This window comes from Pseudochaenichthys georgianus, chromosome 16 (assembly GCF_902827115.2).
Source record: "Pseudochaenichthys georgianus chromosome 16, fPseGeo1.2, whole genome shotgun sequence".
NCBI lineage: Eukaryota > Metazoa > Chordata > Actinopteri > Perciformes > Channichthyidae > Pseudochaenichthys > Pseudochaenichthys georgianus.
This window is the reverse complement of record NC_047518.2, coordinates 30,445,528-30,509,959: the sequence shown is the minus strand read 5'-3', so window position 1 is coordinate 30,509,959 and position 64,432 is coordinate 30,445,528. Positions and strand designations below refer to the sequence as shown.

At 41.1% G+C, this 64,432-nt stretch overlaps 7 protein-coding genes across 13 annotated transcripts in view; 4 read left to right on the top strand and 3 right to left on the bottom strand.

Moving 5' to 3' along the window:
• ankmy2a (ankyrin repeat and MYND domain containing 2a) overlaps positions 1-8,057 on the bottom strand; it is a 15,655-nt gene extending 7,598 nt beyond the window's left edge. For both annotated transcript variants that reach the window (XM_034102406.2, XM_034102407.2), the window contains exons 1-7: positions 7,841-8,057; positions 7,324-7,388; positions 6,237-6,375; positions 6,038-6,136; positions 5,387-5,547; positions 4,769-4,983; positions 3,630-3,765 (exon numbers count right to left, since the gene is read on the bottom strand). In XM_034102406.2, coding sequence (XP_033958297.1) covers positions 3,630-3,765; positions 4,769-4,983; positions 5,387-5,547; positions 6,038-6,136; positions 6,237-6,375; positions 7,324-7,388; positions 7,841-7,907 — 882 coding nt within the window. In that variant the 5' untranslated portion in view covers positions 7,908-8,057. The remainder of the gene's footprint in view (positions 1-3,629; positions 3,766-4,768; positions 4,984-5,386; positions 5,548-6,037; positions 6,137-6,236; positions 6,376-7,323; positions 7,389-7,840) is intronic.
• Positions 8,058-14,425: 6,368 nt separating this feature from the next.
• Positions 14,426-19,001, top strand: rap1gapl (RAP1 GTPase activating protein-like). The gene is made up of 19 exons (XM_034103216.1): positions 14,426-14,745; positions 14,907-14,960; positions 15,072-15,153; positions 15,345-15,380; positions 15,476-15,523; positions 15,693-15,890; positions 15,977-16,074; positions 16,297-16,375; positions 16,468-16,521; positions 16,612-16,695; positions 16,797-16,897; positions 17,063-17,192; positions 17,286-17,447; positions 17,821-17,892; positions 18,032-18,118; positions 18,214-18,369; positions 18,454-18,537; positions 18,623-18,642; positions 18,729-19,001. Exons 1-19 carry the CDS (start codon positions 14,675-14,677, stop codon positions 18,811-18,813), a joined length of 1,701 nt encoding a protein of 566 aa, XP_033959107.1. The 5' UTR covers positions 14,426-14,674; the 3' UTR covers positions 18,814-19,001.
• Positions 19,002-20,661: 1,660 nt separating this feature from the next.
• Positions 20,662-22,864, top strand: LOC117460910 (glutathione S-transferase kappa 1-like). 2 transcript variants are annotated; one of them, XM_034102532.2, is made up of 8 exons: positions 20,662-20,802; positions 20,947-21,057; positions 21,158-21,239; positions 21,611-21,739; positions 21,866-22,011; positions 22,131-22,247; positions 22,338-22,431; positions 22,640-22,864. In XM_034102532.2, exons 2-8 carry the CDS (start codon positions 20,989-20,991, stop codon positions 22,687-22,689), a joined length of 687 nt encoding a protein of 228 aa, XP_033958423.1. In that variant the 5' UTR covers positions 20,662-20,802; positions 20,947-20,988; the 3' UTR covers positions 22,690-22,864. The 2 variants fall into 2 exon arrangements, with proteins under 2 accessions (XP_033958423.1, XP_033958424.1); XM_034102533.2 differs by lacking the exon at positions 20,662-20,802 and having other exon boundaries at positions 20,809-21,057.
• Positions 22,865-23,533: 669 nt separating this feature from the next.
• On the top strand, positions 23,534-26,104 carry LOC117461037 (glutathione S-transferase kappa 1-like). Its single transcript, XM_034102715.2, has 7 exons — positions 23,534-23,893; positions 23,990-24,071; positions 24,480-24,608; positions 24,739-24,884; positions 25,136-25,252; positions 25,350-25,443; positions 25,678-26,104. The coding sequence occupies exons 1-7, from the start codon at positions 23,825-23,827 to the stop codon at positions 25,725-25,727; spliced, it is 687 nt and encodes a 228-aa protein (XP_033958606.1). The 5' UTR covers positions 23,534-23,824; the 3' UTR covers positions 25,728-26,104.
• A 6,440-nt stretch (positions 26,105-32,544) lies between these two features.
• Positions 32,545-37,800, top strand: styk1b (serine/threonine/tyrosine kinase 1b). 2 transcript variants are annotated; one of them, XM_034102872.2, is made up of 10 exons: positions 32,545-33,240; positions 34,113-34,168; positions 34,286-34,456; positions 35,119-35,457; positions 35,659-35,840; positions 35,936-36,010; positions 36,258-36,466; positions 36,626-36,666; positions 36,898-36,994; positions 37,087-37,800. In XM_034102872.2, the coding sequence occupies exons 2-10, from the start codon at positions 34,114-34,116 to the stop codon at positions 37,277-37,279; spliced, it is 1,362 nt and encodes a 453-aa protein (XP_033958763.1). In that variant the 5' UTR covers positions 32,545-33,240; position 34,113; the 3' UTR covers positions 37,280-37,800. The 2 variants fall into 2 exon arrangements, with proteins under 2 accessions (XP_033958763.1, XP_033958764.1); XM_034102873.2 differs by lacking the exon at positions 32,545-33,240 and having other exon boundaries at positions 33,886-34,168.
• A 103-nt stretch (positions 37,801-37,903) lies between these two features.
• Positions 37,904-44,424, bottom strand: phc1 (polyhomeotic homolog 1). 4 transcript variants are annotated; one of them, XM_034102868.2, is made up of 14 exons: positions 44,135-44,424; positions 42,999-43,123; positions 42,749-42,859; positions 42,587-42,664; positions 42,343-42,492; positions 42,047-42,241; positions 41,215-41,898; positions 40,751-40,886; positions 40,451-40,626; positions 40,260-40,323; positions 40,069-40,156; positions 39,686-39,857; positions 38,956-39,193; positions 37,904-38,861 (listed from the first exon to the last, which is right to left on the bottom strand). In XM_034102868.2, the coding sequence occupies exons 2-14, from the start codon at positions 43,113-43,115 to the stop codon at positions 38,710-38,712; spliced, it is 2,361 nt and encodes a 786-aa protein (XP_033958759.1). In that variant the 5' UTR covers positions 43,116-43,123; positions 44,135-44,424; the 3' UTR covers positions 37,904-38,709. The 4 variants fall into 4 exon arrangements, with proteins under 4 accessions (XP_033958759.1, XP_033958758.1, XP_033958761.1 ...); XM_034102867.2 differs by having other exon boundaries at positions 42,999-43,120; positions 44,135-44,423; XM_034102870.2 differs by having other exon boundaries at positions 42,599-42,664; positions 42,999-43,120; positions 44,135-44,423.
• Positions 44,425-45,250: 826 nt separating this feature from the next.
• m6pr (mannose-6-phosphate receptor (cation dependent)) lies at positions 45,251-54,814 on the bottom strand. Its single transcript, XM_034102445.2, has 7 exons — positions 54,480-54,814; positions 53,631-53,803; positions 53,273-53,436; positions 52,977-53,086; positions 52,495-52,625; positions 52,274-52,400; positions 45,251-46,859 (listed from the first exon to the last, which is right to left on the bottom strand). The coding sequence occupies exons 1-7, from the start codon at positions 54,483-54,485 to the stop codon at positions 46,737-46,739; spliced, it is 834 nt and encodes a 277-aa protein (XP_033958336.1). The 5' UTR covers positions 54,486-54,814; the 3' UTR covers positions 45,251-46,736.
• Between the last annotated feature and the right edge of the window lie 9,618 nt (positions 54,815-64,432).

Here is a 64,432-nt window from a genome sequence, read left to right as displayed (position 1 = left end):
TCGTAAGATAAAATGTACAACCACTTTTTAAATCAGAAAATGAGGCTCATTGAGACAGACCGGATTCCAGTTTGGGTTTTAACATCCCTTCTCCATCGAGTGAATTTCTGTGGATTTATTCGTTACTCTGCGGCGGATAAGTACTCCGCCACAGGTCTGCAGAACACACGACTCCCTGAATGCATCCTCACACAACATGCAGGAGCAATCACAGGATTAAACTATTTACATGAAAGGAAATGGAAGTGGGAGACACACACCTTCACAAAAGTCCTTTTTTTTTTTTTAAATACCGACATCTTACACAGCCACGGTAACAATTAGTTCCCTGCCTTCCTGACTACTGCAACACTACAAGGCCTACATATATGTGTGTGTGTGTGTGTGTGTGTGTGTGTGTGTGTGTGTGTGTGTGTGTGTGTGTGTGTGTGTGTGTGTGTGTGTGTGTGTGTGTGTGTGTGTGTATGTGTCTGTGTGTGTCTTTGTTTATTTTAAGTTGTGTACATTTCTAATATGTTAAAAAGTTATATGTATCTTACCAAGTGGTGGCCCTGAGTCCCCTGCAGTTTTGCTTGCAGAAAGGACTGCTCCACCAACAAACAAAATGCCTCACCCATATAATTCCCTAATTTTATTGGACACCAGCATGTCAGGTGACATTGTGTATATTTATAAAAATATATCTATGTAGAGGGCCAGTGTGAGATCGAAAAATGTGGTGTGTTGCCTGAGGGCAACACTATGCCATAGAGGGTTAAATACAATTTTAAAATACTTGTACTTTCATTTTATGCAACTGTGTACTACACTTTTACTCCACTAAAGTTCGCCACTCTGCTGTTCCTTAGCGCTGCTCCCCCTCCCTCCGGCTGAAATTATGAATATATGGCGTATAGTAATCAGATAACACGGCAGGGTCCGTTACAGTTTGTTTTCATCTGATTTCAAATAAACAAAGTCTTAGCTTTCCGAATATTAAACTTGTTTCGGCAAATTCAGATGATAAATACAGCTTTGAAGCTTCGGCATAATTACAAGCGGAGAACGGAGTAACTTAACGTCACAGCAGGCAGAACAACAGCCGGTGTTTCTCGTGAGTGTTTGCCCCGGGAAATAAACACAATACACACAAACGCAAAAATACACAAACACGCATACACACACTCGCGAGCTTCCCCCAGACCAGTACAAACGAAAATATGTTTCCTCCGTTAGAAAGCTAGGAATATCCTCTTTCCAACAGTGTATATAACTCAAAATGTGTCTTCGGGTCAATGCGACTGATTTCGATGGAGCAAGTTTAGGCACGAACTACCAGTAGAAATACATTGCTTTTAAAATCATTCTGTGTGACATGAAACACCACAGGATGGCGACTGACATAGGTACGCTCCTCTGAAATTATTGTCACCTGCCTACATACGCAATTATCCCACATTGAGTTCGCTAACGTTAGCTTAAACAAACGTAACATGCAACGTTAGCCTAAGCCAAAATGCTCTACTACGGCTTACCTTTCATGTGGCTCGTCAGCGCAAACTCTCCCATCGAGAACAACTGCATTTCTTTTTGGCAACCTTTGCATGGTTTTAGGGTTTTAGCCATGGCTTGTATTTTTCTTCGGATAGTCAACGCTCGTTAAAACAGCAACCTCCTGGCATACTGTCATCTCTATATCTCTCATTAGAATGCCCAGTTCAGGAAAAAAAACACTTGCAGGTCGCGCGCATAGCGCGGGAAGGCCGCAGCGGAGCTGTTTTATGTAGAAGCGAAGCAATTCTTTTCTTTTAATCTAAAAAGCGAACTATTCAGTCAGACAGCAATGTATTGTAAAAGTAAAGCATTTACATTTTCAAGCACTTTATCTCAATTTCAAGCACCATTCCCAAAATTCAAGCACTTTCCCAACCTTGAAAACACCACGTCAAATTTCAAGCATTTTCAAGGATTTCAAGCACCCGTACGAACCCTGCGCCAAGGGGGTTTGCGTTCTCTCCAGTTACACATGCTGGCACGCAAACTGATCTTATGGAGCAGCGGGCGTCTCCTCTCTCTGAGAGCGACGCACGTACCGGGTGTGTTGAACCTCGGGGCTGACCTACTGTCCAAGGATTGTGAGCCAGCTGTGGGTGCGTTATGGTAGAGCCACGGTGGACCTGTTCGCATCAAAAGAAAATGCTCAATGTCAGCTGTTCTTTTCGATGCGCGACTTAAATGCACCGTTAGGCGTGGACGCACTCGCACACGTTTGGCCTTCGGGCCTTCTGTACGCGTTCCCACCCCTGGCTCTGATTCCCCAAACTCTGGCCAGAGTGAGGGAACAACGCCACACACTTATCCTGATAGCTCCGCACTGGCCCGCTATGTACTGGCTGGCGGAGATTTATCAGCTGCTGTGCGGGCAGCCATGGTAGCTCCCACTACACAGGGACATACTGTCCCAGGCTCCCTCATAGGGTGATAAACACTATTCAGAGTGCGAGAGATTCCTACACCAGGTCTCTCTAACATAGTGCTGTTACTGGCCCTGACTTCCACCAGGCGAGCCAGTAATGTTTTCATGCACTATCTGTACATGTACCCAATGGACATTGAGGCATTTCCTCCGCCGCTGGGTCCCTCCGGGGAACAGCAGCGGGATTTGCTGTGTCCAGTTCGTGCTTACGCACCTGTATGGACAGATCAGGGGTACTTGTCATAATGACCAACTCCTGGTGTCCTGGGCTAACCCTTATAAGGGCAAGCCTGTTACTAAGCAACGGCTTTCCCACTGTCTTGTGGAAGCTATTGCTTTGGGGCCCATACGAGTCAGAGTTCGCAGGCACCCTCGGGTCCGCGAGCTCTTTCGACTCAGGGTCTGGCTGCATCCTGGGCTCTGTCCAGGATGTCTCCCATCCCATCGGTGCAGCGGCGAGCTGGTCCTCGCCACTCACTTTTGTCCGCCTCTTAGCAGGCTGGGCGTTCTGCTCCCGGTGTGACTCAAGCAGTGCTGGGCACCTGGTTGAGTCAGAACTCTACCTGTTGAGTTCTGGTTGGTTTGGTGATTTTCGAGATAAGCTCGTCTGGCAATACGGGAGCTACAATTTCCCATAGTGAGACATCGAACGGAGTGTTATGAATGAGAACTATAGGTTACTTACGTAACCCCAGTTCTCAGAGTAACATGAAGTGAGATGTCTCACCAGACGGCCCTCCTTGCTATGGTGAAGCGAGAAGAGGTGCTTATTTTGAATGACGCATGCGTCGTGGCGCAGGCTACTTATAGGGGGTGATTTCCCCTGACGCTGACGTCAAGATCACCAGCCAATCAGGATTGGCGTAATAAGATTGATGCTTCTGTTTGCTCCGCGATGAGGCGCATCCCATAGTGAGACATCTCACTTCATGTTACTCAGAGCACTGGGGTTACGTAAGTAACCTATAGTTTTATATTTGGAATTGTCTCCCAAGTAAAGTGTGTCTGAAATAAAGGAGTTTTCTGTTAACAACTAGAGAGAGCTCCATTTAAATACATCAAACCTTCACAAAATCTTAACTGAAAGCCTTACATTTCCATTGTGATTTGAAGAAATACTGGCTTTGAACACGTTGCTGAATAAAATAATCTTTTATCATTCATCCAGACTCACAATCTCCACAGGGGCGATACTCCGCACCAGCTGCTGCAGGAGAGTGGCGTCACAGAAGGGAAACTTGCGGATGCACTCTCTGAGAAACTTCTCCTGGAATAGGGGGAAGCCATCGCTGTCACGACCCTTCAGCAAACTGCAGGACGGGGGGTCAAGGAGAAAAGACAGTACTTAAACACATTTTGTAAGATTCATTTTCAGCCTGGGGTTTAATGTTAACCATACAGAAGTCATACTGGAATAGACAGATCTCCAGTCATTATACTGACTACGGTAAACCTCAATATGGTCCTTTAGTACAGTGGTTCCCAACCTGGGGGGGCGCAGGGGGGGGGCGCCAGGCCTCATATGATTTGAGGCCAAATATCATATTTAGACTTTTTTTTTATTTTACATATAATTGTAACGCAATACATGATTGTCACTAAAAGCCTTGTCTCTACATTACAATAAAGTATAAAAAATAATTTATTCATTAAATTTGAATAAAAATTCAAGTTAGTAGCTAATAAAGGCATAAAAAGACAGAAATGTATAATTCTTTCTTTAATAGAAATGTTTCTTCCGCCTGTAAAGTGTCCAAACCAGGCTTTTCTGGATAAGCGCATTTTTAAAACGTAGTCATTGTTCAGTTGGATTATTTGTCACAGTTGCTCCGATCAGATCGGTCTCCTCCATTTTGTAGATTATTTACGACTTTTGAATCCACATAAACACATCGGCAAAATTCGGCTTACTTTGAGCATGCGTTTTAAACAGTTTAATCCCTTTGTGAATTGTTTCCACTTGCGCACCGTCCTTTAATTTCTTCATACAGCGGGAATCCAAATTAATTAATCCTGAGTCCAATAACCATCAAAGTCACTCCAATAGTGCTCCTTAATTACGCTTTCATCCTCCTTTAACAAAATACTTCACATTCATCCAGTTTGTGTGTCAGTAGTTGTAGCATTTTTGAGACTTTTAAACTGTAATTACCGCTGTTGCGCCCCCCCGCCCAACATGCAACTTCCAATAGGAGTCATTTGGGGGGGCTCTTGGGAAAAAAGGTTGGGAACCCCTGCTTTAGTACAACAATGAAAAGTGCAATCTGGCTAAAAAGGGCCACAGTCCTTAGTAAACTTCCCCCCTGGCCTCACCTCTTGATGAGGCCATCCAGCTTGTCCTCGCGGTCCTTGAGGAAGGAGGCACACTTCCCCAGCACGCAGCTGATGTAGTGCATCTTCATGGCCAGCACCTCGTTCATGTCCTGCTGCTTAATGCACTTCTCACAGATGAGCTCCATCACCCGGCGACATTTCTCCAGAGCCTCCGCCTCCGCCACCAGGGGGTTCTCTTTCACCAGCATCACCATCTGCAAACCATCAGGGATACTTATCAAGTTCCACTAATAACCAAATCTACCTCTCAGAAAATAGAATATCCCATGTGATGTGTGTTTGCGGTGTCATCTTGGTGTTTTTTTTCTTCCAGACCTTTGAGGAAGGTACTGTATCTCTAGGCCATTTTGGATGGTGTTGAAAATGAATAATCAGGACTGTTTCATTACAATTTTTTATTTAAAGAATTTTGGATCACTGATGATGATACCCTAAGTATTCAAATTAGCTCTCTACCAATTCCACTCTAAAACATTGTTAGACTCTGGAGCTAAGGCAAGCTGTTAGATGGGGAGTCTGCATTGGAGATAATTTCTTCAGTCTGCATTTGAACATATTTTCAATACAATTCTACACAACAGTCCTGCAGTGTCCTACCTTGACGGGGTTCAGGTTGGTGCTCATGATGACCTTGTGGAGGGGTCCGGCCAGCTTGGAGGGCAGCTTGGGTTCCTTCTCCAAACCCTGGAGCTTGGAGTAGTAATCCAGCTTGGCACGGGAGAAGAAGTTGTTGATCACTGTGACACAGTCGTGTTGCCCTGAGGACGGAAAAGAAGAGACCGATCATTTTTCAATCTTTGAAAGCAATGTTCACATGATTACATTTAGTACACCTGTCATGTAACAGACTATGATATCTGTCCCCCATGGGATGCATAACTGTGTGACACTGGCATTTTTATTTTTATGCAAGTTAGGCTATTTAACAGTAAACACTAGAGACACGTTTGTGTAAATGCAAAAGACATATACACCAATTCTTCAACCATTTGGGAGTGTTATGAGATGAACACTATTTACAAGACGAAAAAACTCTCAATATGATTATATTGATACATGAATGCAGCACAAAATATCTATTTCCTTTTCAACAAACAAATATTCACAAAACAAAAACGAATGGATGTTAGTAGTGTAAATTGTGAACCAAGAAATATTTTATCAAAAAACTAAATTATTGGGGAAATGTTGCTGGCTGAAAAATAAGTGTCTTAACAACACTGGGAAGAATGAGTGAAAGAGACGTACCGACAAAAGCGGCCATTTGTGCGGCGGTCCTTCCAACAGAGTTGACCACGTCCGTTTCCGCGCCAGCGTCCAGCATCATCCATGTGATATCAGTCTTTCCTACAGCAACAGAGGAAGAGGAATCATAGCAAATGCAACATTCCAAAACAACAACAGAGATGACATTTTGAATCATATGGCTGTGAGAATTAACTCTAACCTGACAGGCCAGCAAACATCAGCGCTGTGTAACCATGCTCATGTTGATTGCAGTTCACATCCGCTCCGTGTTGCAGCAGCAACTTGCACATGTCTGCTTTCCCTTTGTAAGCAGCGTGCATCAGAGGCGTCATTCCATACTGTGGAAAGGACAAGCTGTCAGGCACTGTGTCATTTACATGAATTTATCTTTTACACGAGGAACATGAAAAAGGTTGCAAAAATATTTAAAACTTAGAAATGTATAGTAATTGTGGTTATTACAAACAAAACCATTGCCAAACATTTTGGCATTTTTCACCCAAATGTTTCAATTTTTATTATTTCAAATCCTTTTTTCACAAGTAAACAGGAGAACAACAACATGTAGAAAACTCACACAGCTTTCATTATTTAAGAGAACATCCGTTGAAACACCTGATTTTGACAGGTGGACACAAAAGAATCACAGAAAGAAGGACATGAAGGACGTCCTCCAAGTCCTTTTGTCCCTCACATATGTCATCAAACAAAGGAAGAGCTATTCTGAGGGACTAGTATGTTTTACCTTCTACATTTTACACTTTGGCAAAAATTATAACATTCAAGTAAGAAATGCAAGTTAACGGTGTCAAAAGTATTAATTCCACGTACACTTTATAAAACCTGCCAGGTAGAATGAGGTTTAAAATTATTTGTCATAGAAAATATAACTACTTGTTGCTTCTGGTAAGTCGATTGAGGAAATAATTGTGCTAAAACCAAAACAATTAGCTAAATAAAAGCAGCGTTGGTTGTTATTGAGTTTGAGAATAAACGAACATTTCACTGTTGATACTGGCAGTATAGAGGAGTCAGAGGACTGTTTAAATGTGTTCAAAAACTGCTGCAGGTAGATTCCTGTCCAATGTAAGTCTAGATTTGTGTGCCTCAAATAACCCATCAAGTCTCAAACATCAAAAATACAATGAGATATGATTAATTAAAGATAAATGCGATTAATCTTTTACATATGACCTCTCCATTATAGTTCTTGGATTTTTTGTATGCATTATATTTTTCAGAGTTTTGATACACGTTTGAATCTAAGATACACTTAGATGTGTTACCTCATCCAAGCAGTTGACTCGAACATCCTTGCACCCCAGCAGCCTCGAGGCCTCTTGAGTATTTCCTTTAGTGCAAAAGATTCAGTTTTATTGAAGTATAAATACGAACACCAAGTTTGTACAGCGGTATGTACAGCTGCTGAAGATATATTTAAAAGATCTAGGTCATGAATGCATCTGTTATAATGCACTGGTTACATTTAACATACATAGTACAACGAATTTCACAGAAACAAAGTAGAAATGCATGTTTTCTATAAGTTCCTTTCACTCAGGTGGACATGTGCTACAAGCTACACATTACAAGCTAGCTGCTATCTAACCTTAGCTACTACAAAGCATAATGCAAACTCATATCCAAGTTAATTGCCATGGTTAAAAAGCCAGTCCCCGATCACAAACATTGTCAGTCTGACATTATTTCGTAAAATCTGGATAATAATGTATCATACAAGCTAATAAGAGCTAACCCAGTGTGTGTTTCAACAGGGATTAGCGTTAGCCGAAAGGGGCTTACCTGCAGTAATAACCTGAAACAACTCCTTTTCGCTTGAAGACAAGTCTCCCTTCTTCGGAGCAGACATGTTGGTAATTATTAGATTGAAAATAGGCTATAATGGCACAAATAAAACGAGAAGCTCTTGATTAAATGTACGCTTTCTGTGGTTCTAGCAGTCGGCTGGGTCGGACATGTAGGCTAGCTCAGGTTGAGCTGTCATCTGGAGTATACCACTGAGTGAGGGTTAACAGTGGTGAAGCAGTTCAAACCAAAACAATACAGACATTTCTGTCCAGTAACTTGCAATTATAAATACAAATAAGTAATTTAAAAAGCGAAAAGATATACATGCAGGATATGCAACAGTTACTAACAACGAGGATTACAAACTATAAACACAACCAAAACGTGTATTACCCCTATACTTTCACTCAAATAAACACTTCCATTAAATCTAGACAATCCATTCAGAAATGTAAGTGCTTAAACGTGGACCAGCTGAGACGTGACATCCGACCGTTCATATAACATATAATCAAGTTGCTTAATTAAAATACAAAAAAATGATAGTCATTTATTATAGTTACTGAGAGAAAACTGTGCAATTAAATTACAGTAACTAATCAAAATGTTAGTGAGTGGTGAAAGGAGTTTCATTATTATTACTGCCACCAGTAGTACACATATCTTCTCACAAACTCTACATCAAACGACATATACGCACTTCTTCAATATGTTATTTTGCACTGCAGTTTATACATCCTGCTTGGCCTGCGTTGCAATATCTAAACAGGGAGTACATCTGGTCCGACCAGTCCCAGGGGTCTCTGAGGAAACTAATCCACATTAGAAGGTCCACGGCTACTTCCTGGATTATCTGGTCTTCCACCCTATCCCCACAATAGCCAGGTCAGTGTGAAGAGCTCTGCAGTAGTACCAAACAGTCCAAGACATCAATTTGTTTGTAAAACAAGGTATTCATAGCGTTCTGTTGAGTAATTTCAGTTTGCAAATGAGGGACTGACATGAATGACTCAACGTTAGCCCTACATTTGTAAATTGTTTTATTGCCCCATTATTTTTTATTGTGGTAGCAGTAATTCACTGCAATTGCAAATGAAATACATAAAATACGTTACTGATAATTACTTTTTTTGCACTATACCCATCATTCTATGCATACTTGTAGTAGTAACTAAAGATATGTTGTACAGCCTGCCTGGCACGTAACACCCCCACACATATAAATCCAAACAGTATGTTTGGACCTGACAATAAACATCACCTTCTTGGTTATCAGGAAGATGAGACAAGTAATTGGGCAAATCAGCCAATACCTCAGTATTGCTTAGTCTTGCCCCCTGTGGTGTTGCACTGCACATCACCAACTCATCTTCATTTGAGCTCACCGTTGAAACTGAAGCCATAGGAGAGACGGTTGTCTCCACCTGGTGAGCTTTAGAAGACTCACTTTGGTCTTCCCTGGTGCAGTACTTCTTCAGCATGTTGATATGACACTCTGGTAGGACGTCTGCGGTCAGGTGTTTGAATGACGTAGTTTGTTTCAACGAGCTTCTTATCTACAACATAAGGGCCATAACATTTAGTAGACAGAGCAGAAACAGGTACAGGCAATAGAACCAACACCTTGTCACCTGGCTGAAACAAGCGCTACCGCCTTCTGGTCGTAGCGTTTCTTCATGTTCCCCTGGGTAGAGGTCAAAGCTTCCCTAGCCAAGGAGCAAGCACGATTTAGACGATCCTTAAGTTTGGCGACATACTCCGGGATACTGCAAACTGTTTTCGTGGCATGATCAAATGCTCTTTAAGAACCTTAAAGGACCTCTGACCTCATGTCCAAACACTAGCTCAGCAGGACTAAAACCTAGAGACTCCTGAACAGCTTCACGGGCAGCAAATAACACTAAAGGAACACCGTCATCCCAATCTTTATGAGACTCATGGCAATGTTTTCTTAACATGCATTTCATAGTCTGGTGAAACCTCTCTAATGCCCCCTGACTTTCAGGATGATATGGGCTGGATGTCACATGCTTGATACCTAAGGTGTCAAGTACCCGGGCAAACACTTTAGACATGAAGTTGGTACCTTGGTCTGTTTGAACTACCTTCGGTAGACCAAACATGGAGAAAAACTTCAGAAGTGCCTTGGTGATGACCGGGGCAGTAATTTTCCGTAGTGGGATGGCTTCTGGGAACCTAGTGGAAGCACACATGACAGTTAAGAGAAACTGGTTTCCAGTTTTAGGCAAGGGTCCCACACAATCACCCTTTCAAATGGCTCTCCCATTACTGGAATAGGAATGAGAGGAGCAGGGTGAATCACCTGATTCGGTTTACCAACAACTTGGCACACATGACATGTTCGACAATAAAGAACTACATCAGACTTAAGTCCTGGCCAAAAGAAGTGTTTTAAAACTCTTTGATATGTTTTTGTTACCCCCATGTGACCTGACCATGGATGATCATGAGCCAAGGACATCACCTGAGAACGATAGGTTGTTGGCACGACAACTTGATAAATTGCTAAGGAGTCTGACTCCTCACAGGCATCACTAATCCAGCGACGCATTAATAGGTGATCTTCCATAATGTAGGCCATCTTCTTTGACTTGGCCTCTTCGTGACTGATAACAGAAGAGAGACATTTAGAAAGTGTTTCATCACTTAACTGGGCTGCCATGAATTCTTCCCGAGTGGCAGGCAGTTGTACAAGCTCTGAGCTGTTACTGGGTGATCCAGCACCAGCAGACCGGGCCTCCTCTGGCAGTCGGTCCGACACTGTCATGTCTTCAAGAAACTGCCCTGTAGCAAGAAAAGAATCAGACAAGTCCTCTCCGTATTTCTTTGACTGTGCCCTTGTAACAACACAAGCAGGAAAGATTTCGGGAGGTACTTCAGCTGATTTCTCTGCGTCTAAACTTAGATCAGGAGAATCAATGACCTCAGGTACTGGCTTAACTTTGCCCCCAGCCAAGTCATTACTGAGGATGAAATCAACACCTTTGATGGGCAAGGCAGGGAGGACAGCTACTTTAAAGAATCCTTTGACAAGAGATGAGTGAATATAAACATTGTGCAAAGGAGCCGCAACTAGTGTCATGCCTACCCCTTGAACAACAGCACTTGATCCACATGATGATCTGGAGGTTAAAGGTAAGATGCCTTCCCTAATAATGGACTGAGAACCTCCTGTGTCCCTAAGTACCTGTACTGGCAGCTGGTCTTTAGGATCCCCTGTTAAAGAAACAAAGCCCTTGGAAATAAAGGGTTTGAAACAGGGATCAGGTACATCATCTTCCTGGGACATTTCTATGTCTGATAGGGAAACTCCTTTAATGAGTCCCATGCCTTTTGGCGTTTGAAAGCGTTGCGAAAATTGTTGTTTACGCTTTAAGAAATGACACCCTGAAATAAGGTGTCCTGTTTTATGGCAGTAGTTACACTCACGGGGCCCCCGTGGAGGTGATGGTGGTCCTCTAGACCTTTCAAAAGTTGTTGGGCCAAGATCAGGTCTTCCGGTTTGTGATATCTGAAGCTTTATCTGGGCGCAAGGGTGAATAAAACAGTCTTGTTAGTGAGCATAAATTCATCCGCTAAAACAGCTGCCTTAGCCAGTGAAGTAACCTTCTGTTCATTTAAGAATATCACCATCCTTTCAGGCAAAGAATTCTTAAAATCTTCCAAGAGAAGTAACTGACGAAGACTCTCAAAATGATCCTTCACTTCATTAGCCGCACACCATTTATCAAAGAGAATGCCCTTCTCTCGCGCAAACTCAACAAATGTCTGCGTAGCAGACTTTTTATGTTGTCTGAACTTTTGTCTGTAGGCCTCTGGCACAAGCACGCAAGATCGACTCTTTAAGCACTTCGTACTGCAAGCTTTCTTCCAAAGAAAGTGAAGATACCACTTCCTGAGCCTTACCTACTAATTTGCACTGAAGTAGGATTGGCCACATGTCTTTAGGCCAGACCAGTGCGGTAGCAATTCTCTCAAAAGCACAAAATATGAGTCAACCTCTGACTCTCTAAAAGTTGGCACTAAAGCAATATTTTTACTAACATCAAAACTTTTGTATGAGAGACTGTATGCGAAGGTATTGACCTCTCAAATGTCTGCTCTGAAGAGATTCTCAGGGCATCAACTTCAAGCCGCTTTAACGTGATTTCTTTCTCAGCTTCTATCTCTAACTTGCGAATCTGCAGTTTGTAATCAGAGTCCACTCTACGCACCATTTCCTTCTCCTGGACCTCCAGCTGAAGACGGGCAAGACGAACCTTCAGTTTGGCATCACTACTTGCACCAAAGCTACCCGGAGAGAAAGCCTCAAACGTAGGAAGCCTTGCAGGAGTAGCCATCCAGATTAACCTTGTCAATTCTAGGTGTAGCTAATACAGCCCGACTCTTCTGTTCTATAAAGGAAGCACCAACCACACGTTCCCCATCATCATCAATAGACACATCAGCCCTAGGCTGAGTTGACATGCCTGTAATTACAATAATCTTTAACCCCTCTAGTTTTTGCAGGATTTCATCTCTTAGCTCGTTTTTTACTTTATACTTGTCTACTGAAATGTTATAGTGAGCTGCTATGCATAACATGTCATCTTTGCGACAGGAATACAACTTATCAACAATTGGACTTTCAATAAAATCCTGTACGTCAAAACCCATTTTTTCCAGCCAATGTACAACACCTACAATGACTTCTCAATTATTGGTTGTTTTTAGCTCAGGAAAATAGATATCCCGGACGAGACCCCATTTGTGTTACGTCCCCATTAAGGTCTAGGGGACCTGGAGACAGTAACAAAGCCCTAACTGAACATAAATTGAACAGAAATACTTTTCGTGGGAGGAGGATACGGAGCCCCCTAGGGGAAAATGGAGAAGAAAAAAAAAATTATTTGAAAAAAAATAAAAATAATATCGCGAGATCTCGCAAAACCCCGTTGCAGTTTGTAGACGGTCCCTAAGCACTCCTCCCATCAGCTGCAGATTGTGACCAATTCTTGATGTTTAGCTCGGATGACGGCGTGTATCGAACTGTTCTGATAAAAACGACTCTGTAGCTCGTTGTCTACCTTGCTATGATTGTAAAGTCATGTTGTTTGTATTTTTACAATGTTATGTTCATGAGTTATTGATCCGCGAAATTCGAATCTGTCAATAACTCAGCTCAGAGGAACGTGCATGTCCCCTCGCTCTGAGTGTTTTCTTGAGGTGTCTTCACTTATGTGAAACCCTTTTATATATACAGTCTATGTGTGAAACCCGTGCCTATTGCCAAGCACTGATGTTATATCTTTATATTTAAGGCCAAGCTCAAAGTAAAATCGATGAACCACTCCATTGTTGTGGTTTCTGTGTTGCCGTAGCAGCCGAACTGACCAGGAAGTACTACATTTTATTTTTTCAAATTATAATTTCTTTCTTCTCCATGTCCCCTAGGGGGCTCCGTAGGAGGAGGAGTCAAAGGAGATTGTGCCAAACAAAAGAAACAAGCATAACAAAACCAGGCCTATCTCTACATCTATCCTTTGAAACCAAAACTCAAACAAAAACCCTCACCAACTAAACTACTCAGAACTGGACAAAACAGAATACAGGGGTGGCAACAATCCGCTAACCTAGTGTGTATTAAGATTAGTTACCTACATGATGAGAAATATACAGGGTACCCCAGACTTGCCTAACTCCCCCACCTCTCAACACACACACATTAACAAAGGTCAGAACAAAGTAGAATGAGCTTCTAAACAAGGCAGTCAATTGCAGGCTCCTCATCAGCAACAGGCCCAGGGTGAGAGAGAGAAAAGACTTCCTGGGTGCCTCCTTTATGGTCGGCCCTGGCTGCTGATAGGCCAGCTGAGGGTGAGAGGAATCAGAGGATCCAATCAGCCATCAGACTCAGGTGCACAGGCAGATACTGATCAGCTGCTGATTAGCTGTGCAGAAGACAGGGAGAAGAGAGAATCACAGGAGGGAAGGAAAACCACACAAGTACAGCCTGCCTGGCACGTAACAATTGGTATTTAATTATAAGAAAGACAGCGGAGTATAGAAGTATATAGATCTGGGATGTTGACGAGTATTTTACTTAAATAAACTATCTAAGTACTGCTTCCAACTCTGGTCAAAATACATGATCATGAAACAGCTTTTTCCTAAAGTTTGAAAGAAGGGCTCAAATGAAAACATTTCTTTCTATATCATTCCCTTTTTTCTAAAAATGTTACTTTTATCGGTTTTGTAGATCTAACTCCCTCTTTCATCATGCATGCAAACACTGTTATCATAAGACACAGAAATGTAATTTGTATCATTTGTGATACCATTCAAATGTGCACACCTCCTCACTCTCACTCTCACTCTCTTTCTCCCTATCCTCAGGTTTACCTCACCCTCCCCTGCTGTCCATCTCCTCACCCTCACTGTGAGTGCTGTCAATAATTGATGATCCTTACTGACTCAAAGGGTAACAGGTCCCGGAGAAAATGTCTCACCCTTTTATTTATTTACAATTCTATCTTTAAATTCAGTCAGTCTGAAAATCCACATGCAGGAGGATCGATGTCAAGAAGCAGCTCGTCAGTTTTATAGTTTATAGCAGCTGCTACACCTGTGACCATGAGCGAGTTACAGCTGAACGTCTGGCTGACAGCAGGACGGAGGGAGGAAAGGGAAGCATAAATGAGCGAGAGGCAGGGGGCAGAGAGGAGGAGGAGTGGCAGAATGATAGAGTGAATTAATTCAACCTTAGCCAGCCCTGATTGACTTGGTAGCAAACTGTCATGTGCAAACACTCACAGTGACACCAAAGCTATGGAGAGAGAAAAGAGGAATGACATGTCTTTCTCCAGAAAGAGAAGTTTCACTTTTGGAGCATATGGAGGGTGAGTAAAATATTTTTCGTCTCAAACTATGTCATTTATTTAGCTGCATAAACTGAAAGATAGTAGACTGAATAGTTTAAGTAACAGTATTTATTTGATATTTGTTAGAGAAAAAAAGTAACCGTGTCTATGTAAGATGTTCCATTTTCTTCTCCGAGTAGTTCTCACTTCCTTGTTTACAGTGTGGACAGATTCACATGTGGAGATGAGACGAGGTAAGGTTTTATTTTCCATCGTATTGAGGCTGTTTTCAACATTCAAGATTTATTGTTTAAATTAAGAGCTGAATGAGAAGTGACGATTTGTAAATGAACCTGTTGCTGCAGACCTGAAACTGCAGAGGAAATATTACTGGACTCTCCTGCCGGTGACAGAAAGCCTTTCCTCCCTGCCAGCAGCAACCAGAGGGTGATACCATCAAAATGTTCAGCATCCTATTTTAATTATATACATTTATATGTTCTAAAATACGGCATTTCTGACAAGTTTCCATTTGAAGCTGAACAATTTGTCATGTTCCTCTTCCTCCCCACGTTTCTCCTTCCCTTTCTCTCCGTCTGCATTTGTGTGTGACGTCTGCTGCCGGTTGTTCGTATCAGGACACAGAGCTGTTTGAAATCATTGAAAAGCTGCAGGTGAGTTGCATCACCATTGATCCTGTGCAGTGTTCAGTGGCGTCTGAGCAAGAGAAGTTTCTTATCATCTTATCAATACTCCCCCCGTCCATCAGGGCAGCAGGATCGATGAGCAGCGGTGTGAATTCCCTCTTCCTCTGAAGGTGAGTCTTCGACCTGAGAATAGAAAAGGCACAGAGTGGTCTCCCTATACAGTGTGATCCCGTGTGTGTTGACATTGACCTTTCTATGAACGCCATGACATTTGTTTTCCCTAACAACAGAAACGACAGACCCTCATCATCATCAGGTGCTCCTTTGTGTCTATTTTAGTCTCAGCTTCTCACGATAGGTGCAGACCTGCCGCTCATCCTCCCTCCGAAGCTAGGGGGCTACTGGGTAGACCCCCCACTGCAGAGGCTTGTAGATGTGAGTCCCACCTCCTCCTACTATGGCTTCGTCCCCGAGTGCTACGACATCATGGAGAGAGATCGGGAGGCTAAAATCTACCACAAGTTCTTCCGCTCACGAGTAAGCAGACTTTATCTAAAGCATCTAGGAAAGTGTTATCATTCCTGAAATCATGTTTTCTCATGTTTCCCCCCCCCCCCCTTTAGTACCATCACTCATTCACAGCAGTGGATCCTGCTTTGGGGCATCTGGTTCTCTCTGTGTGTTTGGAGGAAGAGGAGAGCAAGCTGCGGGTGATACTCAGGTTGACATCTTCAGCCATTTTGGCCAAATATGATTTTTGTATGATGAAATCTGCAATACAATAACAACATATGTGTATTAGGATATATAAAATTGCTAAAACTATCACTATATCCTGAGGGCAGTACATGAGACAGATAACCGGTAAAAATAAACAAGTTGTTCCTCTCTTTACCCTCAGTGATTTTAGGCAAAAACAGAGATTGTGTTTCTCGTCTCACAGAATGAAGGAGTGCTCTCTGAATGGAGCTTTCTCTGTCTCTCTTTTCCCCAACATCCCATCTGCTGTTGAATTAGCAAAGGTATTAAACTTATTGTTGGAAGGTTGAAGTATTTATATTAAGCCAAGTACAGAAGTATTTGAAGTCTATAAAATACATTGTATTCTGTCTAGATGCTCTGTGACGGAGTGACTGTCTCAAAGTTTGAAGTTGTCAGCTACCTCAAGGTAATACTCTAATACTCCGAATAACTTCAATAAAATGACCAGTTATGTTAACTCCTTTTAAAGCTCTTCTCCCTCCCACTCATCCCTCAGGCTCCAGAACTCATAACTACATTTGATGAACACAGAGTGTCTCCTAATTTCAAGTTTGGGGTTTTGTACCAAAAGGACAGGCAGGTAAGAAATTGTGCAGAAAAATCCTGCATTCATTAAAATAACAAATAAAATATCGCATAAATCGTAACCGACCATTTTGAAAAACATCCATCTCTCTGTAGTTCAATGAGGAGGACATCCTCAGTAACAATGAGGAAAGTGAAGAGTTTAAAGAGCTCCTTTCTATTTTGGGAGAGACCATTCAACTGCAAGGCTTCACCAGGTAAAGTGTAGCTTGTTGATGTTTTTAAGCCGCATGAATGACAAGATTCAAGATTAAACGCTTTATTGTCATGTGCACATTAGCTACAGTGTAGATATGGCAATGAAAAACACAGACATATGTAAGGAATAATATCACATGATGTATACTCCTCACTATCCTTAGGTTCAGGGGAGGATTGGATGTGTGTCATGGTCAGACAGGAAGGGATGCCGTCTTCACTTCCTTTCATGGGAGAGAAATCATGTTCCATGTCGCAACTAAACTGCCTTTCACAGACGGTGACCCGCAGCAGGTCGGTTATCACCCTGATGATTCCAGGACAGTTTCTGAGGGTATTTTGGGACTAGTGAAAAAACAATGACACATTATCTTTCTTCCTACACAGTTACAAAGAAAAAGGCACATTGGTAACGACATTGTAGCTTTGGTCTACCAGGAAGGCCAGTCCCCTTTTCTATCTGACGTTATCAAGTCTCACTTTCTACACTGTTTCCTGGTGGTCCGGAGGATAAAGAGGGCGGAGGATACGAATGAAACTGCGTACCAGGTGGGTGAAAAACAAACCTAGGTTAAATGTATCCTCCCTCTAATAAGTTAATTGGTGGGAACATTGTTTCCTAATATTATAAGGCACACTGGGCCTGAGCAATGCTGGAAATTGATTTCAAATCTAACAATCTAACATGTAAGCTTATATTTGTCTTTTTAACATAAACAATTAACCTTTTTTAATCCTTCATCAATAATATATAAAATAATCAAGTTCATCACGGGACGATACAAAAAAATCTTGTCACTGCACTGTGCAATTCTGTGCTAATGTTTTGCATGACTTTAATAGAAATGCACACTAATGCTGAGCTAGTATCAGTTAATTGCAGTCAAGTTGATATATAAGTGAACATATTTTCCCTTCTCAGGTGTCCGTCACAGCCAGAGAGGATGTTCCTCCGTTTGGTCCGGTGCTTCCGGATCCTCCCATCTTCACTGATGTAAGTAACAATAAAAACATCAGAAAAGCTGTTTTAATTTCTTCAATATTACTTCACAGCAGCCTTATCTTTTCCTTTGCTTTCACCTTATTCAGACTTTACAAACAGACACAAATCTTCCTCTGACCTGTGTTTTTAGCGTGCCTTGCTGAGAGAATTCCTTCTGACGAAACTCATCAACGCAGAGATTTCATGCTATAAAGCGCAACAATTCAGCAGACTAGAGGTAGGCATTCAAAACACATTTGAATGTTTTATTTATGAGTGGCCAAGCTCTGATTTCTCTCTGTGTGCTCTCCTGACCCTCTTCTCCTACAAAAGCTCCGCACTCGCTCATTGCTGCTGGAGAGCCTGCATGCTGAACTCTGCACTCGTTCCCAGTGCATGATGGGGGATCCATCAATAGCGTCTCTCCCATCCTCAGAGGGTCCTCGAGTGGTGTCTGAGGGGAGTGGAGGATTCATTGAAAACTTCAAGGTTAATGTTGGCCTCTAATTTCAACAGTACTGTCCCATACTTGGCAATACTATTTTAAATGTACAATTTTTCTTCTGTCATTAGAGAGCCATAAGAGTGCGGAGTCACTCTTTCGAGACCCTCGGGGTGCCCAGGAGGATTGGAGGTAGTGCATCACAGAGGCCCAAGGTAACAATTCATAAATGTGATGCTTTACTGAATAAATACTTATTGAAAGGTTTGTGCTAATGTTATTGTCCATCTTCCTTAACAGACAGAGAAAGATGGAGAAGGGTAAGAGTGACGAAAACAGGTGAAAATGTTGTCTTTTGAATGACTTAAGGTTGAAACACAGATAACCGTTTTTATTTTATTTTCAGTGACAGATCTCCAGGTCCTCTGCCAGCTGACAGTCTGGGGCCGTCTGAGATCAGAGATCAAGCCAGTCCTCAAGAAGACACATAAAGGGAAATATCTATTAGAAGATTTAAAATATTATATGGTTACTACTTTATTATCCTGCTGGGAGGCTTACATGTAAATAGAGTGTAAAAGTAAAAAGTATATCTGAGAATGTCATTATTTTATTGTTATAGCAGTAATATTGTACAAAGTATTTACAATGTTTTAAAATGAAATGTTAAAGATATAAAACTGGCTTAAGTAAATGTTGTAAGTCTATATACTGGTGAGTTGTTATAATAAACAGTTTTACTTCAATGAGGGGCTGGGGGGGACAGGGGAGAGGAACAGCAGAGGAAAGTAAATGAAGTGATAGCGATTACTTTGATGATAAAGATAGGGGTAATGATACCAATATAGTAACTACTGTAGCAAGATAATTGATTGTGACATTAAGACACAAAAGTTATAATAAAATAAAATCAAGCAGAACAGGTGTGGTAGAATATACCACCAGTAATGGAAGAAGTAATCAGATATTTTACATAGGGCTATATAAAAAATTAAATAATAACAATACAGATAAAATATACATTTTATTTTAGCTAAAAGAAACAAGCTCATTAGACAACATGTTGTATTGAACTGTTTATTATGATCATTGTGAAGGACCAGGGTACAGAAAAACCAGGAGTGCAGGTTGAGGTGGAAAAATACGGATTTTATTGACCCAATATATGTACAGTTTTAAGATGGGTAATACAATCAATTAGGTTTAAACAAAAAGGTGTAGATATCAATAGACCCAATCTAGCATGTAAACGCATAAGCAGAACGTCACAAAAATGGGTGACATCCTGTGTGCTCTTCTGTCCAAGAGCAACTCACATACCCCCCCTCATCTCCACACTGCAGGAATTTATAGCACTACTGGTCAGTCCATTATTGCATGCAGGGGAAAGAGGCTCTAAAAAGGGGTGACTTAAATGGAGTGGCCTCTTCAAGCACCCCTCAGGGTTTGAGAGGAATGGTGTAGTCCAATTAACTGACACATCTATAAAGGCAGGTGGTTTCCATCAGCTCAGCCTTTTGCCAGGAGCAAGGTGAGCTGTAAGACACTGACAATAGGATTACACACAACACAAATCACAATAGATATTTTTAATCAATGTGTCTGTGTAATGTAAACAAAATCACAACCTTTACGATGTGTGTTCGTTTGTGAGGCTTGTAGCCCTCACAGTCAGTATATATAGAGCATGTGTTTAAGTTTCAGAAAATATGTATCGGAGACAATGTACATGATGGAAGAAATAAAGAGATGGGGACGAACAGGATCAGGAGTGAATACAGGACTGTGTTTGATGAGATAATTAACATATAACAAACAGAGAGAAGGCTATCATGGTAACCTTACAGGCTGTGCAAGGTGAAGTCGGATCAGACTGCAAACTATACAGCAAACAACAAATAAGTTAAAGAGTAGTACAAGTTTTGTTACAAATCTGATCCCATAAATGTGTATTTCACACTAAAATAGCCTAAACATGCAATTATGTCAGGCCCTGACAGAAGCTATTGTTGTAGCTGAAAGGTTACATTAAATGATGAAAGAGACTCTAGCTATTTTGAATGCTGTATCAATTATTTCAACCAAAGCAACTAGCCTACATACAAATGCAGCAAAGTAATTGAGAAAATAAGTTACATTAACAAATGTAAAATAATAATCAAATCACATTTCAAATATAGATCAGTTATGGGCCTTTAAATGATTTTCGAAAAAATTTAATAATTGTTGGTTTAATAAATCCTTTTTTAACCCATACGCAAGTTGAGCATTTTTGCTGTAGCACTATGCTAACTCCAGAGGGTGGCAGGAGTGCAGCATTCAGGATGCAACCAGTCGTAAAAATCAAACGAAGAAGAAATAACAATCCTCGGTCGGTGCAGAGTCTATGGTACAAGCCACACCAGTCAGAGCAGTCTAGTTTAATTTGCAGCTAGATACGGATTAAAAAAAAACACATGCTAACAACGTTTCAAGCTAAGGTAATTTCCGTCACTGTTTTGACCACCATAGCCTGCATTTATAACACTGAGCAGGCAGCCCTGTGTGGAGTTATTGAACTTTGACACACTGAGCATAGCACACTGACACTCTCTATTAACTTTTAACTTGACATTATATTTAAGCAAAGACAACAGTGAAAGCCTCTAACCTCTGCAGACCTGAAGATGACATCAAAGAAAGTGATCGAGTTGTTTTACGATGTGGTTTCTCCCTACTCCTGGCTTGGTTTTGAGGTTTGTTTTTAAGTTTCGATCACACAGCCTTGGTTAACAACAGGTTAACAACTAGACCAAAGACATGAATAAAGAAACGTGTTAATGTTTGTGATTACAGGTCATGTGCCGCTACAGAACCGTGTGGAACATAGAGCTCAAACTGCGACCTACATTTTTGGGAGGCGTCATGCAAGGATCAGGTAAATAAACAGTGGTGCAAAGTACATTTACTCAATTACTATAGCAATGTGGAGATATTTGTACCTCACTTTAGCATTTCCATTTTCTGCAATTTAAAACTATTACTTTACTGCATTTTGTGTTTGCATTATGTCCTGTGTTTGCATGTGTGTACTAGTGTACTCTTTAAAAGAACATCATTGTGAACATTTGGTTTCCCCTTGGTGGATTAATAAAGTATGTTTTATCTGTTTTAAAGACTCAGATTCATTAAGCAAAATCTAATCGACAAATAAAACGTAATATTGCATTGTAAAAAGTTAGGATAAGCTGGCAGGCTACAAGTGATAAAGCTCGTTTTTTTTCAGAAAATATTTATCTTTCTTGACAGGTAACAAGCCCCCTGGTCTGGTTCCAAACAAATTTCTGTACATGACCAAGGATCTGAACCGCTTGTCAGAGTATTTTAATGTTCCCCTGCGATCTCCCTCTGACCCCTTTGAGGCCATGTTCCAAAAAGGTACATGATGTGTATTCATTCAAACCATGGCTGGATTCAGTGTTTGCACAAGAGCGGTACTACTTCTGACTGGGCAAAGCTAGTAATGCAACAGCGTCCATGTCTTCTTCTGTTTTCTTCTCCTAGGCTCTTTGAATGCAATGCGGTTTGTGACAGCCGTACAAGAGAAGGGGAAGGGTGGAGACGAGCAGGTGGAGCGGGTGTCCAGGGAGCTGTGGAGAAGGATCTGGTATGAGGACAAAGACATCACCGAGCCTGCATCACTGTCTGAGGTACCATCTTATCTAGTCTGGTGTTGTCTGAGAAGATTAAAGCTAGGGTATGCTATGCATACTTCAGAAGTAAATAGATGCAGTCACAGTGGTTTTTTGTTGTTGTTTTGTTTATGCAGGCAGGAATAAAAGCAGGACTGTCTGACAGCGAGATTAAGGAATTACTGGAGCTGTCCAACTCGAAGGAGATCAAAAACAAGCTGAAAAGCTCAACACAGAATTCCCTGGATTATGGGGTCAGCTTTCCTTCAGTTTTTCTTTAACATTCATGTAGATTCAACCTTATTAACTGAATGACCAAACTCTCTCCTATTTCTTCTTTCCAGGCATTTGGCTTCCCCCTTGTGGTGTGTCACTTAAATGGAAAACCAGAGCTGTTCTTTGGGTCTGACCGATTTGAGCTCATGGCCCATTGTATTGGTAAGGTGTACTGTGCAACAATCACAAGCACATGTAATGTAGAAGCAACAAACTAAAGATTAAAATGACATTGGCATATACTTATTTTAAGGGATTTTGACAAACATTTGACAACTTTACACACTGTGATGTAGGTGGCTTTTGTCGTTTCGTTAAAACTGAAGCTGTTTAGGATTCTTCTCCATTCTCATGCTGTTCTCTGTTGCAGGGGAGAAGTGGCTGGGACCTCTGCCGGACCAACCAGCTGCCAAGCTTTGAGATACACAGAAGCCTTTGAACACCTTGGCAGTGCTTCCATATTCGTATTTCAATTATGTATTTTATTTTTCAAATTTCATATTTCTGTGCCTTCTGACACATATTAGTGTACATAATGTAACATATCAAAGTACTATAAATGATGTGCATATTAAAAAATAACATTGACAACTTCCAGGTGACTTAATTTTCTCTTGAAATATAAACCCTATTGCATTTGTATTTATTATTGTATTATAATTACTGATGAATTAAAGTGTTATCAAAGCTAAAGGTGCAGCTAGTTTTAATTACTTTGTATACTGTACGATAGCTTGTGAATTTACTCCAGGTGTAACTAAAGTCTTATTTAAGAGTTGATTATATTTCACATCATTAATCCAAATCTATAAAGTAACTAAAGGGTTTAAATAAACGTAGTTAAGTAAAAGTGACTATTTACCTCTGAATTGAAGTGGGGTAGAAGTATGAAGTAGCATTAAATAGAAATACTCAAGTAAAGTACAAGTAACTAAAAATGGTATTTAAGTACAATACTTGAGTAAATGTACTTAGTTACTTCCCACCTTTGTGTTTAAATGCACAACATCCTACTGTAGTCTACACATGTCTTTGTAGTCTGTATCTTCATGTTTGATTGCACTTATTGTCAGTCGCTTTGCATAACAGCAAAAAATAATTGAAATATAAAATAAAACCGCATATAAAGAGAGATAAGATGGAAGAGTATCTATCATGTTCATATGTAACCAACGCATTTAGCCTACATATACATTTACTTCCGGAAGAGGGCAGTAATGTGAACTTTTGCAGTAATGTGTACTTTTATACTTAATCATGGCGGTCATGCATTGTAAGCCTTTAGCTCTACCTAACTTTTGCTTTTTTATAGCTATATAATTAATATGCTTTAATAAAACAAATGGTATTCGTTTAAATAATTTCCGTTGAGGGAATATGTGGTGATTTGACTTGACATAACACCACAGAGCACCGAGCATTTCTGTATCAAGTTATTGAACTTTGACACACCTCGCGTCGCACAGTAGTAGCTAGAAAAGGTTTCTGTTAACAGTTAACTTTATATTTAATCAAAGTGAAAAACTGAGAGCCTCGATCCTCTGCAGACCTGAAGATGTCATCCAGGAAAGTGATTGAGTTGTTTTTCGATGTGGTTTCTCCCTACTCCTGGCTTGCCTTTGAGGTTTGTGTCGTCTTTGATTACAGTTTCGACAACAGATTTGCTTGACAATTGAAGCGACGAAAGAATTAAGACACGTTTTTATGTTTGTGTTTACAGGTCATGTGCCGCTACAGAAAAGTGTGGAACATAGAGCTCAGACTGCGACCTACATTTCTGGGCGGCGTCATGGAAGGATCAGGTAAATAAACACTGGTGCAAAGTAACGAAGTACTCAAGTGCTGCTCCTGATAACAAGTATTTAAGGTGCTTGTACTTTACGAGTATTTCCATTTTCTTCTAACTTTACTCCATTAATGAATTGTCAACTTTAGTTTCAGACATTTTACAAAATAACATAACTAATAAAATATCATGTATTATTAAAGGTTAAGATAAGACAAGATAGCAGAGTGGGGATTCACAGGCTACCCAGCTGTATATAAAGTAGTTTAAATGAGCTCAACCTTTATCAGCTGCAACATTAATGTGAAACAATCTTTAATGCATTACCTATTATAGCCCTATAATATAAATGCTTTTGGACTTTGACTTGTATATGTGCAAACGCTGTTGGTGCTGTTATGTTAGTATTTTTCTTTCATGACAGGTAACAAGCCCCCTGGTCTGGTTCCAAACAAATTCCTGTACATGGGCAAGGATCTGAACCGCTTGTCAGAGTATTTTAATGTTCCCCTGAAGCCTCCAGCTGACGTCCCTGAGGCCATGTTCAAAAAAGGTACATGGTGTGTATTGATTAAACACTGCTGGATTAATTTGCACATGACAGTGGTGGTATTGTTTCGTAATTAAGCAAAGCTAATAATGCAGCACAGTCAGGTGGTCTTCATCTGTTTTCCTTCTCATAGGCTCGTTGAATGCAATGCGGTTTGTGACAGCCGTACAGGAGATGGAAAAGAGTGGAGATGAGCGGGTGGAGCGGGTGTCCAGGGAGCTGTGGAGAAGGATCTGGTATGAGGACAGAGACATCACTGAGCCTGCATCACTGTCTGAGGTACCGACATATCCATGCTCATTGTATCTGAGAAGATACACCTAGGGTAGACTATTCATTTTAGAAGCATTTTTGTCATAAAAGCGTCTAAATTCTCTTAATCGATCAATCTAATGCTCTGAAAAGAAAGAAAAACATTGTATCTGCCTGTAAACTCATTCAGGTATTTGGATACAAGTAATGACAGCTAGAAAGTTACCTACCCCAGCTTTAGGATGTACCGCTCAGTGGTTGTCACGTTTATTTTTCAGGCAGCAATGAAAGCAGGACTGTCTGACAGCGAGATTAAGAGAGCCCTGGAGCTGTGCAACTCACAGGAGGTCAAAGAGAAGCTGAAAAGTGCAACAGAGGAGGCCCTCGATTATGGGGTCAGTTGTCTTTCAGTTAACCTTCTATATTTTTGCAAGAGAAATCAAACATTATAATGCAATGCTGACCAAACCCTCTCCTATTTCCTCTTTCCAGGCATTTGGCTTCCCCCTTGTGGTGTGTCACTTAAATGGAAAACCAGAGCTGTTCTTCGGATCTGACAGATTTGAGCTCTTGGCCCACTGTATTGGTGAGTCCTACTCTGCATTCATAGAACACAAATGTAAGATGTGACACTTGACATGGCATTACTATACCATTGCACTCTCTATAAGTCACTGATAAATAAACACCACTTTCTATGGAAATATAGTTTTATATTAAGACTGACAAACCTTAGACCATTTTAGAAAATGTGGCTTTCTCTTTTGTTTCAAGCTGAAACTGTTTAACTTACCCATTCTCATGTTGTTCTCTGTTAAAGGGGAGAAGTGGCTGGGACCTCTGCCTGACAAATCAACTGCCAAGCTGTGAGATACAGAAGCTGCCTTTGAACACCGTCGGTATAATCACAGATTCTAATTTGTTTACAATTCTTTGGATTTTTCCTAATTTTTCAAATTGCATATTTCTGTCTATGCCTTCTGAAACCAGGCAGTGTATTTCCAAAATACCTTATAATAAATAGTCGTGTATATAATGTAAAATAACATTGTACTAATATTAATGTGCATATTAAAAATAACATTGACTACTTCCAGATGATCTTTTGTTTTTAAATACAAATGCACGAAAATGATGCAATTGTGTTATTTCCTGTATTGTTAAACCAAATAAAAAAATGTAGTCCTGCTAGTGATGTGGCTCTACTGGTAGTGGGACGGTCTGTTAGTCTGGTTTATGGTAGACAAGGCAATAATAACTATGATACACTCCACTGCCTTAAAACATTAAACAGGATGTGGTTATAGATAAACTATGGATTGTTGAACCTTTGTTATGAAATACATCTTAGATGTCAAAACTTACTGTAGGTCAGGAGTGTCAAACTCAAGGCCCGGGGGCCAAATCCGGCCCGCGACTTCATTTTATGTGGCCCCACAAGAGCTTGCAAAGAATATCATGTTTGTTATACGGTTACATGGCGATTTACAGAAACACATTGCCCACACATGGAGCACAATGCATCTCAAATTTGACTTTTTTCTCGGATTTGACCGATTTTTTCAAAATGTCACTTTTTTTGGGGGGTTTGGCTTTTCTTTTTAAATCATTTTGTGACATTCTCACTGAAGAGATTTGCAATTATTTGCCCTAGACTTCTGCTTTCAGACCTAGTTAATTATGAAGTTATAACCCTATCCGATAATAATCCAATGCAGAGGCAATGATGTCATATAATACATTGTTTTATATATATTAAATATTGATATATGTATTTTTATATAGTCTCAAAGTTACAACCGGCCCTTTGAGTGCAACCATAATGTGAATGTGGCCCGTGATGAAATAGAGTTTGACACCCCTGGGTGTTACACATGGGATGGCAACAAATTCAGTCAGGTAAAGTAGCTCATCTACTACCAATCAGATTATACACAAAACAGATCAACAATGTTTCAAAAGTACCAGAAAATGTAGAAAAAGTTGCAAAGTTGTGTAGCAAAACATTAAAGGTCCCATGTCATGGCCATTTCTACTGATCATTACATTACATTGCATTTAGCAGACGCTTTTATCCAAAGCGACTTACAATAAGTGCATTCGACCAGGAAGATACAACCTTGAAGAAAACAGAATCATATAAGTACATCAGGTTTCATAGAGCCAAACATTTCAAGTGCTACTCAACTGGCTATAGATAAGCCAGTCCTTTATTGGTATATAAGTGCTTTGTTAGCAGTTATTTGTTAGTAATTCTATCGCTCGAAGTGGAGTCGAAAGAGATGAGTTTTCAGTCTGCGCCGGAAGGTGTGTAAGCTTTCTGCTGTCCTGATGTCAATGGGGAGCTCATTCCACCATTTTGGAGCCAGGATAGCAAACCCACGTGTTTTTGCTGATGGGAACTTGGGTCCCCTTCGCAGCGAGGGTGCAGCGAGTCGTTTGGCTGATGCAGAGCGAAGTGCACGCGCTGGGGTGTACAGTTTAACCATGTCCTGGATGTAGGAAGGGCCAGATCCATTCGCAGCATGGTACGCAAGTACCATTGTCTTGAAGTGGATTCTAGCAGTTACTGGAAGCCAGTGGAGGGAGCGGAGGAGCAGCGTGGTGTGGGAAAATGTAGGAAGGTTGAAGACCAGACGAGCCGCTGCATTCTGGATGAGCTGCAGAGGTCGGATGGCACATGCAGGTAGACCAGCCAGGAGGGAGTTGCAATAGTCTAGGCGTGAGATGACGAGAGCCTGGACCAGAACCTGCGTTGCTTTCTGGGTCAGGAGGGGACGTATCCTCCTCAGGGACGTGCACAGGTATGGGCTAATGTTGCCCTTTTGAACTTTTTGGCTGACCTGCCCCTCTGGAGAGAGCGAAAGTTTTTTTTTTTCTGTTGTGGCCGAATAAACATGAGAAGCCCACAATTAGTATTGTAGAGTCTCGCTGCGATAAAACACACCTTGTCAGCGCTGTCATCTGAGCGTCACATGACTTTGTTTACAATCTGACAGCTGAAAAGCAAAGGAAAGCCCTCCGAGTCTGGCCTCATATGGCTATGGTGATCATGTGCCTGCCTGGCTTTGGTGGCCAATCCTCGGGTCAAACTGTCCCCGGAAATGTCCCCGTTTTTAAATATGCTTGAATTGATTTTGAGTTTTCTCATGGCAGTTAGAGTATAGGGGACAAACCAGGGGACTTTACTTCCTCTTGACACCGTCGGTTATTTACACCTAAATATTGTTATTGTGCTTCTGTCTTTCTGTGTCTTTTCATCTGCTCCGTAAACTCCCTCACCGCTCTCTCTCTTCTCTTGATCGACCTCTCACGGGAGAACTCTTCACTGTCCTGCTTCATTGTAGGATTTCTGCCATGTCTCATACTTTAGTTTGACCATATCTGTTATTAAGTTATGGAATACTAAATAAATAAGTAATTAGATACCTTACAGTTACTGCGCTCATAAAGAATGATAAGGATAAGAATAATGCGTATTGAATTGGTTTAATCAATTAGTGAGTTTATTTAAGGCACAACAATGGTCAAACTACATTAAAACAGAATTGTCCGCATTTTGTCTTTAATAGATCCTAACATTAGATATGTTAATGAATATGGACCGCAAAACAAACAATTTCCCTTGTTTTATTTTTTTATAAAAACTTCTTACGTTTTCGGGGGGGTGGGGGGAGGCCCTTTCTCTAGTGTAAAGCAATAGCCCGAGATGGGTCTGGCTGCAGACCGCAGCAAGGAGGCGGATCCTATAGGGGCGGATCGTATAGGGGTGGATCCTATAGGGGCGTTTCCTAACTTTTTGTATCCAATAGAATAATGACACTCAGCAGAAATACATACTGTAGGTGGCAGTAATGCAACTTAAGGGATTCCAGCTGCTTTTATAAATCCTCGCAGAAGAAGTCATTCGTTCTAGTGATGGGAATTCCGGCTCTTCTTGGTGAGCCGGATCATTTGGCTCGGCTCACCAAGAAGAGCCGGCTCTTTCGGCTCCCAAAGGGCTCTTCAGTTTACCACATATTATACCTTTTAATTAAATCAAATGTAGCCCTGTTTTGACTAATGATTTATATGTGTACACATATCACTTAAATTATTCAATACATCCTTTGTACTGAAGTATTCAAAAGTAAAAATTACATGTTTAATATAAATTATTTGCTGTGGCCAATTGTTTTCATTGCATTTACAGACCCGTGTAACTCTCTGATACCACCCAATGAATGCATTGACTTGCTTGTAGAACCACGCTACACAAAACAGATAGCAACACCTATAAAACTATTTAAAAAAAGGGGCTACTGTATCAACCTATATAAAGTATATAAATATAGTTTTTCTCCCTGCAGGAGAGGGGAGCGTGCTTTGAGATCAGCTGCTAGGCTGCAGCGGGGAGAAGAGGGGGACAAAAAGAGATCTCCGTCCTCCGTGTTTTATTCTTATAGAAGTAAGAAGAGAAGTAATGGGCAGAAACCCTCCTTTTTACGCAGCGGTCCAGACATAGACATCAAACGGCGACACATATTCAGTTGCCAGTTACTTTTGGCATTAGGGCAGGGATATCTAGATACTTTCCAAGGTTTGACATAATGAATTGTGCTACTTTTAAAGCAAGCAACGATGTTTTCAAATCTGTAATCAAAAAGCTCCTCAAAAACACTATAGAAGCAGTTCCTGCCGTTGTTACGTTAGTTCAAACAGTAACAACGGACTACTTTTCTTAGCGGATGCATGTCAATTTAAATCAATACATAAAACTATTTTTTAAATCAATAAAATCTTTTTCTAAATCCATAAAAGCATTTCAATTATTATTGGGAGTCATGTCGTTACTTTGTTGAGAATGTGGCCATGTGTAATAAGCGGGATAATGTCCACATTGCACATTGCATAATGTGCCTTCATGCCGATCTAGATCCCTCCGCAAAAACAAAACAAAAAACGGCTCGTTCGCGGGCGAGAGCCGGCTCCCGTCGTTCACTTAAAAGAGCCGGCTCTTTGAGCCGGCTCGTTCGCGACCGACACATCACTAATTCGTTCTTTCAAGATGGCCGAACAACAAGTTGAAACAGCGGTAATAGTATTTTCCAGAGATGCATGTTTATATTTATTGTAATGTCATTTTTCTTAACACACAATTGTCTGTTTTTATGATGCTGGAGGCACCTTCCATGAAAATGGCTGATGGGGTTAATAATAATTAGAACAGCCAATAAAATGTTTGTTTAATAAAGACTTTCCTCTTTGTATGTACTGTATATATTTTTTAATTAATCTTACCACCAGACACAACATGAACAAATGAATGATACACATCAGGACAGTAACTTAAACTTCAGTATTTTAGGTGTACAGAAACCTCTACTCATGTTGTTAAATGATATACAGCAATATCTTCCATAAAACGTAGTTGATTGATTTGAATAATAATTACTACCACTGCACAGTGAAAAATGATATGCCTACAATTTATGAATTTGTCTTCTCTGTGGGTTGTATACTCTTCATTCTTTATGCAAATTAATTATAATTATTATTTTTCAAAGTTCGTTTATGATTCATTCAAAGCATTAAAATAAATGAGAAATAGAGAGCGAAGAAATACGTGGGGGCGGGCCTTTAGGAAACACCCCTATACGATCCGCCTCCTTGCTGCGGTCTGCAGCCAGACTCTATTGAATAGCCCCTCCAAATGTCTGTGCACGTCCCTGATCCTCCTGATGTTGTAAAGCGTGTATCTGCAGCAGCGGGTTGTAGCAGCGATGTTTGCAGATCATAATTCCATTGTTGAGGTATACTAAAATAGATTTATACTGTGCAATTTTCCAAACTCACATTGGCCTCCCTGTGAGCCCGTGTGCTCTGATTGGTCGCGGCGTTGAGAGGCTCGTTGCTGTGAGGAGCAGACAGGCTTCCGTGTCGGCGAACCACTTTTGAAACATTGTGTGCGTGGCAGCACAAACACTGGTAAATCACGAGCAAGGCACACTGGTTAAGGATGGCAGCTTCCTCATCGTTGCACTCGGAGAGAAATAGTAGAGACGGAGACGATGAACTGCTGTTAGCTCTATTATGGCATTGTGCATGTCGTGAGAGGTGTACGTTGCTGTGTGGGGAATGCTTTCCATTATTTTGGCCAACTCAAACAGACGTATACTCAAACAGCGATAGGAAGAGCCCACTGCACTCTGCACTGCCTGACTCGGACATGCTGTGGAGTGAATCGTGGTCACCTCTGAGAGGGAGTTGGTTGACAGCTAAAAAAGCTATAATATCAACGACAGCTGACACGTAATAACGGCTCCGTGCCAGCTGATCTTCACCAAAGTACTAATTTCCTTATTTGTTTCCTCGCTTATCTGTCTCTCTTTCCACACACTCTCACATGAAATGTGTTCTTTTGATGCGGCATGCCTTAGCAGTCATTTATCAGTCTGTAATGCGTGTTTCCAGTCGCAAAAACCTTTGACAGTAAAAGCCGCATCAGATGAAGATGTATTTACTTTAAACTGTCTACAGGGGAAACTAAAGGCTGCGTCTGCTTTTAACGAATCTTCAAGCCATGGTCTGTTGTTGTACCATGCAGCGGCAAAAGTGCGCTTCTTTCCTGAAAACAATCTCCGGATAACGATCCAGTTTCACCTGGTTTGGTTTATTAACCCCAAGATCATCTGGGGCTGTGGGTCTTTGAGCGGTTGCTGGCCCAATATACCTGTTGATGTGCAGCAAGGTAGCGTCTGTAGTGGAGGCGCCGGCACGGAATAGGAGGAGGATGCTGGCGGGTGGTGATGGTAGGGGCACAAGGAGCTGTGCCTCGGAGGAAAGCGTTGGTGGCGGCCGCCGTGATGAGTCAAGGCTGGCTCGCAAACTCAGCCCCGGGGTTTGCCGAGGTCAAGCTTGTGACATTAAGGCGTGCTGCTGCAACGGCAGGTGCAGGGTCGCCAGCAGCTGCAGCTCTTTCATCGCTATTTCGTTTTAATAAATCCTTAGACCTTTTGAGCCAGAATTGGCGGCAGAGTGTGATGCTGTGATTGGTCTAAATGTGGACGAATCACAAATCACAACAGACACATGAATTTATTTGACGTAGCCTGCGATTTTTTTCGTTTTAGTTACTATCTGATATCACTTACATCGTAGCATAAAAGTTCACATTTTATTTATAACAACAAAAATGTAAAAAAAAAATTATAAATAATAAAAATCGTGTTTATTGGGGGAGGGCAAGAATGTCAAATGGGAGGGCCCTCCCACGGCGCCGGGCATGGGTAGATACCTTGTTTGTTTTAAACATCATAAATACACAAACAACAATGAATACTTACAGGTTGTGTACCCGAATCTCCCGCTGGTCCAAACAAAGTAGGAACAGCATCGTTCTTCAGTGCCCTACGCTATACATATCCGTCATGAATCTCTGAAAGGTTTGGGAAGCTTTGTTTCGTGAAAGGCTGGCAGAGGGTGTGGCCTCTGGGTGTTCACACATCAGATACCCAGGAAGTAAAAAATCAGTTAAAACTAGCTCCCCCTTAACTCAGCTGTAACAGTTAAATAAAATGTTGCATCAGTTTAAACAACCTATTGTATAATAATGCATCACTTACACACGGTTAATTTCCTTGCAGAATGAGTATAGTTTCACATTTTGTCGACAAAACTTCTGTACTGACTTGAGTAAAAACATTTTAAAGCAGGACTTTTACTTGTAATTGAGTAATGTTACATTGTTGTTTAGGTACTTTTGCAAAATTTGAGTGTGATGTGGGATTGCTTTTCCACTCTTAATGTATGAACCTGTTTATAAATGCAGTTTGATAAACACTCCAGCGCTGGCAAAGCTTGTCATACAAGTTTCAGTACAATGAGAGCCAAACAAGTGTAACGAAAGACCTAAAAATTACAAAGTGACAGGACCAGTTTTCCCAAACAAAGAGGAGAAGGCAGGGCCAGTAGTAGCTGACATATGTCGACTCTATTGAAACAAGCTAATTGCAGAATGTGGTAGAGCGAACTCTTAGAAAGGCAGGGCATAAACCTGATATCTCTTCTTAAACACGGCCGAGTGACAGAAAGGAGGAAGAAGGAAACGGTAAGTGAGAGAGAAGACGGAGAAGGAGTAGGGGAAGAGGGTGGAGTTACGAAAACACACACAAGGTGTAACATAGGCAAACAGAGGGCTGCGCACTGATCCCCTGAGCTTGACAAATCACCTGAGAAAAACAAGACAATGAAGATTTGAGCAGCGCGGTTGAACCAGGACAACACATTCAGCTGGGAGGATGCAAGAAAAGTGTCTGACTGGGAGAAGGAGAAAAACATGAGCCTGGAATACAAGGATTACTAATTTAATTTGGGGATATAAAACACATCTAAATAAACTGAGGTAAGGATTTTATTTATGTGTTTTATCCTACACTGCTTTTTACATGTTTGTATTATGTCGTTAAGCTGTTAGGTATAGTAAAGGTTTATGATATCAATCTAGTAAAAGCTGTGTTTCTCTCTATGTACACTAGTTTTTTGATTATTGTAATATACTACCAGTTTGTGTGTGCAAGCCCATGCTCCATTTGCCTTTTAATGTTTAGCCTCAGGGCGTGTTGTACAATGCTAACATTTATGGTTTTAAAAATGCAGATGAACAGGTTTACAGTTTAGCTTGGATCTAACGCAAAAGGATGATCAGGTTGTTTAAGATGTCCCAAGTGTGTTGGCAGTGTTTACTGTTCCTGTACACAAAGCAGCTCTGAATTCAGATATACAACACACATATTCCTCAGTATGAGATGATTAATTGTATTATTGTATACAGCTTTGTTGAAGCTCATATTTGAATACTTAATTTTTTGATTTGCCAATGATTGAGGTCTGTCTGTAAGACCAAACAGGAAAAAAGTGTTGAAATAAGTTTCAAATGAAGATGATTTGAACAAAAGCAATTTAGTGAGGCGTCAGAGCCATTAATCTAAGTATCTGGAGGAAACAGTTTTAGCACACCTCAGAATGTGATAGGCCTACAAACTCTTAAATTACACATTTGCTCACACACCTTCACATACTGGACACCTACAAGAGTCATGTTACTCTTCCACAGATTCAGCCACAGAGACAAATGCTTTCATGACTAGTGTCACCTTATGTGTTGTTTTCTAAATGCAAAATACCTTTAAGCCATTGCAAGTATGTTTGCATACGGAAGCAATATAAAGCATGACCGAGTGACGTTTGTTTGATTAATCTTTTTGTTCTTGACAGGATGTCTTCATTATCACAGGCAGACTCCCTTTGCTCGCATGGAGATACAATCTGTGGTAAGTTTTCCCAGCTGAGACAGACTGTGAGGAATGTTGACATTAACCTGGTCCGGCCACTTTGACATTAATGTCCAGCAGACTTTGATGTGTTGTTGTGTCTGTTCCCGTTTTCAGAGATCCGTGTTTACGAGCAGGAGGTGATCATTGTGCCCATCATGCTGCTGACCATCTTCCTGGTCACTGTGGTTTTTATTTTCCTGCTGCACTTTTGTCCAGAGAAAGTCGATCGCATCCGTCCGCAGGGCTCAAAGTCGACTCCCAGGAGAGTGCTGCATGGCATCGATGGTAAGACTCTGAAATAGACAGCAATATGTTTGTTAGTAATGGTATACATTAAATCACAGAGCACAATGTCACACATTTTAAATTGGATCTACACTGCCAGCAAACAGTCAGCTTATTGGTTCCAGGCATAGATTTTTTTAAGGGAAGATGTAGGCCTAATTATAACCAGTTTTATTTTCTTTGTTTATCACCTTTTTATACTGTCCCACATTAAACTATACTTTTCCTCAGCAGAAAATCTATAAAACTGAATAATCATTTTGTCAATTTGACAAATTATAAAGCTGCCAGAATTTGACCAAATTAAACGACACAACTCGTTTTTCCACATTGTCAGTGGTCAAATGGACTTCTAGCTGTGGTCACAAAAATAACACAATACAGCTTTTCTAACTCTTGGAATCAATGTTTTACTTAGTGTTTCTACAAATCATTCAACTTTTAATCTTTGCGCCTTCATTTTTATGCATTTAACAGCATCTTTGGTGTAATAAAAGGGACCCATGACATTTAGCATCACTGTATAACACAATTTAATAACACAACATCGTTTTTTCCAGTCCTTCACAAATAAAGTGTTATATTTACCTATTCTCATGTAAATGCTTGCTCTTGTCTCTAATGATACTTAATGTGTCTCTCTCTTGACTTTCTGTCCGTAGCTCCACCAGGTATCAATGTCATGGAGCATGAAAGTATCGCTCTAGAGGTGCCCAGTTCCTACTCCACCTTCAACCCCCCGAGCAATTACCTCTCAAAAAACCTCACCATGGCTATGGACAAACCCTTTCTTCCACTCCCGCCCGACCCCCCACCTCAGCCCTTCAAGCCCAGTTTCACTCCCATCGCCCAGCCCAGAGAGTTGCCCCGCCAGAGGCTTCCAGAGTCCTTCAACCTGGTCACTCCTCTGACCGTGGCCTTCACCTTGCGCTCCGACTCCTCCGTGTCCCTCTACAGGGCCCGGATGGAAGAAAGGAACGTGGTGCTGAGAGTCCTAAATGGTGAGATGATTAAAATGACATACAAATTAAGCTCTTAATTGTCTTATTTGATTTTGAGGACATGATTTATATATATATAGAAATTGTATTCATTGGGATAAACCACTTGAGATGCACCATCTCATTGTCAAGGGGGTCCCGAATTATGTTACTGCAGTGTTTATTTACCCCTCATATCCCTCTCATTCTTGCCCTTCACAGACTCTGCTGATGCCACAGAGAGACACAACTTCCTGGACTTTGCCTCCTTCCTCTCCCAGCTGGGACCCCACCCCTTCCTGCCGGAGCTTGTCGGTGTGGTCTCACTTCGAGCTCCACTGGTTACAGTTGTGGAGGAGATGGAGAACAGAGACCTGCTCAGCTACCTGTGGCGATGCAGACAGGTATACTACAAAAACGGATAAACCATATATTTGAGCAATGTAAATTCATCTATCATCCTTGAATGGCAATCTAACTTCTCTGTGTGTTTTTTTAGGAACATGCCGATCCTCCATGTGAGATGACTGAGAGACGAATATTTACCATGGCTACTCAGGTGGCCTCAGCTCTGGTCAGTATGCTAACATCCCGCAGACCTCATATTTGACTCTCAAATCTCTGCTTTACAATAAGCTGATACTCTTACAATATTTATTATTTATAGTTCAATTGTTGTATTTCCTTGACTCACTTGGCTGGGGAGGGTTTTGGTTTTCCTGTTCCTCTTACCTGAGGGTTTACAGGTGACTGAACTGGAATAAACGGCACAGATGATGTGTTTTTAATCCTGAGATTTCCCTTGTGTGTTGCTCAAACAGGAGTTCCTTCACAGCAAAGATCTACTCCACGGACAAATTCGTGCCCTCAGCGTTCTGGTCACCAAGGATATCACAGCCAAGCTTTGGGGCCTGCATGGCGTCTACACAAGGAAGACCCAGGGAGAAACTAAGAAAGAGGAAGCCAGCATGAAGAAATGGCACGCACCAGAGCTGTTAGCTCGGAGAACAGCCGGGCCGAGCAGCGACATGTGAGTTGTTCTGTTTTCATTTCTGGCATTGTCTCTTGTTCATATCTTCCAATACAAGACAGATGCTGCTGTTGCAACATAAAACACTAGATCATTTATTGACTTATGTCCTTTCAGTTTATGTTGGAGTGTAACTAATGTCTGTGTGTTCCTCTCCAGCTGGTCACTTGGCATCTTACTGTATGAGATGGCAACATTGGGTAAGTTGAATTTAGATTTAAATAATGTACCTACAAAAAATCTTCAATGTGATAAAGTAGCATCATTGATTAGATTAGCCAAATACGCACATGCAGCTATTTTATCCAAAAACAGGTTTTTGTGATTTTTTGAAACGTTGTTATAAAACACAATACATTGATGATGCAATGTGAAAATACATTTACCTTAATATCATCTCCCACTCTTATATTCACCTCTTTTCCTTCCAGGTGAAGCTCCATTTGCCGAAATCTCAGTTAATGAGCTTCTGCAGTTTCATCAACGAGGGAAAAGTCTGAAAAAACCTTCAGGATGTTCCAACGCACTGTAAGTATCCACCCCATGCATCAGACCACACAACCAAACCTGAAGTGGAGCTTCCCTCTTTAACTGATGTGCTGTTAATCTCTCTCTCTCAGACACTCCATCATTAAGGCGTGTTGCCAGTGGAAGGAACAAGAGCGACCCACCCTGGCTGAGGTGAGCCGTAAGCTGGCCTCAGGAGAGAAAAGTGCCTCGGACAAAGTCCTCAAGGCGTCTGGGACAGTAAACATTGAGCAGTACCTGCAGGAGGCAGGATACGGGGAAACCAACAGCTACACTGTTTTCTGATCATAACTTGTGCCAGCAAATTAAATTGCACTATTCTCCCCGATGGTACCCCACTGGTGCACTTCTACAGAATAATATCTTTCCGGTGGTCAAGAGGTGGTACCTTTGATTATTAAAGCTATTATTCTATATATTCTCGTACTACTGGTTGACGCAGAGGAAACAAAAAAGGTTATGCTAAATAAGTCGTTTTCTTTTGGGAACCATTCATTTTCTTTTAAGTAAGACCTCATCATGTGTGTCTTCATCTGTTGAGGGAATAAAGAGATGTAAACTTGATTGATGTACAGCCGCTTCAGCCTAAACTTCTACTGGTGTATGACAGTTTATAGATCTTGTTTGTAACTTAAAGCCAATGTATTTTAAGAGATGTAATATAATTTAACCTCTACGAGCAAGATATAAGCTCAAAAATAAAATGTGAATAAAATAAGTCCAACAATGCTTTTTTAAATTTTTTAAGTCAAAAGGTATTAAACACACACGTCCAGTAACAGGTACTACAGCACCGTCCTAATACTAGGATGGGTTAAATGCAGACACTAAATATCACTGTGTGGTGCTGTGTATGTGTGTGACCATTAAAAGGGAGTTCATACAAATCATCCATTTCCATCTCCAATATTTCCATTTTCAGGTATTGTTTATTGGCAGTACTGCATTTGTGTACACAGAGCGCTTCCACTCAGCCCTTGAAAGAGCAGACCACGAGGAATACCTATTTTCAGGTAGGTAGGTTGATTAAAGCTACTAAAACTATTTCGTATCCATGGAAAAATAATTTTGATTGTAGTACAAAATGTAAAAGATACAAAACTAAACTTTTAATAACTGGTAAAAAAATAACTAATTATACACCCAGGCTTTATGAGTGTCCTTTGCGCGGTGGGATCGGAGCCTGGATTGAACATCTACAGTAAATAAACAAATAACTACTAAAAGGACATATATATATATATATATATATATATATCATATCGCTAAAGTTAAAGCACCGTTTGAAATACATCCAGAAGGCAACGTTTCTTTTCTTTTAGAAACCAGCAGATGTTGTCCTAGTTAGTTGACCTAAAACCAATTATCACATGGCAGTTTCATAAGAGTATACATACAAAAGACTACTCACTGTGACAGAACAAAACAAAGAACTGACAAACATGACTCACATAGATACCCAAAACTGTCCATGCTCACCACTCACACATAACATAATACATAAAACATGTTTTTGCACATTCAAGGTCCGTAAAGTAAACTATCCATCCCATGTCTCCACATGACTGATGGTGCACCGTTGTTTTGTTAAAAAAATCCTCACTGTCCCCATGGATCTTAATCTTTTGAACTTTTACTAAAACAGTTCCAGGTATTTATTCTAGGGACAAGTCATGAATGAGGAATCCTGGTGTCCCTCTGAAGAAGTCCCTGCATCACTCACGCAGGGTGTTGATGGATGCACAGATCTTGAGAGCGGGGCCGAGCTTAATATTCATGGTGGAGATGAGATGGTCCTCTCGCAGCAGCATCAGAGCCTGCCCGTCTATTTCCTGTGATAGAAAGTGTGCGGCCAACTCTTCACAGCCTGGACACAATCACACAGGAAGTATAGGATTAGTACAAAGAGGAGGCATGGCTAGGGCATACAAAACTGTTGTCTAAAAAGAACAAACACCAACCTTGAAGTGAAGAGATAAACCTGCAGACTTCCTCCACACTCCACTGCCCAGGAGTCGCAGAGAGGAAGTTAGCCTCCTCTAGTGGGAGGCTACCAGGAGCCGAGCTGTCAGACGGAGGAGCGCTGCGCTCGGCTCGAGAGCAGGAGTGTGAGGAGCTTGGGGACAGCGAAAGAGAATCGTCTTCCTCCTCTTCCCCGTCGCTGGACACGTCCTCCGAGCGACTGGACTCTGAGTGAAACTACAATGAAAAGAGTGGAGTAAGCTGCATTTGTGGATAATGCCACTGCATGATATATAAAGCATAAGGCCGCCATTGTTCAAGAAATTCCATATACTATCAATACTGTCTGATTTCCCTCCTGACTTTGCCAATGGGGCCAATTCCCTATTGCTCTACAAAAAGGTGTCAATCTTTTCAAAGGCAGTGGAGGAAATACTGCAACGAACTGAACTATTTTCAGCGGGTTATCAGTACACATTTATCACATCTCAGCAGCGGTATGTGTGACTCAAAAATAAACGCTAGTGCGTGTCATTTAATTAAAAAAAAGTTTGCTCATTAACAGGTTTTTAATAGTTCATGGACAACAATGTAAATATAACCAAAACTGTTTTTAGATTCACTTGCAATACTTGGTAACTTAATGCATTGCTGGTTCTTATTTTCAAGCAATTCTTTAACAATGATGAAAATAAGAATATCAGCGGTCTCATCCTTTACAGATCTTACCTTAACAGGTAGATGCCTGCTTGATAATTGATCACAGTTGATATTAGAGCTACTCCTGCGCGGCGGGCCCCTTCTCCTCGAAGCGCTCTCAGATGGGGGGGGGGGTGGAGGCAGTCCTCCACCACTCCTCCCTCTGCTTGTCTTGAAGTGTTGGCTGCAGCTCACATTATACCTGTGGATCCAGGAGCACAGTCAAAACTCTGTACAAGATTTGTAGATGTTTGTCGTTTTGTAGCTTTTACTTAAGCGGCTTCCCCTGGTATAGATGTTGGCTATGTTAAACTATCATTGATGTAAAGCGCAGTAGAGTTTTTGGAGGAATGAAGACATTACCAAACATCAAACCAACGTAACAACAATTGGTAAGTACAAATAAATCCTACCTCTTTGCACAAGTATTTGAACAGAACCTCTTTGATCCTTTGAACTGGCTGGCTGGGGCGAGGCTTCCACAGTACTCACACTTTAACACTGCAGAGAAGAGATACAACTCGGTTACACATTTTGAAAATACTGATGATGCACTTCATGCTAACATGTATAATGAATTATTTTTATTTATTCCATCACTTACATGGAGGTCCATTCTCTGAGCGACCAACCAGGGCAAAATCTCTGTCTTTGAGAAGTCCAGCAACCTGTCACATCAAACACAAGCCAGGAAGTAAGGAAACCATGTCGGAAAAATAGTGTATAGTGAATGTATTTCAAATAGAAGATCTGATTTAAAGTGAAATCTATGTTTTCAGAGCAGTGCACACTCACGGGGAAGGGCTCAGCTCCCTCCTGGATGACAAAGCCCTCGATGAGGTGGGTGAGGACTTGAGGTTTGACCACAGCTTGGGGAACAGCTCTGTCTTTGTCCCCATGCCCGACTCTTGACAAGGGCAGAGGCAAGGACAGGGTGGGAGGACATGAGAAGGCAGCTGCTGCAGGAGGAGCTAGCGAGAATGGAATTAAACAGGGACAATTATGAGCTTTCAACCCGATGTATAGACTTAGTTACACCTTTTAGGATTGCTCCTAATGGTATATGCTTGAATTGGAGATGAAAACCAGACATACCCGAGTCCTTTTTTGGGCCAGGGGATAACGGAGGAGCAGCATCTTTCATGGGTGCAGAGTTAAAAGATTCTGTCGCCATGTCATTTGATGCATCACAGTCAGATTTTCTCTTCAAAGAGCCAATCGCAGGCTTTATCTAATGACATGAGGGGGGGGGAGAATCAAACCCGTTACAATGTATGGCACAAGGATAGTTAATACAATGATATGGACTGATTCAATGATTAACAATCCAATATGATAGATGCAAATTGAAAATGTATCAGTTTTGCTTTATAATGACATTTCGATGGCATGTCTTTCACAATTTCTGTTCTATTACTGGTAGAGCCCAACATTACTATTTTTATCACATTTTAGTTGCTTTTTGCAGTTGAAATAAATGTTACTGTTTGTGTTAAATGAAACCAAACCAAAGAAGTGTCAGTGTCGCAAAAGTACGTCCTTTAATTGGTGGATCTTACCATAGTGCTGTTGTTGACATTCCCAGCAGCCGTACTCTCCTGGGCCATGCTGCATCGGGCCTGTGCCAGGGCCACAGCCTGGGCGTTTCCTGCTAAGCCCTGCCTGGCTCCCACGAGCTGCACGGGGATGTGTGGAGGGTTGTGACTGTTGTGAGGTGGTGCTGGGAGGATGTGAGGTGGGTGTCGAGGAGAAATCTGCACAGGTAAGCGATGTCCCTGAACTGTCTTGGGCTGGATTGGCACTGGTCCTTTTTCTGCAGGAGTACATGCCTGCTGTAAGGGCTGCACCACCAGAGTCTGCGTGTTAATGTTGGCTTTCTGGGTTACTGTGCCAATGGAGTAACCCTGGGTGGTGGTAGAAACATTTGAGGTGGGCACCAGCATCATGGGGGTGGCAGAAGAGGACAGGAGGAGTTGGGAGAGAGGGAGTGCTTGGGAGGAGGTGGAGGAAGGAGCCACAGAAGCAGCAGGAGTACCGGCCTTTAAATGCATAGCAGTGGTCTGATGAGCAAAGTTGGTTTTGGCCATGTGTTGCTGATGCTGTGGTTGCACTTGCTGCAGCTGAACTGTCTGGGCAAAAGTCTGCTGCTGCTGACTGAAAGCTACATCTTTCCTCTCCGGAAGCTCACACTTGACAGAAACTCCTCTGTGAGTGGAGGCGCAGTGTAGGGCCAGATTCTGCACCTGTAAGATAAAGAAAGGAGACAATTGTGGCGAAATGCATTTGAGAAAAGTGGCAGGGTTGTGCTTGGTGGTGTTAAATAGCACTCCCATGACAATTCATGCCTCTGAAAATACACTTTACAGGTACAGTGGGTAATGGTGCTCAAACCTGGTCATTGTCCGACTGGGCAGGAGCAACTTCATGCTGCTGCTGCTGTTGTTGTTGTTGTTGTTGTTGCTGCTGTTGTTGTTGTTGTTGCTGCTGGGGCTGTGTCTGGGCAACTGTGGCTACAGTAGCTGTCGCAGTACCACCAGGCATGAAGATGAGCTGAGAGGCGAGAGGAGCCCTGAGAGAGCGGTTGACCTATTCAAAGAGCAAAAGAGATTGTTAACCTTGTCAAATATGCATTCATTTAATAGTGATTACTCAAAAATTGACACAGCGCAGACTATTTTTTAACTCACCCTCAGATACATCTGTCCTTGACCTGAGTTTCCACCCAGCAGCACTGACTGGTTGAGAGTTGTTGTCGTTGTTGTTGTTGCGGAAGTGGCCGGGCCGTGGGGACGGGGATTAGTCACGTTTCCTCCTGTAGATGTGGTACTTAGGTTGACCTGGTATGACAAGAACAAAATTAGACATGTTTATTCAACCTAACTTAATATTCCAAAAAAACTCTGTATGTATTTATAAATGCAAGCCACTTACAACGAAACTTACAGTGGTGTTTGCCTGCGACATGCTGTTACTTGGGGTGTTGGACTGACGACTGGCTGCAAGTGTCGCCTGGTTCAATGAGATACATAATGTTATTCTTCTGGTTATCATGCATTTGTACTGATTTCCTTTAAATGTAATAATTTGGGTTACCTGTTGCACGGCAGCCAAGTTGTGGAGTTGGGCACTGTTAATCTGCTGCTGCAGCATGAGCTGCTGGAAGTACTGAGCTGCATTTGGCTGTCTTTGCAGTGCTTGGAGAGCCTAAACAAACAAACATACACACAGACACAAAGATATAAGATGTATACTAAACAGAAGTATTAATATATGAATATATTGTTTTTAATTCAAGACAACAAACATGTTTATTTTCATCAAACATAGTAAGACGTTTTTACACCTGCACAGCCTGCCTCTCATATAGAGACATGTGGGCTATCTGGGGCGCACGAGAGTTCCCGGTTGTCTGTGGATTTCCATTGGTGGTGCCCGTGTTTTGGTCTTCACCTGCATCCATTGTTGCTACTCAAAACACAGAAGCAACTCATTAAAAGTGAGCAAAAATATTTGTACTAAATAAGTGTCTGTATTAATATCAGAAATTGCCTGGTTGCAATATAACAAACATATAATATTTTAGCATTAACCATAGTTAAACATGCAATTAGGCATTTTATTTTCGCTAGGGGGGCACATAAATAAATGCACATATTAAAACTTTTCAATTCAATAGCTTTAGTAGCATGACCATATAATTACATACAGTATTGCTTGCTAAAGCTCTGTATAGTTGCAACATCCATACTACATAAATACATATTTGAAACAAACTGCTATATTCTGAACAGAAGCAAGAACAACTTGTATTTAATTATTTTTAACTAAAAAGTGAACTGCTTATTGACTCAGTAAGTTTCAAATGTCTTACAGTCAGTGTTGACATCAAACAGAAAAGTCCTCCAGAGAGCTGCTGCAGTAACGTTTCACCCTCATAATAACCAGCACTCGGATTGTTTTTATTCAGGATACTGAAGTTCTTCTTTCCGAGGACCCCTGTCTAACAGTTTTTTAACTGATAACGAGATTGCCAGACGTTACTACTATGCCATTGGTAGTCACACAAATGAGCATTGAGGTATTTTCATTAGAAAACCAGCTGTCAACATAAATGAGTGCGAGATAAAGAACAACATGGAGGAAAGCTCAAAACACCAAGAAAGGAGCTAGCCAGCTGTTGCTAACTACAATGGACTTTACAAGTTAGCCTATCCATCTCTTAGCAAAAGTCTGACATGCCGTAAATAAAACACACATACCCAGGTTAGAACAAAAACCGAATGCAGATATAATAAATGTAGGTGGAAAGCAGTTAGTTTGGTGCAAAGAAGTAAAGCTGCAGCGTTAGTTTACCATAAGCTAGATAGGCTAACTAACTAGCAAAACTAGCTTCTCAATGCAGCAGAAAGCTAGCACTAACTGGCTATCATCATTCCAAAAGTCAAAGATTAGTGTTTTCCAGCGTGCTTGTGTGTTTACCTCTCCTTGGTATTCCTGTTCTTTTCACACTTTTATGCCCATGAGTTTATTTTTGCAATCTTGGTTTTAACTGCATTCAACGATCGCTAGTTTTTGCCTCCAACGAAACCCCGCCCCTCACAGTCCTTTTCTGTTTCTTCTTTGTGTGGTGGTGGATAAATCAAACGTCACCTAAAGCATACTGCCACCACATGTACCGGCGGCTGTAGAGCTCATAAACACACAATAACAAGCATAGTGATTGCATGAATTAATTACACAACTATAAGAGTTATAATCAGTGTTGTAAGAATTACTCAGATGCTTTACTTACGTAGAAGTACAAAGGTACTAGCATAACAAATGTACAAGTAAAAGTAGTCATTATGCACTATGTCCCATCTAAGAATAATATGAAGTACACCATTATGAGCTAAATGTACTTTAAGCATCAAATGTAAAAGTACTCTTTATGCAGAATGGATCTTTACAAAGTTTCTTATTATACTGATTATTATATTATCCTGCTTTTATACTTGTAAGAGCATTACACTTTTTGATGTGGACCACATTTTGATTTTTAAATTGCTGTGTAGATATATACTACATTAGCATAATTATAAAGTAAAAACTGTTTGTGTACTAGAAAGTTCAATATTTGCCTGAAATGTGGTGGAGTAAAAGTATAAAGTAACATTAAATGGAAATACTCAAGTAAAGTACAAATATGCCTAAAAAGTACCTAAGTACAATACTTGAGTAAATGTTCTTAGTTACTTTCCACTCCTGGTTATAATCATAGACTGTGAAGGTTCAAATACTTCCACAAGGATTTTCCCAAAATAATACCCAAACAAAACAATTCTCGCAATATGGTGTTCACTAAAACATCTGCCAAAAGAAGATCTGTAATCAAAACGCTACTCAACTTTAGCCATTAAAAACTTAAACACGAGGTCCATTAAAATAAACTAATAAAAAAATATCTGTGCATGAAATGTTTTTATTAAAACATTTTACATTAATTACATCTCCAGAGGTGAGTGCACTTGGGTGTGTACTTACTTCACCACTACAAGGGGCACACATAAGCTACTTTCAATTTTGGTGAAATTAAGAAACAAACAGAAAGCTTGGTGGTTTGAAATCATGCTTGAATCAAAACAGCTTTATGTCAATCTTGAGGTTGGTAAATTTTCACTACATCCACAGGAGTGACCATTTTCACCAGACTTCACCAAACTAAGCAAAAGGCTAATAAAACACAAAAAAGCAAATCATGAAAAATAAACAAAATCCAACAAACAAACTTAAGTCCTCTCACTCATTCACAATAATATAGTAAGTTAATTCACAACTGAAACTTTAACATCATTTCGACACAACCTATAATTTTATCCTCAGAGCTGTAACATTTTTACAACCATAAACAAACTTGAATAAAGAAGGTGTAGAGAAAATGCTTACATTGCAGATCTATCCTCCTAAAATATTGTTGTCGTTGTTAGTGTTTGTGCATTTGCCGTTAACCAAACATACGTTTCCTAATTAAATATCTTGCGAGTATGAATATTGTTCCTTTGCTGCAAATGTTATATTACTATAAAAATACAAGTAGATACAAACCATATTTTTTCAAATCATACATTATGAAAAGCAGAATGCATATCCTTCCAAATATCCATCACTGTGTAGTAGCATTAACAAGCCTACAATAGTGATTTAAGATACAATTCACTGATAAATTAGCAGGATGCATTGCTTCAAACACCAAACTTGTAAGTTTAACACATCAACTTAACTAAATTGTTGACCTTTCTGATAAAAATGGAAGATGTTAGTTAGCCTAGATGTCAGTCAGAAAGCTGGAAATGCTAAACATGTTAGGTACACATTAGCAATGATGTGGAATATTTTCGCCAAAATGTGTAAGAAAAGAAAATGCCAAACTAAAACTTAAATTCAGTCAAGCTATGGTTTCTGCAGTGATTTCTACCTCTTGAGCAAGGGTGTGAGCATAGTAACAGAACTAAACATTAAACATTTGCATTCTCATATTACTTTTAAAAACACAAAAACAAACTGATTAAAGCCAAATGACACAAGCAAAAGCACTTGTGTTTTGTAACCGGCACCTGTCAGTGCAGAACCATGTCGCAGAAATAACAGCTTGCACAGCAACCTGCACCAACTTCGAACAACAATCATTAGCTAAGCGGGAAAAGATGAGCAATATGTCATTGAGTTCAAATCAGAAACCCGACTTCTTAACTTCTCCCTTTTGTGCCAAATTTCCATTGAAGAGTCCATCTTTATTGTCACTTTGTAATCTTGGATGAATCATTCATTTGTTTGACAGCAAACAGCTGAATGAAATGCATGGGGAAGTAAGAGCAGACATGTATCTCCGCCCAATGAGTAACATGCCCTCCTAAGTGACAAGCAGATCACACAGTAGTTGCCTTAGGCACAGGTTTGGAATACAAGCAAATTGTTGACAGGTCCTAACCTAAACCAGCATAAGAGAAAACAAGACTTGTGTCTACCAACAACCTGAAACTTGAGGAAAAAGTATGCCGTGTCACATAGTGAACATGTCTGTCCCATTCCTGACATATGGAGGTCACATAGGCAGTAAGTAGTCATCTCGCTCCTCTGGCTCCTCTTCTAAAGGCTCTGTTGCCACTCCTCTGTATGCGGAGGCTTCCTCACGATTTCCTGACCGGCACACAAAGTCACAACCATCCTGTATGGGGGGGTAAAGTTTATGAATTAAAACAAAATAAGTCACATGAGCCTGATCTTTTAAAAAGGGAACATTTGCCACATTTTATCTGGATTTTCAAAATTCAAAATGTTCAAAACACACACACACTTTGGATAAGTATTCACCTTATCCACTTTGTAAATTGTTGCCTTCTTTAGAGTTATTAGTAATTCAAGATTAATTATTAAATTAAATGTGGTACATAAGATAAAATAAATTAAATAACTTTGACTTCAACATTAGACGTGTCCTCTAATCTGTACTAGAATAGTGTTTTAACACTCCTGTAATATACCTAATCTTGTTATCCTTTTCATTACAGATGAGGGAAAATGGTGTATTGATTAGATTCTGATCCGTGCACGTCCAATTTTGACTGACTTTAGTTCTAATGTTAATGTTAATTTGACTTCAACCCATAAATAATTATTTAAATTAACTCTAAATTTCAGATGATGATGGATTAGTGCTCCACATTTTTCCCACACATTTGTTTTACAATTAGGCCAAAGGTAAAGAGAGACATTGATGACCTTGTGTCCCTTTTGTTGGTACGTGGTTCCATTTTGTCTATGGCCTTGGACGGCTTCACTAACGGAGCGTCCACACTACAGCTCCAAAAATAGCTTGGAGCTGGGCGTGTCTGGAGCTTGGGGATTTTATTCAAGCAACACGACCAACAACCAATCACATGAATCTCCCGCCCCCGACATACAAAGCAAAAAACCCCGCGGATTTTATGCGAGCAATATATATATAAACTCCCCAAACAGGCGAAAACCTACCAGTTTCCCCCACTGTCTCTGCCACCTCCCTCCATGCCTGGTTCCTCCGGTTTGTATCCCGGTAGGTGAAGAGGGTCTGGTCATACAAAACCGGGTGATTCGCTACGGCGATAGTTAGTTTCTCCTCCGACTTTTTTTGAAATATAGAAATGAACGGCGGGATATCTCTCCCAGCTTAGACGCGGTTTGATTGGCTACGGCTTCAGCTGTCAGATTTTGGGAAACGGGATTTGATTGGCTGGCGCTGGCTACTCCGGCGTCTCAGGCGACAGAAGTTGAACATTGTTCAACTTCTGTCGCCTGAGACGCCTCGCTCTGCTACCCACAATTCAGTTCGGCGAAAAAGCGCGGCTACGTGACGTCACCCCATTGAAAGTGAATGGGCAGATTGGAGCAGATTGGAGCTTTCGACGCTGTAGTGTAGACGGGCCGTAAGAGTCACCCAGTTCTGCCCTGCTAAAGTCCGGCTGAGTGCAGTCACAGAGATGCTATGGCTGCTCTACATGAAAGGACATTAATGGTCTGATCCGAGAATGGACACCATTTCCTGCTCCCAGAGAGAATGACGCTCCTCAAACTGAACATTACAGCCGTTGATACTGTCTCACGTGGGTCTGCTCCCCCCCACGAGCCATGAACTGAAAGCATGACATCTGCTTTAAACACCTGGAAGCCTCCCTGTCACACCAGCACCAACCCTTGGGTCAGTCAGATGAGACTAACGGCTTGGCATTTGGTTCAGATACATGACTCTCGTTACCGCAGGGTGGGTTGTTTTTTTAAGGCTATTCATACTGCAACGCAGAGGCTGCCTGTGTGTTAGCGAGCTGGTAAAAGCCCCTACCATTGTTTCAAATAGGTCTGATGTCAGGGGCCTCTTACTGTCTAATTCTGCATGTATTCACATTATATGGACCATGTTTCCACCTGGTAAAACTAAAGGCTGCACGGTACTCAGGCTACAATACAACCATTCTGTTCTGCTCTGCTCTAACGATTAAATTGATAGATTCTACATCAAAAGAATGAGCTTTTATTGTTTCCAATGATAACGTCACCTTAAGTGGAGGAATGCAAACCTGTTTTCAAATGTAAGGTTTTGAATTTGTTTGACATTTCTCAGTAATGACACCATCAGACACCCACTATCATTCATGCTATGCCATCAGTAGTAACTCAGATGTTAAGGGAATGAAGCTTTACCTCCCAAATCAGATATGCTTTGTTCTTTAACAAATGTATCAATTTCCTGCATAATATATGTTTCTCACAATAGTTTTTGTAAGCTGCACACAGGTGATACTGAGTCTTCTCGATTAATAGAGTATAAACTATACCATGCTTAAATAGACTCCTAAATTATTATTTCATATGTAACATATGTAAGAAAAGGGAGGGAAGAGTAAATTATATTGAGTAATTTATTTTATATTGGGTAATTTATTTCTCAAACCTATGTTTTATGGAAGAGTAAATGTATTTCTGATAAACTAATCTTTTATCAAACGGTAAATGGTAAATTAATATAACATTTAGAATCATTGAGAAGGGGTTATATCCACCGGGACTAGCTCACCTTTAACTTAGAATAACATTTCTCTGCTATGGACATGAGTATATGATTCTTGCATGTTAAATGACTAACACAAACCTTACATTTATGCATGTGCATGTGTCAGGAAGGCTCCCGAAGCAATCTGAGGGGCCTATCCTATTTTTGTAATTGAATGATAATGTGCTAATCCATTACCTTGAGTTGTCTTCACTCACATCCCTATCAAGTGTTAATCCAATAACCAGGACAGCTCTCAAGGCCAAGGGTCAGAGAGAGAGGGTCACACTCTCCGGCTGCAGAGAGCACCCCCAGCCACGGGCAAGGAAGCACAAGGTCGTTCAAGATGAGAGGGGACTCTTCTCTTCACCTTTCTGCTGAGAGATGATTTCTCTTCACCTTTCTGCTAAGAGGGGGTGCTTCTCTTCATCTTTCTGCTCAGTGGGCTCAAGCAGACAACCCTGCAGGACGAGCGAGAGTTTCAGAGGCTTCTATAATACGAGGTTCCATGTTTCTTGGAGGAGCAGATGTCTTCCTAACTACCCCCATCACGGGGACGACACCTGGATGCACCACTTGGAATACGCAGTTACACTGCTCTCAAGCAGATAGCAGAAGGAATGCAGGCAGATGAGCCTCTGTTTCACTGGGGGATCATACAGTGCTCACTAAATGAGCCACACAAAAGCAGAGCAATTGGGGGGGTTGAAATATGGCGCTCTGATGAAAAAGAGTTTGAGCCAATCAGCACCTCAGTGCTAATCTACAGTATCAGGATGCCTTTACACACCAGACACTCTGTCATAAAGAGAGGAGGACATGTTCTTCCAGCTCTCGTACAAAGATGAACTTTGAATTGAATGACCAGACGTTTACAGATGTACAATTAATAATTGTTTTTTGATATTTCCAATGACCAGACATGTGTTAAATAGTGGTGATAAATATATTTTGTCAAATGAGATTACACTTTCACACTAAACAAAATAAATAAATAAATATTCTCAGATGATAAGGTATTTCTACTATTATCACAGATAATGTTAATATCCTTAATTGTCCAGCAATCAGGCTTAACAACACTACTCTTTAATGTATTATCCATGCATAGACAGACCTAAAATGATGTTTCAAGTACTGGATTAATTTCAGTTTTGGCCCAAAACAAATATTTATAATATTTCATTTAACAATTATGTAGCATATTTGATCCTCTAATTAGAGAAATATAATTTAAATAAATTGATATTCTATATTCAACATTAGATAAACACAGAATAACCATAAGTAGATGTTCAGGTAAGTATGGCTAATAAGAATCATTAATTGAGTTAGTTTGGTACAGATCAGTTGTAGCATTTACAAATGTATGAATTAAAGTTTTAGGAATGTTTAATCCTTCCTTTCCAGGTTTTTACAAAAGTCTTTGAATATTTGCCTAACTTTTCCTTTTCAGATTGTTAAACATTTTGAGAATTGTTTACGATTTCCCTTCAGATTTTGAAATGACATAATGATTGATAGTTCAAGTAATGTAATTCTGTTATCATGCCATAGTCTCTTGATTTAAGCTTAATGAAGATAAACGTAAATATAATCCTAAATTGTTGAGACTGCAATTTTGCAGATTAGAGATTGATTAGCTCACCAGTGGGAATCTCTTAAACCATAGTTCGATCTCTCATGATGCTGATTTATTGACGCCTTGACTAAATGTTTGTCTTGAAGTAAATATTTGAGCTGCAAGCTAGTCTTGATTTTGTAGGAAATGAAATTAACTAATGAGTAAATGATAAAAGGTATTTGTTTTAAAATGTTTATGTTATTATGTATCTGTGATTATATGTGATTATAACCCTATGTTCATTATCGTGCTTTTGAAAAGATGCTCCAAACACTGATGAGAGATAATTGTTATGATTGTGACTGTTTCAATCTGAAATGTTTTATTAATGCGATTATTTGCAACATTGTGTAGAATGCCTACACCCTTTCTGAAGAACCTTATTTATTAGGGTATTGAACAAATTATTATTAGAATAGGTTGTTTAGGTTATCTATCAAAATTGATAAAAAGAGAGAAACTGTTAGGGAAATAATTTGCTTAGGTATTCAACCTTTGACACAGTTCATTATTTTCTCCTCTCACTGTCTCCTTTCTCATGGCATAGGTCTACGGCCTTGGGTATTGCTGCCATCTCTCTTAAGGAGGAGCAGCTTGGGCGCATTGTTGTTGCCAGTCTATGACAGAGCACAAGCTGCCATGAGGTAGTTTACTGTTCAGGGACGAAGGTTCCCTGGCGCAAATTCTTTTCTATGGACGAGCGCTCTAGTGAGACTCAGGATCCATATGTTTAGTCTCACTGATGAAGAATGTTGATTATTACACTCCGAACTAGATAAAACCTCGAGCTACAGAAAGAGTTCTTCAGAATTGGTTTGGCAACCGCTGTGTCAACTCGTGACACACCACCTGTCTTGTCAACTCTCCGGCCGAAACTCCAAATAAACCACCAGTGTTTGACATCAAAGCTCCAACTCTCCTCGTGTCTCTCTGAGTCCTGACTCTCCATTGCTACAGAAGTTTCCCTTACAGTGAGGGTAAATGAAGTCGATTGAAGCAACACGTTTCTCAACATGCTTAATTTATTGGGAAATCCACGTTTGCAACTGCAACTACGTCATTTGACATGAATGCTACATAGTTGGACGCAAGGAAGAACTGCATGCTATTTCAGTTTGGATTTCTTGTCTCTGTCTCCGTCCAGACAGGGAGCACGAATGCACTTAAGGCCGCTTTGAAATATAACATCCATTTCCCCTTGCAATGCAGACTGGCTATGTTACTGACAGATGAATGTGCAAAGGATGTTATAGACAAGGATATATTTAACAGTGTTTTGGGTGACTAGGATATTCAGCCAAAAGTATACGTCCATGTCTGCATTAGCTGTTAGACAAGAATATAGTGTTGCTTCAATTGACTTCAAACTCCCCATAAAAAGGTGGCAAACGTTCCCTTTAATGACGTTATGTATCAATCATAGTAGGCTTACCGCTGTCATATTGCCAACCTCCAGCCAAAAAGCATAATTTGGGAATTGCTCCATTCCTTTGGCTCCAACAATCAGTCGCTGGTAGAGAAATCCTCCGAGGAGATACACAGAAAGAAGACAGAAACCACTGGAAGAAGAGAGGGCCTATAATTAATATTCATTCATAATATTACATGCTTTGACATAAGGGTTTTGTGTCATAACAGAGTGTATTTACACACATGATGAGTATTATGGAGCCAGTGCTGAGGTGGGACTCAAGAGGGGGGCACACTGCACTGGAGTCCAGCTCAAACAGGTAGAAACAGTCCTGCGCCCTCTGCCTCACTTCCAGCGCCACCTTCATCTGGTCCTGGGTGTGAGATGGTAAAAGACACACAAAGGTAAATAGTCTATAAGTCTCACACAATAAAAAAAAGAAGCGAAATGGAGCTAACATTAGGCAATTTTCAGACCAATTGGTAGCGCTGTGTGAACAACGCAGCCACTCTTCATTTTAGTTAGACAAAGGGTACTGCAGCAGTTGTAAAACACTGTGCCATAGCATTATAAGTCTGTGTGGAGTATGTGTTTATGTCGTCCTTGATCATGTATCCAATGGATACCTAATAAATAGCCACCCCGATCCCGGCATTTGTGTTTTAAACATAGTGCAAAGCATTTCTCACATATCTGGTGATGTACACATTTGCATTTTTTTTACCGAACTTGTTCCCCTGTTACAAGAGATCATGATCATGGCTTTTCTCATTTCCTTGGAGCAGTGGTCATGATAGCTTTCACCATTTCCGTAGAACAAAATCACCCAGTCACCTGCAAGGGCAGCAAAGTGTCAAAACAGAATGCAGACCTAAATCACCCAAATCTTAAGCATTTTTGGTCATATGCTCATATTGTGTCAAACATAATGCAATTGTCCAACCTTCCAATTCACAAATGGTTAACATTTACACAGAGTCAGGGTAAATAAGGGTGTAATTATTATGTTTTGGGACTTACTTCCTCCAATGGCCTGTGTTGCATTATACATGCCAATCACTGTCGCTTTCATCTTCTTGGTTTCGAACTGAACAACTCCAGCTCCTTGAATCCCCCCCGCGTCCCCGCACAACTGGAACACGTATGTGTAACTCTCAGTTCCATTATTGGTCACTGCTGTAAAGCTGTCAACATGAGAAAACATTTAATAAACAATTAATAACATCTCAAACGGATAAATCAGTCCAAATGTTTCTAACATGATTGGTTTGCATATTCAAGAAGTTAAATGTTTGATTGATTACAGGCAATCCAACAAATATAAAAAGTCATATTAATGTTGCTTAATGTGTCGGTTTACAGTTGAGTCACTTCTTACTTTTTATAGGCGAGTGGCTCTAGTCGATTGAGGACTTCCCGTTCTGAGGCAGACTCTGTTAACAGTTTACAGTTCTTTGTGCCATTAGTGGCGTAGACCCCACTGTCACGGAGCACCAGCTGAACCACCAGGGTCCACACCAGGAAGGGCCCTCCATCGTGACTGTACACCACCTGGCAGATGTCCACATGAGAGAAATTATTGACATTTGTTATTATTCATTTGAAATAAGCTTTAGATAATATAAAATCTGAAAAAATGGAAACTCGACCATATGTTGCCATGCTTTAGTCTATACTATAACACAGTAACATTATACTATAAATAGCAGTTTATTTAGTCAATTGACAGAAGATTGATAGGCAACCTTTTGAGAATCAGATGAAACATTTCAAGTTATTCTTCAATTACATTTGCAAAAGTATACTGCATGTATTTGTCATACCTTATATTTGACTGATGTTTACACTGTTTGTTTAATAGTACACACCATTTCAATATATTATCGTGGGTTCTGGGAAATTATAATAGCTATGTTACACGGCTTTATACAGACTGAACTACTTGGTTGGCATGGTCAGGTATTTGTTTCCTGGACAAAAAAACAACACGGAAGAAATTGTTGTTTAATCCTGGACAAAAACGCCCTGTAGCATAGGAAAATTATAAACTGATCGTGTAATTGGGTAATTAGGTTGTAAATCGACATATTTTAGATAACGTCATGTGCATGCAAAATGTCTGTTGATGTGCGCATGAGGCAAACACTTTCCATAGGAAACACAGTCCGTTACAAAGATGCCTCCGAAAATAAACAAAGTTTAAGTTGTGGCTACATAGTGCACCTACCTTCATGACTTCTTCTACTGTAAACAAGCGGGCACAGCTTCTTTGTTAGTTACAGCTTTGTTTAAACATGTAGCCAACGTTGATGAGCTTCCTCTCGCTAACGTCGCTTCCTGGTTCACTTAATAAAGCTGCTGTGTTGTTATGCAGAAAAGAATAAAGTAAATATGCATGAACTCATCACATCTAAAAGTAACGTTTTTAGCTGCACGCTTTTTCTTTCCTCGATATTAAACGCGCTTTTTCTGACAAATGTGTGAAAGAAGGGCATCCAAGAGGCTAACGAGGTACACACAGCAGTAGTGCGGAAGTGAAACTAAACACACGCGCACATGTGACCGTGCAAATGAAGCGCGACCAATGAGCTGCGGCTGATTCCTGCTCACACCCGCATCAGCTGACAGCAGACAGACACACAGAGCTGGGAACGGGAAGAGATAAGCATGGCATGATGTCTGTACATAGTATTGTATTAGTCAAAGCTACACAAAGCCAAACCACTGCAAATATGTAACCATTATGTAATACATTGCATCTCCAGATTATGGAAGCCATTAAGCGACTTGAAAATTCAATTAATTCCAAAATAGCATATCTAACATCCAATTTGCTGCCCTAGGCGAGATTTTATCTCTCCAGTTCTAAACGATATTTTTGGTTTACTGTCCTATAGTATACATTGGAATGATTTCAAACCTGCCTTAGAAATAAGACCCACTGAGATAACTTAGACTAAAGTTAACTATCTAAACACTGAGAGAGTCCTTTACCTATAGTTATCAGCTAGAGCAGCTAGCACCAGATTCTAATAACAACAGCACCAGTACAGGTGCACCCTCCCTCGCTCACTCACTCGCCCTTTGGCTGTGAGCTGCGGGCGCCAGATAAGCCAACATCCCCCATTTGCATCACTTACAGCGCCCATCGTACAGGGCAAATAAAAAGTGTAACCGGGGTGAAAAGGGTATTACCAGGGGTGTCGCCTGGAACTGGCACTACAGTCATCAATCAATGTTTATTTATATAGCCCAATATCACAAATGTTACATTTGTCTCAGTGGTCTTCACAGTGTGTACAGAATATCAGTATGACAATACGACACCCTCTGTCCTTAGACCCTCACATCGTACAAGGAAACACTTCCAAAGAAAACCCAGTTTAAAGGGAAAAATGGGAGAAACCTCAGGGAGAGCAACAGAGGAGGGATCCCTCTCCCAGGACGGACAGACGTGCAATAGATGCCGTGTGTAAATTGAAAAGATAATACATTTGCAACATAGGTAGTCCAAATGTTTGGAAATGCATGTGTGTATAATAGGAAGATGAATCCACGAGGATATCCATCCAGGACCTATGATCCAGGACCACAGCCACGACTCAAGATCCAGCGCTCGCGATCCAGGACACAGGACCGCAGGATCATCCATGACTCCGGATCCCAGCGTATATAGACACCAAAAAGAAAGACATTTGGGGAAGCTGGGTTAATCGGAACATGAGTGTACACGGGTATAGACAGAGAGAAGGAAGAAGTAAGATGTCCCCCGACAAACTAAGCCTATATCAGCAAAACTAGGGGCTGAATCTAATCAGCCCTAACTATAAGCTTTATCAAAAAGGAAGGTCTTAAGCGCACTCTTAAAAACGGATAGGGTGTCTGCCGCCCGAACACAAACTGGAAGCTGATTCCACAAATGTGGAGCTTGATAAGAAAAGGCTCTGGCTCCCATTGTACTTTTAAAGATTCTAGGAACAACCAACAACCCTGCATTCTTGGAACGCAATGCCCTAGTAGGACAGTAGGGTATAATGAGTTCTTTAAGGTAAGATGGCGCCTGCCCATTAAGGGCTTTGTAGGCGAGAAGAATAATTTTAAATTCTATCCTGTGTTCTATAGGGAGCCAGTGTAAGGCAGCCAGAACAGGAGTAATGTGGTCCCTTTTCCTAACTCTGGTTAGTACACGAGCCGCAGCATTTTGAATCAGCTGAAGCGACTTGATTGACTTCTTGGTACTCCCTGATAATAAAGAGTTACAATAATCCAGCCTAGAAGTAACAAATGCATGGACTAGTTTCTCTGCATCGTTTTGAGGCAAGATATGCCTGATTTTTGCAATGTTACGTAGATGGAAGTAGGCGGTCCTTGAAATTGATTTTATGTGGGCGTTAAAGGATAAATCCTGATCAAATATAACACCAAGATTCCTTACAGTCTCACTGGAGGCCAAATTAATGCCATCCATAGTTAGTATGTCTTTAGATAATTTGTTTCGTAGATTCTTCGGGCCAAGTACAATAACTTCAGTTTTGGTCGTGTTTAACATCAAAAAGTTTAAGGTCATCCACGTTTTTAAGTCCTTAAGGCAGTCTTGAATTTGATTGATTGATTGATATATTGTTCTTTATATTAAAATATGTATTTCTAAATTGTATTTCTGTTCTATAATTCCAATTTTCACTATTTGTACATTGATGTTCTAGTAGTCGTAATTTCACTTACCCATCTAGTGTTTTTGAAGCAAAAAAAAATAAAATACGTTGGGGAAAAAAAGTAATCAAAGCTCAACAGTCGGAGATATCCTTTGCTTGGGGATTGTTTCAAATCCATCACGTGTGATAAACTATTATAGAATACAGCAGCACATGCTCAACATGCCCAAGACGTCAGAATGCTCGTAGTGACTGTCTAACTGATTGACATGTTTGTGTTTCTGAAGGCGTACACTGAACCCACAGCCAGCTACCTGCACGGTCAGCCTGTGTATCCCGGCCATCAGTTCACTGATGGCTACAGTCAAATTTTCCATTGAAATGCAGGTATGTGAGTTTTGTACACCAGTTTATTTATGTTTAATGTTTCACATTGCTCCACATGATGCCTTGACTACAAAGTCTTCCATGTTTCTACGCTTCTTCCTCTGTGTCACAGTTTCGGGAATATCAAGATCATTGCACAGGGCCTTGGTCTTGTCATAGACCTCATGTGCTTTCTCGTTACTTTGGTAACTTTTCAGTGTGTTCTCAACTGCTGTTTTGTAATCTACTGCCTGCACCAAGTCAATTGTTTCTTTCTGCAGGTATTTGTGCAGGCCCTGAGTGGTTGAGAGCAGTGTCTGTAACATGACAGCATGTAGATGGTACTGAATTTTCAAAGCTTGCTTTCCAGTCCCTTTGCTAGAGGGGCTGAAAGGCTCCCTAAAGTCTTGATCAAAGCAGGGAGGTTTTTGACATGCCCAGCGAACAAGTTGTTTGTCCTCTAGCTGTTTCTGAAATGTTTGCAATCTCTGATGGTGGACAAGAGATGTGGAGAAGAAAGAGTAGAGACACTCCAGGAGATCAACGCAGGTATGTGAGTTTTGTACACCAGTTTGTATAAGTTTAATGTTTCACATTGCTTGTGAAAAAATACTACCACTATACGATCACTGATGTTTTGTTGTTGACTGGACACTTATTTTGTAAAAGAGATAGCATGAGAGGATCTCTTCAGCAATGCAGCTCACGTGTCCTTTTTATATGCTGTCCATTGAAATGCAGGAAAGTAATCACCAGCTCTGAGTGATCTGTTGCCGAGGGGACACTACACCGGAGTTACATAAGCAGAGATAAAGTGCTATTTTGGGGGGAACTCACCTCCTCTGGGGTCCCCCAGGAAGAATTTTTTTAAATATTGAAGTTAAAAGCATCAATCTTGTGCACTTTGAGAGCAACATTAAGAGATATGGATACATCTCTCAACACCCAGATGTAAAAAAAATCAAAGAATCAGAATCAGGTTTATTATTTAAAAACACTTCATTTTCCAATTAAATCATAAACTAGGTCAAATTATTAGAAGTTGTTAGTAATCAGATTAAACAGAAAAAAGGGATGGAAGGAGGACATAATAATCCCTCATCTCTTGCTGCTTCCCTCATCACTTGCTGTTTGTGGTTGAAATTATCTCTTTTGCTGGCCAAACATGCTGGATGGAAAGCAGTGATGTCTCACTTGCCTTGGCCCGGTATCTGCAGTCCCTACATCAGACTCTTGTCTGTTCTGGTGTTCCTGTTCATTGTTGTCTCCATTGTCGTTCTTGCCTGTTGTATCTCCTTCTTGTGTGTCCCTTTCTTCATCCTCTACTCTGTTTGGCTCATCTGTGATGACTGTGTAGGTAAACACAAACAAGTATGTAAGTCAATCAGTTTCCAGCTCTGTCAAATAAATGAATTTCAAGATACACAAATGTGTCTTCATTAAAATGAGTGTCACCACACTGTCACAAAATGTAATACTAACCAATTGAAAATAGTTACATTTACATTGGAAACCTCTTGTAGATATCACTGTTAAGAGTAGTTATCTGCCAATAGGACAGAATCATTCCTATACAAATGCAGTTTGAGTAATTCACTTAATATATTCACTTAACGCTTTAATATAGTCATTTTCACTTAATACTCTAATATAGTCATCTTTCTGCATTCAACACTAAGGAAAGCTGTACAATTTGACATGATAATGAGGAAAAAAGGCCTCCGACAATGCAGATCATTTTTTGATCATATTCATTTTAAGATGGGGGTCAAGGCTTAATATTTGGGAGCATAGTGTCCCTTGCCCCCTTTCAGGAGCCCCACTGGATTAGCTTTGATCTGAAGTATTTGTATAAAAAGCTTGTTAGCTGGCTGTCCATCTCATAATGTTCACATAGAAACTAGCTGTCAATAGGAAATATCAATCAGAAGAATTATAATTTCATGCAAAAATCTGTCACAAAAAGAGGTTGCACATTTAAATTCAGGTGTTGTTATGGCAACGTCAGTGGCCACCATAGACTGTATATATAAGGTGGCCACACAGCCACATGTACTGCTGCTAATACGTTCAAACCTATGGTTCAAACATGCTGTCGACACGAAAAGCAGTGGCAACTATGCCACCATTTCAGCTGACTTTTTCTCAGAAATACTGTCACATAACATCCATATATTTCAGTGCTTGGTTGATGCTTAGCTAAGCTAACTATGAAACACTTTGACAGGAGTCCGGATCAACTGTGTACTGTAAGGTAGCTTCTAGCTTAAAGAGCCTGTGACACAGTTTTCCCCCATCATCCAAACCCATCAATTTGAGTACATATTGTCCCCTTGAAAACCGTTACTGAACTGATTTTGGATATTTGTACTTTGATAACCATTAATCTGCCCTTCAATGTTGACAATTTTCTGGATCTTCTCGCGGATTCTTCAAGTCCCGCCAAATGATGGGTGACGTCATTGCGGGCACAGCGCTCCAGCTGCACCGTCCAGGATCCCAGCATCTGCATGTAAACCTTTATATATATACAGTCAGATGTAAACGCACGACGGCGCACACAGCAGCAAGCTCAGACAGCGATGACAGGTTAATGTTGAACGTGTCTGAGAGCTCATATGAGGCTGAAGGATCGGTTTATGTTGTATCTGTTAGAAGTTTAGGAATGAGGTGCGTCAATATGGGCGATCATACGGTCATGTAGCCAGTGGTGGAATGGGACTAAAAATCATCCCGGGACTCTCGACCGGCCCACTTCTGTACCGCTAGTAAATTGTCAACGGGGGCAGTGGGGGATGTCAGGGGCGGCGGGTGCTGTAGATAGTAAATGTAAATATGTAAATATTTGTGTCACTGCATCCTGGTAAAATACAAATATAATGTATAATGTCTGTCTTTGACATTAGCGCTGCTAGCCACCTGTGCCCTGTACTACGAAGCCAGTTCAACAGACCCTGGATATGTTTGAGTAGCAAACTAACTAACAACAACAAACTAACAAACGAGATCTCGCTAAGCGGTCCTACGACGCTGGTTATCAACTCGGTAAATCAAGCCAGGGTTTCTCTCTCCAGCTGAGAGTGCGTTCACGTCTAAGACACGAGTGGATCTGACTTTAATTACATTTGTCTCGAGTGTTTCGTCAACATAATGTGTTAAATAATACTTCTGCATACAGTCTGTGACACTGTGAGTGTTGCACGGCCAGATGAGGCTGGAGAAGCTGACTCAGATAAGGAAATATATGATATATTATGATATTATATGATCGATGATCTGATTGATGATGTAATATGAATGATAAGTGCGACACGTCGGCGTCTTCTCTGCATGGCAGTTTAAACTGTATTTCCTTTATCCTGTAATATGACTTGAGAGATTTAAACTCCGCACAGTGAGTTGATCTCTTTTCTATAGACGCCGGAGGCGGGCAGCGTCAGGTAAAATAAGTTATTTAGCCTTCTCAAACCTGAGCCTCACGCGCCGCCTATGGGGGATGTGCTAGTTACTTATCCGACCGGCCCACTTCGGTACCGGCCCATCGGGATTCGTCCCGATGGCCAGTCCGCCACTGCACCCAGCCCACGTAAACTGTCAACGGGGGGAGCCTCGCTGTGGGGAAACGGTGGACCTAGTGTCCCGATCGGAGTGGGAATAATAATAATAATCCGTTCATTTTATCCATTAATTTCCCCAACATTGTGGTAAAAAAAACACACGTTTAATCCACGTTGGTGTACTACAACTACAAAAAGCATCGGTTTGTTTTCTCATCAGGAAATGCAGACCGGCTCAAACAAACGATTTTTAATCATCCTCACGATCATTTAATGTATCATATGTTCGCCGAATTGACATGAAAGCACTAATAAATGTAGTTTCATCCACTTGAGTTTACAACCACAAAAATAATCGATTTGTTTTTATATCACATCCGACGGGAGGAAATTCAGCAGCTCTCACTCCCGATTTTTAATCCAAATGTAATCATCATCTTCACCACGATCATTTATGTTTATGTCGCCGAATTGACATGAAAGCACTGACAAATATGAATATACTGTAGTCAACTTCATTAAAACGTCATTAACGTGCCTAATCTCAGTAATTCACCATTTCTACGCATGACACAACACACTTTGTCCGTGTTTGGCTCTCGAAGCGTTCCCGCATTGACGTCACTTCCGGCTTCTCCCAAAACTTCAAAATGAGTGAAGGAATTTCCCCGCGATGTTCGAAATTATTGATATTTAACGGAACAGTATCGCTTTTTCTTTTTTAAACTGACGGTTCGAGATTACTAGTAGCCCAATATTTCATTGCAAAACAGTTGTTGGGATGCTGTCACAAGCTCTTTAATGTCCAACACTGACGGTCAAGTAAGTCAACATTTCCCAGAGAGCTTTCTTTGAAATCACCAGGTAACGCTAAAAAACACAACATTTAGATTGTATGACAAAGTGTTTATTTAACATATCTGGCTAGCTATAGCTACTTGCTAACGGTTTAGCTTACCCGCGCGATTCAAAGTAACGTCAACGTAGCTATAATTTATGCTTTGCTTACATGTTGACATAACTTGTAAGTTTACTGACATTTACATACCTTGTTCACCTGGCTCAGGTGGTGGCTCTGGGGTTGTTGTGTGAGCCACCACATGTCTAATGTCCATCTTCAGAAACTTTAAGTGTAAAGGCCCTGACACACCAACCCGATTTTGGGAGTCACGGCCCGTCTACACTACAGCGTCGAGAGCGTCGAAAGCTCCAAGCAGCTCCAAGCTGCCCATTCACTTTCAATGGGGTGACGTCACGTAGCCGCGCTTTTTCGCCGAACTGAATTGTGGGTAGCCGAGCGAGGCGTCTCAGGCGTCTCAGGCGACCCAGGCGACCAGAAGTTGAACATGTTCAACTTCTGGTCGCCTGGACGCCGGAGTAGCCAGCGCCAGCCAATCAAATCCCGTTTCCCAAAATCTGACAGCTGAAGCGCTAGCCAATCAAACCGCGTCTAAGCTGGGAGAGATATCCCGCCGTTCATTTCTATATTTTCAAAAAAAGTCGGAGGAGAAACTAACTATCGCCGTAGCGAATCACCCGGTTTTGTATGACCAGACCCTCTTCACCTCCCGGGATACAAACCGGAGGAACCAGGCATGGAGGGAGGTGGCAGAGACAGTGGGGGAAACTGGTAGGTTTTCGCCTGTTTGGGGAGTTTATATATATATTGCTCGCATAAAATCCCCGGGGGTTTTTGCTTTGTATGTCGGGGGCGGGAGATTCATGTGATTGGTTGTTGGCCGTGTTGCTTGAATAAAATCCCCAAGCTCCAGACACGCCCAGCTCCAAGCTATTTTTGGAGCTGTAGTGTGGACGCTCCGTCAGAGGCCATCAAAGGCTGTCGGGCATTCGCGGCGCCGTAGTCAGGTTGGTGTGTCCCGCACCGTCTGCCGTGACACGCCTTATTTGGACTGCCTGACCAAGCAATCACTCTGATTGGCTGTTCAGCTAGCGAATCAGAAGCGAAACGTGAGGGACGTAAATAAACGATTTAAGAAGTCACACACAGACCAGTGTTGCCAACTTGGCGACTTTATCGTTAACGACTTGTAATGGTGTTATTAGGGACTTTTCTGGTGTTTGGAGACTCACGTATTGTTCTGCAGTTAACGAGCTGCCGTGAGCCCCTCAGCCCTCCCATAGTACTGACAGGCGCGCAGACTTTGCCTCCCGCAGCAGCTCAGCTGCAGTCAGAGCAGAGAGGAGACAGCCACACTCTCCCGCGTCGAGACAGCTTCAAAATCACCTCGTCCACTGTGTGTGTGCCTCTCTGTGACAAGCTAAACATCCACGTAGGTCATCATGTCACAGTCTAAACTGTATTCACAAAAGTACAGAAAGGAGTGGGAATCGAACCCTGAGTTTAAAGGATGGTTGAAGCCATTTATTGGAGATGACACACGGGCATACTATACTGCCTTTATTGTAAGGGATATTTCTACTAAAAACTACTCAAACTATTTCTACTTTCTACTATAATACATGATAAAATATGTCTTGATTATATTTTGTAGTGTTCGGAATCTTCAAAGTTAACTGAAGTTATCAAATAAATGTAATGTAAAACTGAATCAAACCATAAACAAGGTGGCCTGTTGGGATTACTATATATATATCTGCATTATTTTATCCCACTTTATGCTTTGCTCTTGCTGCTTGTTTTACACTGATTTTATATCTTATTTCTTACTGATGTAAAGCACTTTGAACTGCAATTCCCTGTATGAAAGGTGCGATACAAATAAAGTTATTATTATTATTCAGATGGATGTTTCTGCCCCTCTGTTCATTCTCCCATTATCCTCCTCAATCTGCCTAGAAGTATTTTAATGTTGTAGCTGTTACTATAACCAATACTAATGCTAGGGCTGCAACTGACAGTTCTATTTCGTATATGGCTTCGCCCCCTAAGGCTATCGCTATTGGGTTTACCCTTCTGCGCCCCCGCGCAGTACTGAAAACACTTGTAGTCCACGCCCACCCGCTATAGGTGGGCCCCACCCTCGGGCCACCTTCCGGTATAAATAGGGAGGTTGCCCGGTGATTTGCTCCCTCTTTTCTTCATCAACCAGCAATTTACTGAAGCACGAGAAAGCAACAGCATGAGCAATAAAGAGTGTGTCCGTATGTGCCCTTCGTGCAATACAGGCTACATTATGAGCTATGATTTGCATCCGATATGCGCAGCCTGTCTGGGGCCAGAGCACGTGGACGCGGCTCTCAGCCGGCAGGTCGCATGTCCTCATTGTGTGCGTCTTCCTTCATCCGACAGGAAGCAAAGGGCGGACGCCCTAGCTGCTGCGGGTGAGGAAGACGTCTGGGGTGGGCAGATGCCCATCCAGGACAGCCTGTTTATGGAGGCGAGTGGGGGGCAGGAGTCGGACGACTCCTTCCCCGCCTCCCTCCAGGGCTCGCCATGCGGCTCTCCCCTTCCCCCTCTTCCCCGGACGGGGGAGACGGGGTCGGAGCGAGAGTCAGAGGTGGCGGTCGAGCACGTGGTCCCCTTCTCCGTGGCCACGGCGCTACCGGCATTGGGAGGCATCATGCTGGAGCTCCCGGAAATAATCGGCAAGGCAGCAGCATGTAGAGGTCTCCCCGTTCCA

Bases quoted from the DNA above. Each gene is read 5' to 3' on its own strand.
- LOC117461037 (XM_034102715.2), top strand. From the start codon at position 23,825: ATGTCATCCAGGAAAGTGATTGAGTTGTTTTTCGATGTGGTTTCTCCC. The intron at 23,894-23,989 runs GTTTGTGTCGTC...TTGTGTTTACAG, and splicing joins ACTCCTGGCTTGCCTTTGAG to GTCATGTGCCGCTACAGAAA. The intron at 25,444-25,677 runs GTGAGTCCTACT...TCTCTGTTAAAG, and splicing joins GCTCTTGGCCCACTGTATTG to GGGAGAAGTGGCTGGGACCT.
- rap1gapl (XM_034103216.1), top strand. From the start codon at position 14,675: ATGGAGAGAGAAAAGAGGAATGACATGTCTTTCTCCAGAAAGAGAAGT. The intron at 16,898-17,062 runs GTAAAGTGTAGC...CACTATCCTTAG, and splicing joins CAACTGCAAGGCTTCACCAG to GTTCAGGGGAGGATTGGATG. The intron at 17,448-17,820 runs GTGGGTGAAAAA...TTCCCTTCTCAG, and splicing joins CGAATGAAACTGCGTACCAG to GTGTCCGTCACAGCCAGAGA.
- m6pr (XM_034102445.2), bottom strand. The intron at 53,437-53,630 runs GTAAGAAGTGAC...TCATGTTGACAG, and splicing joins GAGCCACTCGCCTATAAAAA to CTTTACAGCAGTGACCAATA. The intron at 53,087-53,272 runs GTAAGTCCCAAA...CTGCCCTTGCAG, and splicing joins AACACAGGCCATTGGAGGAA to GTGACTGGGTGATTTTGTTC.
- LOC117460910 (XM_034102532.2), top strand. From the start codon at position 20,989: ATGACATCAAAGAAAGTGATCGAGTTGTTTTACGATGTGGTTTCTCCC. The intron at 21,058-21,157 runs GTTTGTTTTTAA...TTGTGATTACAG, and splicing joins ACTCCTGGCTTGGTTTTGAG to GTCATGTGCCGCTACAGAAC. The intron at 21,740-21,865 runs GTACATGATGTG...TTCTTCTCCTAG, and splicing joins TGAGGCCATGTTCCAAAAAG to GCTCTTTGAATGCAATGCGG.
- styk1b (XM_034102872.2), top strand. From the start codon at position 34,114: ATGTCTTCATTATCACAGGCAGACTCCCTTTGCTCGCATGGAGATACA. The intron at 36,011-36,257 runs GTCAGTATGCTA...TTGCTCAAACAG, and splicing joins CTCAGGTGGCCTCAGCTCTG to GAGTTCCTTCACAGCAAAGA. The intron at 36,667-36,897 runs GTAAGTTGAATT...TTTTCCTTCCAG, and splicing joins GTATGAGATGGCAACATTGG to GTGAAGCTCCATTTGCCGAA.
- phc1 (XM_034102868.2), bottom strand. From the start codon at position 43,115: ATGGATGCAGGTGAAGACCAAAACACGGGCACCACCAATGGAAATCCA. The intron at 41,899-42,046 runs GTTTGAGCACCA...TTTATCTTACAG, and splicing joins CCCAGTCGGACAATGACCAG to GTGCAGAATCTGGCCCTACA. The intron at 40,887-41,214 runs GTAAGATCCACC...TCATGTCATTAG, and splicing joins ATGTCAACAACAGCACTATG to ATAAAGCCTGCGATTGGCTC.